Source organism: Malania oleifera, chromosome 7 (assembly GCF_029873635.1).
Source record: "Malania oleifera isolate guangnan ecotype guangnan chromosome 7, ASM2987363v1, whole genome shotgun sequence".
NCBI lineage: Eukaryota > Viridiplantae > Streptophyta > Magnoliopsida > Santalales > Ximeniaceae > Malania > Malania oleifera.
The window spans coordinates 60,419,866-60,491,954 of NC_080423.1; the positions used below are offsets into that span (position 1 = coordinate 60,419,866).

General features: G+C 37.1%; 1 protein-coding gene across 5 annotated transcripts; it reads left to right on the forward strand.

Moving 5' to 3' along the window:
• The first annotated feature begins 2,046 nt into the window (after positions 1–2,046).
• LOC131160014 (nuclear transcription factor Y subunit A-7) lies at positions 2,047–45,931 on the forward strand. Of its 5 annotated transcripts, XM_058115299.1 has the most exons (7): positions 2,390–2,409; positions 2,940–3,094; positions 12,679–12,742; positions 40,597–40,739; positions 42,231–42,332; positions 42,464–42,628; positions 45,155–45,931. In XM_058115299.1, the coding sequence occupies exons 3-7, from the start codon at positions 12,715–12,717 to the stop codon at positions 45,338–45,340; spliced, it is 624 nt and encodes a 207-aa protein (XP_057971282.1). In that variant the 5' UTR covers positions 2,390–2,409; positions 2,940–3,094; positions 12,679–12,714; the 3' UTR covers positions 45,341–45,931. The 5 variants fall into 5 exon arrangements, with proteins under 5 accessions (XP_057971281.1, XP_057971278.1, XP_057971283.1 ...); XM_058115298.1 differs by lacking the exons at positions 2,390–2,409; positions 2,940–3,094 and adding an exon at positions 2,047–2,287; XM_058115295.1 differs by lacking the exons at positions 2,940–3,094; positions 12,679–12,742 and adding an exon at positions 18,231–18,379 and having other exon boundaries at positions 2,116–2,409.
• The last annotated feature ends 26,158 nt before the right edge of the window (positions 45,932–72,089 follow it).

Sequence of the window (72,089 nt, forward strand, 5' to 3'; positions counted from 1 at the left end):
CCAGGAGTAGCGTGGCGGCTTCCGATTGTCGAACCTACGAAGAACGAAGCCATAAATATAGAGAGAAGGTATAGGAGACGAAATTCTAGAGAGGGAAAGAGTTTGTATGAAAAATTCTCGCTAAAATTCCGAGATTGGTGTATTTATAAAATGCAGATTCGTCAATGAGACATGTCACCTTGTGGACGAGTCTATGAAGGGAGTTTGTCGACGAACTCATAACCCTCGTCGACGAAATTCAGGCTCCGTTAAACCCCTCTTGGTAAGTTCTCGTCGATGAGACACGAGTCCACGTCGATGAGCCCAAGAAGGCGACTCGTCGACGAGCACTCTGCGTTCGTTGACGAGACCCTACTAAATCACTTTTGAAAAATCATTTTCTCTTCTTTCTTTTATTTACTTAATTTCTATAATTCTTCGGATCTCTACATTCTCCCCTCCTTATAAAATTTCATCCTCGAAATATATTATCTGTATTGAACACCATCCTTTGAGGAAAAATCGGCTACTTATTTTATTACTTACCCTCACTTGTAGTAGAGGAATACCGTGGTTACATTCAGTGTCCTAAGAGATTACAAATATACACATAAAAGAAAAATTCTCCCAAAACCAAAACACTACCTACTAATAGAAAATTGTTACATATACTGACTAACTTGCACAAAAGAAATTTAACATACTTATTTGCATTTTTCCCCCTTGATTACTACTGGTCCCTACTAAATAAGTGCGGATATTTCTATCATATTTCTTCCTCAAGTTACCAAGAAGCTTATTCTACTATGTGATTTTTCCATAGGACTTTTACTAACGAAATTTTCTTATTGCACAATTTCTGTTCTTTCCTGTCTAACATATGTACTAGTATCTCCTCATAAGTAGTGTGACAGCTTCCGATCGTCGAACCGGTGAAGAATGAAGCTGGAAATCTAGAAAGAAGGTAGAGGAGATGAAATTCTAGAGAGAGAAAGAGTTTGCATGAAAAATTCTCGCTGAAATTCTAAGGTTGGTGTATTTATAAAATGCGGCTTCGTCGATGAGACACGTTACCTTGTCGACGAGTCTATGAAGGGAGTTCGTTGATGAACTCGTAACCCTCGTCGATGAAATTCAGGCTTCGCTAAACCCCTCTCGGTAAGTTCTCGTCGACGAGACACGAGCCCAAGAAGGCAGTTCATTGACGAGCGCTCTGCGTTCGTTGACGAGACCCAGCTAAAATTCTTTCGAAAAATCCTTTTCTCTTCTTTATTTTATTTACTTAATTTCTATAATTCTTCGGGTCTTTACACAACGCACCGGAGTGGTCGAAGCCATAATTGTCGTTTGCATTTGAGGTCATGGTAGGCGACAACGAAGTTGCAGAAGAGTGGCTTCGAGAGTTTGTAGACGGAGAGTGGTTGAAGGGAAAATATGCATGAGTAGAGAGGTAGAGAAGAGAGAGAAGTGGGGGCGATGAGGGTGGAGAGGGAGAGGAAAGGTGGCAGATTAAAAAATGCAACACAAAGTTGCATTCTTTTTTCCTATTTTTTGCGTGCATGTGAGATGAAAAATTGCTATATGAAGTGGCTTTTTTTAATTTGTGATGTCATGCTCTAACTAAAAAATGCTGGATAAATCAACGTTTTTGATTTAATTTACGCCAAATGAATAAGCATTTTAATGGGAAAAAAAGTTTGATGAGAACAAATTTTAATTAATTTTTACAAAAATAATATTAAATTCGAAAAGAAGACTCCAAATTCTGGACTTTGACCGTGGCATTAATAGATCTGCACATAATATTCCGTTCCACATTGTCTCGCCGACAAACGAACCTAAAGTAACAGCGGGCAACTTCAATCTCGCCCACTCATCCTGTGGGCCCCACTCAGTTTCTGGACCAGATTCGCACCCCAACCAGCGTTCCAAAATCCTGGGCAGGCGACAGCTACCTGCCCGAAGTCCCCCCAAATTTACCCCATCCCACGTGGCACCGCGGTTAAAAAAATTTCCCCCTTCCGACCCATCAGTGTCCTGCGTAGCTTACGCCGCGGTGAATAATTTATGGTTCTCCCCAGCGGCTCAGATCGATCTTTAACCGCGGAGCGGAGCGGCCTCCGTTTCACCACAAGATTAACAAAAGAGGAAAAGGGTAAAAAACCGACGAGGGTTCATTCCTGCAGGTGCGCAGGGGCAAAAGGCTTCCATTTCGGAAACGTTTGTTCTGTTTTCCCCTGAGTGTCAACTGCCAATAGTCCCCTAGCACACAAGAAGTTCGTCTGAGATATCGAAGTTTCTCTCTCGGGTAAACCTCGAGGCTCGAAACCCTAGATCATCGATATCATCGATTCTGTTTTTTCCTAATTTGTTTCCTCTGTTTTCATTTCGGATGATTTCTTGCTTTGATTGCCGGAAATGTTGTTTAAGGTATGCTTTTTGATTTTTTTTCCCGTTGTTGTTCTTATGCTGTTGGATTGTTTTGGGCTCCTTTCTCCGGGGTTGTGGGTGTTTCGCCATGTTTGAGGTTCTGTTGCATTGACAGTTGGAGTAATTGGGAATTTGTGACAATAAGGATGTATTTTGATTCAGGACGAGTAGGTAAAAGATTGGCGAAATATTTCGCCAAGCGACTTCGGCGCAGCATTTTCTTCCTCTGTTTTGGAGAAATAAACGAAGGGAAGTGTTGGGGAATTATCTTCGGGTGTTTATTGGAGGATTTAGGTTGTCTGTTGGTTAGAGGTGATTGCTTGAGCTTACATGAGTTGATTGAGCTGAATACCCCTTGGCCCCCCGCCGCCGGGGGTTGGGGGGGGGGGGTGTTGTGCAGCTCAATTGATTAGCTTAATTCCTGGGTTGCCTGGTTCACGTATGGTAGTTTCGGGAATATTGCTTTCAGATATGAAATGTAGGATGTTAAGTTTTATATTTTATTTTATTTATTTTTTGGATCAGTGCAGTTCCTCGATTGGAGTAATTGTTCTCTGATCAGAGTCTCCAGTCGCACAATCTTACTTTAGCCCTGTGTTTAGGGCGTGGAGTGAACCTAGAAAGGACAAGGACAAAAGCGCTTCTCTCAATCTTAATTGGAATGGAACGTGGAAGTCATGATTAGGTCCTTATTAAATTTACAACACAGAATCATATTTACTTATCAAATTGATTGCAATATTTGGACTCAGGAAATAAGTAGCATTATTTGTTTTCTATAATCTGATAAATATTTCTTGTCTTCATTATCACTGTCACATACCATAGACATGACTCTGAATAGTGTTCTATGCCCCATCTGTTACTGTTTCTACAGTCAATTCATGTGCCTTTGACTGTTCTCATCCTCATTAATCCTAATTTCCAAAGATTAAATGGAGGTAACTTGGAGTAAACTCTAAATTTTCCTCACGTGTCGGCTGATGTCTTGTTCAGCATTTCAAATTCTCTTGAACCCTTATTTAGATGGTTTTTGCTCATCCAGTGCTAAGTTGAGCTTTAATTTCAATTGCAACAAGTTCTCTCCAATGTACGAATATTTAATGCACTCAAATTATCTAATATAATTATCTCTTAGCTAATATATTTTCTTTAAAGATATTTCATCTTTTTCTATAAAAAAATATTGATGGAATCACATAATTGCTTGTGCTGCAATGTCATGAAAGTGAGGTAGCGTGAAGAGTGAAATTCTATGACATTATAAAATAATAATGTTTTTTTTTTTTGTTGGGAGTGGTTCACAATCTTTACCCACTCAACCTAAATGTTAGGTTGAATTATCCAAAGTTTTGCGTTGGGTGTGCACTAGCTGTCAATATGGTTGAATTTTGGGTACAATGGTTGCATCAATGAAGAAGACTGTACTGAACTCAACTAGGAATGTCAACAAGAATTCAGTTTCAAAGAATTCAAATTAGAAAAGAGCAAACTTGTTACAAAATGACAAACTCAAGCCACATAGGGATTGCACTTGAATTCAAACTTGGAAGCACAATTAATCAACTAGATCAAACAGTTATAATTATAGCCAAGTACATCATAATGGACACAATACCCTTACTAACTTTTAGTTACTAACATAGGTAAAGAACACTGTTAACCAATAATATGACCCCTCAAGTTGGAACATAGATATTAGATGCTCCTAGATGGACAAATCAATTAACCTGAGCACCCCCTAAAGTTTTAATGTACATATTGGGTTTCAAATGAATGGTTTTTAATGAGCTTCTGCACAAGTCTGTTCTGGACAATCAACTTTGATATGCTTTTCTCTCACAGAAGGTTGGATTGAAGGCAATATGAATATCATCTTCATTACTGGACTTCAACTCAATAGGCCAAGACTGTGGAAAATCAAGTTCTTTGGATATGTTCTTCAGCCAAACCAATACACATGTAGTGCGTGCCATAGCCTTATGACTCAACACTCAATTGAACTAACATTTTGTTTCTTACTATTTTGGGAATCTTGGTCACCACCAACAAAAACATAGTATCCATTTTTGGATCTCCGATCAGAGGATGAATCAATTTAGTTTGCATCTATATATAGCCTTGAATATGAGTGTGAACGTGTTCTTAATGCAAGAGGCCTCTTGTCCCTAGAGGTATTGCAAGATATGAATGGAAGTATCCAAGGCTTGTTTGAGGAGAATCTAGGGGCTGACTCACAACACTTGTTGCAAAAAATATGTTTAATCATGTGACTGTAAGGTAACTTAAATTCTGGTCAAGTCCCTAATATCATCTAGGGTCAACTAACAAATCACCCTTGTTTGCTAATAATTTGTAGTTTGGATCCATATGTGTATAAGCGGAGTTAGATCCCAACAATCCAATCTCATCTAAAAGATGTAGAACATACTTCCTTTGTGACAAGACGGGTCCCTACATGAGATCTAGATACTTCTATACCCAAGAAGTATTTTAACGGATCCAAATCTATCTCATGTGGTGTTTTAAAGGCAAAAACATAAGGCTAGGCATTTTACCCTTGATGAGGCGAGGTGTAAGCCTTGAGGTGTTGAGGCATAAGCCTCTTGGGAATTTATTTATTTTTTATTTAAAAATTAATCATATATACCAAAAACTGATTCCAACCCAAGGGGCAACCCAGCTCAAATAGGAAAGGATCTTCACATTTTACATATAAGTTATCTTTTATACATTAGATCAATGACATCAATAGCAAGACAGCAGATATGTGACATCAATAGATAGCAAGACACTAATATGAAATTTATTTTAAAGCTAAAAATAGTTTAAGAAAAAATTATGAAGTCTAAACAAATGAACCACACTAATATCCTTGCATAAGCCACGTGGTTATAACTACAATGTGATGGCTGCATGACTTCGCACCATATTAAAATGAAATGAGGACGCAAAAAGGGGTTGGGGGAACAGCTACTCATTTGTTGGACTGAGAGAACCTCGCTTGACTTCTGGCCAAAGGGTGGTCTAGATGAGCTAGCAAGAGAGTGAGACTCTTGAAGACACTCGGTCAACCTATTTGAAAGAGGGGAGAGAGAGTGAAAGAGAAGATTGATAATCGGCAGCATTGGAGAGAGGCTGCTCATCAAGGGCGATGTTTCAACAAGGAAGGCTTTGGAGCTGGCACAAATAAAGGGCATTTTTTGTGCCCCAATTTGCTGTTTTTAAGTTCTTAAAATATTTCTATATTTTAGAAACAAGTTAATATGGGGAGCAAAAGGCACATTCCTTATACTTTGAGTTGTGAAAGACATGAATTTTGGGTTGAGGCATATGCGCAGCTTCAAAAGGCATTTGGGAAATTTCACATTTTAAAATATTCCTTGGGTATTTATGCTTGAAAACACATCAGTATGCTTCAATAATGCCTTTTAATTCACTAGTTTGGAGAAACTACTTCAAACTTGAACACCTTGATCATCATTAGTGGTAATTACATACTAGCGGCAGTTTGACAACATAATGCAGAAAGACGTGCCGCGCATCATTGAAGGACAAACTCAAGCACAAACTAACCTACCAAACCATGCTATTGGATGTTGCGTTAGATTGTCTAAGGATTTTTTTAGGCGAAACATCAATGCTGACTGCCCGAGCAACAAATCTAGTAGACTCCCTCTTGAAGATTCATTATGTAGGAAGGAATTCTTTACATCTAATTGATGCAAATGCCAATGACATGTGGTTGCGAGGGATATTAGTAAGTGAACTAAGTCAAGTTTGGAAACTAGAGAGAATGTGTTTAAGTAATGCAAACCGTACCTTTAGCAGCAACATAGGTTTCCAGACAAGACATAGAACCATCGGGGTTGATTGACCTTCTTGGTATACACCTAGTGTTAGCCAATATAGATTTATCAGCATGACAGTTCCCAAGTGTCACTATCGTGTAACACATGCATCTCTTCAACTATTGCAGTCCTCCACCCATAATTGGATAAGGCTTTTAGGAAGAGCAATAGCGGATAAAGTATTAACATTAGAGTAGTATGGGTTGACAGAAAAATCATAACAAATGAAATTAGAGATTGTATGATGAATACAATTGCTTGTACCTTTTCAGACAACAATAAGAAGATCAATATTTTTTGGAAACTAGACGAGAAAACAAAAGACGTAGTAGTGGAAGCTAGAGAGCCTTGAAATTCTGTCGTGTGTATAGTTGCAAATTAGGATGATCAAGGCAACTAGGATGACTCAGACTAGATGAAGATGCAGGAGGATGATTGGGTAGAGATGGTAGGCTAGAATTTGGAAGGTTGGGTATAGGGACTCATCAAAATCAGCTTGGCTCAAGGAATCACAAAAGAGCGTAACATTAGCATGAACAAAAAATTGATGTAAGGTAGGACTATAGTTATGGTATCCCTTTTTGAATACACGAGTAGGCCAAAAACTACATTTGATAGCACAATGATCCATATTGTCTATCCTTGGAGTTAATTTTTTGATAGGGTTACACCTGAATATATGAGGAGGTAAAAAGAATAAAGGAGCATTCAGGATGAAAATAGAATATGTTATTTTATTGCCAAGAGCAGAGGATGGCATTATGTTGATGGGGGAGGAGGCAATGAGCATGACATCACTCCAAAACACTTTAAGGGCACTGGACATTGTACAATGGGTTATGACCATATGTTTTTTGCAACTCCAATTTTTTTTTTTTTTGGTGGGGTGTGGGCACAATAGACTTTCCTTTTTTATTTTTATTTTTTGGTTGTGTGTGGGTACAATAGACTTAGTCATATAGGTTATTGAATTGGGTACTGAAGTACTCCTTCACATTATGAATGCAAAGTATCAAGAATAGGCAAATGAAATTGAGTTTTTAGCTTATAATAAAGGCAAAAAAGATATGAAATAACTTAGTATGATCTTCCACTAAATAAAGCCAAGTCATCCTTGAGTAGTCATCGACAGAGTTGACAAAATATTTGAAACCCAACTTTGACACAACCCTATTAGTACCCCACACATCATAATGGAGTGACATGAAAGTGCTTACTACATAGTTATTGATTGAGGAAGCAAAAAAAAAACATGATGATGATTTTTGAATTGACAAGACTCGCACTCAAGACTAGACATAAAACTTATAGTAGGTTGGAGCCAATATTTTAACTTGTCCAACTATGGATGACCAACCCAACTTTGACAAAATACAGGAAACCCAACTTTGACACAACCTTATTAGGGCCCACACATCATAATGGGGTGATGTGAAAGGGCTTAATGCTTGTTTATTGACTTGGGAAGCAAACGGAACTAAATATATATATCTTAAAGTAGGTTGGAAGCAACTATTTTGACTTGCCTAACTAAGAATGACCAAGGCAACAATATACTTGAAGTGGTAGAGCAATTGTAGAGTAGGCAATAGTAGGAAATAGCTATTCAAAGTAGTAAATTCCAACAACCTCATGTCCACCACCAATTGACTTCTTTTGTCTTCAAATTTCGAGTGACAACAGAGTGAGAAAAGAATCTTATGGAACAATTGGATTTTATAATTTTCCTAACAAACGTAATATTGAAGGGAAGCTTAGGAATATACAAAACATAGAGGGAGTAGGGTTTATTGTCCTTATCCCCATACAAGTAGTAGTGCATTGAGTAGCATGAGGGAAGATTTCATTTTTTTCCCTTTGATGGGAAAAGGATATTTTATTAAAGAAGAAAGAATCTTTCAAAAGGACAATAAGACAAGGAAAAAACTACAACCAAAATAAGACGACCTTCCAATCTCGCTAAATGTTCAAAAAAGATACTCCTTTAAAATATCTTGCTATAGAAGGCCAGAGGCAAGTCAAATACTGAATCCTTTCGCATAGCAAAGGACAAGTGGTCTTCCTCCTAAAAAAAAGAATGTGTGCATTCACATACTAGTAGTAGTGCGTTGAGTAGCATGAGGCAAGCTTTCATTCCCCCCCAACAATGCAAAAAGAAGAGATTTTATTAAAGAAGAAAGAATCTTCCGAAAGGACAGTAAGACAAGGAAAAAACTACAATTAAAATAAGGCAGCCTTCCAATCTTGCCAAATGTCCAAAAAGACACTTTTTAAAAATATCTTACTATAAAAAACTAGAGAAGCCAAATATTGAATTCCTCCGCATAGCAAAGGACAAGTGGTCTTCCTCCTAGAAAAAAAAAAGAAAAAGCGTGCATTCCTTTCCAACCAAATTCTCTATAAAATTGCAAAGATCCCACTAGTCCAAAAGAACAAACCATAAGCCTATGAATGAAATATTCAATAAATCCTCCCCTCCAGTGAGCTTGGACATACTAAATTTTCTCCAAATAAAGAAAACAAATTATTCCAAATCCTCCAAGAAAATGAGCAATGCAAAAAAAAAAAAAAAAAATGTAGATTTTGAGCTATTAAAACACAACATACAAGCGTCCAGAGATACGTTCAAACATCTCCTAATTTGCACAGATTCTTGAAAAATTGAATTGGTCATGCCTGTCATATGGTTAGTAGGACTTAATCTATGACCTAAGGAGCCATGGTTTTAAGTAACGGCCGCGACCGTTACGTAACTTACGTAATGGTTTTTTGGGTTACCGATACTGTTATGCACTGCGAAATCGGTGGGAAGAAAAATTACAGCTGTAGCGGCTGTTACGGACTGCAATCGTTATGTAAAGGCCGCTATGGCCGTTAGGTAATCGCTATAGGACTGTTACAACAAACAAATTATTTTATTTTTTACTTGTCTTCTCACTTTTTCCCTCTCTTTCATAAATCATTCTCAATATACCATGTGGCGAGAGGGGAAAAAGATTATAATGAGGATGACAATGATACAAAATTTACTACTTCTTTAAATACTCACAAGAGATGCATTAATTAACAATTTGAAAAGTACTAACTTGTTAGGAAAATATTTTATTTTGATAATATTAGTAACGTTATATTTATGTTTTATATTTTTCAACTTCAACCATCTTTCGTTTCTAGCTATTTTATATTTGTATCATTTGTATGTCTTATGTGTTAATAGATTAATGGAGTGCATAATGTATTTTGTTTTATTAATTAATTTAGCACACATAAGAATTTATCACAGATAAGAACAATGAGAAGTATAAATATGCACACACATAATTTTTCTATCAATGGTGGTTTAAAATTAATGTAAACTTGTTGCCCTTACCAAATAACTTAGTTACTCAAACAAAAGGATCCAAAATACACTAAAACTCTTTCTAAGAAGGGCTAAAAGCTTAAAACATGCAAGTATGCTAATATGCACAAGGTTGTGTGTGCTTCAAAAAATTTCAAGGCTGTTACACCTGCTTCTCGTTATGTAACATCCGCTGCTCCCACTCCCCATTACACCCGTTACCGTTACGTTACGCTACCGGCTTCCGTGATTTAATTCCATGGTAAGGACCGGTGGGAGAAATATTGGATGGTGAGCGTGCTGTAGATTTACCCATTTGAGCAAAAGATGCAATGTTAAGAGAAGCTTGCTGGGATGCCTAATTACTATATGAACTCTGAATACTCTTCCTCAGTAAGAGATATAATATTCCTTCATTGTGGAATTGAGAATAATGGAATATGTGGTGGCTGCAATGGCGATGTGTGGGGGTTTACCATGAACATTCCAACACTGCATAATTTTATAACGTCCTCGTCCACAATGAGTACACCTTTGTGGAGGGCCTCTACCACGTACATCCCTTCCACAACAACCACTTAAACCACCATGGGAACTTTTGTTACTACTTGGTTGAAAAATTGAACGACCTCGTGTACCAAAAGAAATTAAAGGAATTTGCTAGAGGTCGAAACATTGGAACCAGGGAAGAATGGGTGCTAGAGAAGGCACGGGTTACATGAGAATAAACATCAAGAAACTATGGCAACTTTGCACTGCTAGGAATCTAGAACCAGATTGCTTAACTCGAGTTTCAAACCCGTGAGAACTTGAAGGACATTCATTTGCTACCTCTGCATTTGCATCTCATGGACATTATTGGTTGCATGATGTTGAGTTCCTTGTGAATGCACTTTATATCTAGTTTTGCAGTTGGGTCATGGTGTTTCTGATATCGCTAGCTCCAGTTACGTTTTCACTAACTTCATCTAGTCAGATTAATGGCATCCATGGACTCCTTGATATGACCTATAAGCAAGTAAAAATTTTCATAAAGCTACAAGCCTCAAGCTCTGATGGCTTTTCCCCATGGAATGTTTGCATCGGCATTGTGCTCTCAAGTTCTCTTAGCCTAACATCAAAATCTTCCATCTGCACAACATTCGTGGAAGGCCTCAAGCTCCATTGGCCAATTCTCCTGGGATTTAAGTTGAGAATTTAGCAATCCTTTCCTGGCTGAGCTATAAAGATTCCTCTACTGCCTTCCTGATGGCCTCAAGCTCTATTCTCATACCCTCGGAGTTCAACAACTTTGCCACTAATGTCGGGAGTTCAACAAATGTCACCTCAAGTGTTTCAAGCTCAGCCACTCTTGGCTCGAGTGCCTCAATACGTTCTGTCTTTGTCAATCTGCAGCTTTGAGGTGGCCACTCATGGTGACCAATACTTTGGTACCAATTGTCATCAACCCCAAGTTTCCTTCTACTTGAGAGGTTCTTGTGACAATTGTTGAGAACTCTTCCTGAGCAAGTTAGCCAATGTTCATAGGATCAAAGTTGCAAGCATGGGCATCATATAAGTCACTTGGGCCATAATGATAGCAAGAGAGTGGTATCATGTCCATTCAATAACATACATATAAGGGGCAAATTTGCAAAGCATATGGCCATCACACAATAGCATGCAGCAAACATGCATCATAGTACGCTTGTCTAAAAGTATCTATTCAAATTATTTGTCAATAAGGCAACAATACATTCTTTACTTGAAGGAATGATGCATACAATGCAACTCCCTGGAGGGAAAATATAGGGGCACATTCTTTGAGAGTAACATGTAGGGTCATTATCTTCCCCTATTATCCCCTTAATTGTTGTATTGTAACACATAGATTCTATTAATGATAACAAGTCAAAACCAATATAAATATTGGATTTTTGGGGGTTTAGAATAAGTATGTTTGTAAGCCTACGTTTCAAGAAAAAACTAAACTTTCTTATTTTTGAGTTTTAAATTATTTAATTTTTTTGAGTGATATATTGATGATACGCTTATGAAATGCTCAATTTGGACCAAATTGCATGATTCAATTATAATTTTTTTAATTTTTAATTTTTTATAATGACTATCACATTTTACTGTATTGATGATACAGGATGTGATGAGAGTGATTGTGGGAGGTAGAAATAATGTGGACGCTCTGATTAGTGAATAGGACAACTACTAGTACCTTTTTTTTTAAGAAAAAAAAAACCATTTCAGTTTTTTTTTTTTTTTGACCTTAGATCCAGTGTATCCAATGCCAAGTTGAAATGCCACCATTTCAAAATAGAGTTTGTAAACATCCCTTGAACCGTGCCTGACCACATTATAGTGCTATCAAAAGTTGATGTAGGATAGAGCTTGGCCTGTCCTACATTTTTTTTTTTTGGGGGCAAATAGAATTAAAAACAAAAATGACAGGATTATTATGAATGGGCTAAATTTAATGAGCATAAATTGTGGATTATGGCGTATTAAATTATTGGATGCTTGAGGTAAGCTTAGGATTAGGATCTATAAGACCACATTAAGAGTCTAGCAACCCAAATTTAACTTATGGGGATGAGTGAATAAGAAAGAGTAATTAATAGTTGTGGGATGTCTTGATTGGAGAACAGGTTGCACCCTAAAAAACGCAGGGGTTTGATCTTGCCACTGTTGGACAAGCCATTATGACATTAGACCATTAGGTTGGATGATTCTACCTTGTATTTTAGGTTGGTCTATGGATGCTTCCCCTGCCCCACTTATGGGATCAAGGCTCCTCCTCCCCTAATGCCCCAGTTTTTTGTTTTCCTCTCCTTATTCATCTTCTTTTGTGGTATCATGGTGTGGTATGTTAGATTTTATATTTGTTTTCTTTGTTTTTTTGGATGGTATGGACGTCATAATACTAGTAGATCATCCTTCCGATTATATTTCAGTGATTAGAAGGTCCACATACTTTGTACAAGTGTGACTTCTGGTTTGAGTGGATGGTGGATTGGTGACATAAGCTGATGTCCTGATGTTTTGGTATGACACTGATCTGAATTATTCTGTTGTTTGTGCTGACAGATTTGAGTTCGAGGAATCTTTGTGCATTGGGGAATCATGACTTCTTCTGCGCATGATCCTTCTGGTATTTTTGTGCAAAGTTTGATCAAATTCATATTCTTAGGGTATCTTTTTTCCTTTTCTGTGGCTTGGCCATGCTCAGCAATTGACATTATTTTTCAATTCTGAGGGCCTGCTAGGATTGGTGCAAGATATTAGAACTGTTTGGATTTTGAAATGATGTTTAAACTCGTTAAAAGTTTAGGAAAATTCAGCTGTTTATCATGTTGGTGTCTTTATTCTTTGAGGTTGTTTTAGGGAATGGCACAAACTTCCATGTTGAATATACTATTTTTAATGCAAAACAGTAGTATTTGAGTTGGCACTGTTTGAAGTGTTGGGCTTCCCAGAGCTTATACAATGTTGGTACTTGGGTATCATCTCAGAACTTAAATACAGATGAAAAAGTATATAATGGTTACTTTGTGAGTTCTATGGATAATCTGCTTTACAAAGTATAATGGTGAGGTCATAACCATGGACAAGTGTCCCACAATGTGCTTTTTAAAACAGTTTATATCTGTTGCTATATTGCGAGGTTTATTCAGTTAATTGTGAATTAAGCTGGTTTCTTAGCAGATCCATTGCCACTGTATCCAATTTATCAAGTTTGTGTACACTACCTCTGTGAACATTTGCGGCCTATTATTTTGTTTATTTTTCTTGCAGTTAAATTTGCTGCCCTGGGTAAACCTGACTTCAATAACATGTGAAGTTTGTCACCTTGTTCTGGTGCATCCTAGCTCTATTGTTGTGGGGAACAGTTTTTTGTGTTGAACTGTTGGTGCATATGCACCATCTAGTGTTTCGGGAAGTTCTGATGAACTTCCTGCAACTTAGGGGTTTGAGAGCATTAACTTACAAAGGCATCTGCTGCCTGGAGCCCTGGCTGGGTGAAATGAGGGTTTTTGGTGGGGGGGGGGGGGGGGGGGCGCTTGGTGGTTGTTGTTCAGGCTTTGTAATCTGAAAAAAAAGATGTGGAAATCTTGCTCAATTACTTCTACAATGATATGTAGAAGGAAATTATGTCTATTTCCTTTATTTTTCAAGGGGTTGCAGTTTATTTTTCCGATATATTTAGGGCTCCTGGCTAGTCTTATTAATTTTTGAATTTTTATTGATAATGAGAAGGGAAAGACACCGATGATCCCTGAAGGGGAATGCTGAAGGAAGCAATTGGCACCTCAATATGTTGAGAAATTTTCTCTATATATTCCCTGAGATTCATTTGACTGTTGAGAAGGTGGCTAGAGAAATTAATTTTGGAATTAATTTTTTTTAAAAAAATTCTGAATATACTTTGTTAACTATACTGAGACTGCTGAGTGTTAGCTTCAAGATTGTCAACCTTCAACATTCTCTTGTCATAACTTTGTCTCATGTCAGGAGGAAATCTTGAAATATTCTCCATGATGCTCTGATTTTCTTTCAAGTTTGAAATCTTTTTCAAATGCTGAATCAATGTCAATCCTTCAAGATGTTAACGTTTAAGTTCCAAACCTTCTTCTCTTGATGTTGCGTTGGGGAACACGGATTTCAAGCTTTGAATTTAGAGTTGGGTGGATTTCTATAAAACCCAAACTGGGGATGTGGGTATTTAATTCCATCTTTATATGATAGTTAAATTCAAAAACTGCACACTATCTTTGAGATTTATAAGACAAACAAATTAACAGTGACTGGAAATGATCTGTTCACAAATCTTTGTGTAAGGATTTGGAAATTCTAAGATTCTAACATCCTTCAGTATGAATTACATTTATCCTCAGTAAAATTGTGAAAAGTAACAGATGCTAGTAGATTGATTTAAAATATAAAAATCATTAATAAAGTTTTGGGGTTAAAAATGAGAATCCATCCATTTTCTTTTCAAGTTTGCTAATGTGAACATTGTGAATTTGAGAAAGTTGCAAGAAAATTCATACCAGAGACAGAAGAGGGAGATAAAATAGTCAGGCAGAAGAGAATGACTCCTAGATCAGCTGTTCCTCTAAATAAAATATTTTCAAGGACAAAAATGTCATTGAACAAACATTGCTCCTTCTCCTGATGATATACTATTCCATTCTTGTTAGTGGTCAGATGATGGGACATCTTTCTGTAATATTTTTCTCAACATTTTACGAATTTTGAGTTAATGTCAGGGCTTAAGACTAATTTAGCGAAGTTCGATCTTGTTGCTATTTTGAGTCCAAAAGTGTCTTCTAGGTTTGCTGCTTTTGTAGACTGTGAGATTCTGTACTGGCCTTTTACTCATTTAGGAGCTCCTTTGGGCAAGAATCCTTGGTCTGAGAGGAATGTGGATTTCTCATCCTATTTGTACATTCTTCTAGCTTAATGAATTCCTTTTCTATTAAAAAAAGAAAAGGAAATAGACTAAAGCTACTATAATCATTTCTCCCTAAGCAGGTGTTGTATAAATGTTACCTGCTCCATCTTGCGGTAGAGAAAGCAAGTCTAAAGTCGGCCTTAATGAACAAATCTCCTGGCTGGCTACAAGACTTCACAGAGTAGTAAGATATTCTTCATCAAAATGTTTCTGACAAGGATTGTCAACTTCAGTGTGCTTAGTCCTATATATAATGAAACACATGTTTACGTGCAATATAGATAGTGGCTAGATTATCACGAAACATATCCTTAGGCTGACACTGGCCTAAGAAACTTCAACCATATTAACTCATTGACAGTACGGGCCATAGATCTATGTTCTGACCTCACAATGGTAGATAATTTCTTGCTACACCAAGTATCAAGATTGCCACCCACAAAGGTACAATACTCATTAGGAGATGTCCAATCTTCAGTTAAACCTGCCATTAATGTACAACAACCTGAGAGCTTTTGAGATGCTGAAGAATCCTACACATGGCACTCCAGTGTCTCTGTTGGGGATTCTTCATAATTTACTTACAAGTTACCACAGCTCCAACAGATGATATGTTATGTGTGATGACTGTCAAATAAATGCCATTACCAGCCCATTTCTTATACTGATGCTTGTGTTTAAATCTAGTTCAACTTTGCTGGTTAGCTTCATATTTGGATTAACTAAAGTTTTGGGTGGTTTAGCTCTCATCATGTTAGTCTCATATAGCTGGTCTAATATATATTTCTGATGTGACAAGTTTAATATTTTGACAACCTCAATATTAAGTCAGGTCCTTGTTCTGGAACTGCTTTTAAAGTCCACACTTCACATCTGCAATTCCTTGAGAGTCTTTGCTGGTGGTGATAATATCATCAACATAAGCCACCAATTGTACCAAACCTATCTCCTTATTATTGACCAAAATATCAGAATAGCACTGTATAAACCCAAAAGCAGAAACTATCATACTGAATTTTTCAAACTGAGCTTTAAGAGATTGCTTAAGCGCATGACTGACCTTATGCAACTTACAAACCGTGCCACTCTACCTCGAAGCAACATACCCTAGATGTTGCTCCACGTAAACCGTGTCTTTTAGGTCCATTGATGAATGTATTCTTAACATCTAATTGGAATAACAGCCAGTTATCAACAGTTAAGGAAATCAAAACCTGAACAAACTTAAATTTTGCTATAGGGTAGAATTCTTCTAGCCTTGTTAGGCGTAATGGTATGCACCAGTGACACTTAATCACTCCTTACTGGAAGGAAGATTCTCCAACTCCCATGTCCATGGAGAAGTCAAGGCCTCCATCTTGACATCCATTCCATGCTTCCGCCCAAGATTGTTGCCTCATGCGAAAATAAAGGGAAACCACGTAAGAAGATAAAAGAAAGGAACACATGGTAGAACGGAATTACCAATAGCATAGGTGAGTTTGCATGAGGAAGAGACTATCCACGGGGTGGTTCATTTGGCCTTTGCTATCTCTGTCTCTTTTGGTTCTTAGCTCTTCATGAAAGCCCAATTTATGTTTTTCTCCTTCTGTATCTGAATGGGCATTCTTGGGATTTACAGTTCAGGAGAAGTCTTAATGAGATAGAGATTAATGAGTTGGACTCGACCAAGTTTCTTGATTCTTTCATGTTCACATGGGGAGTGATGAAAGGGTTTGGAACTTAGCTCCTTTAGAGAATTCTCTTGCAAGTATCTTATCTGACTTGTGAGCTTAACACTACTTCTTTTTCCTTGTACTCTTTTATTTTGAAAGCTAAAGTTCCGTAGAAATAAAAGCTTTTATCTGGACTGTGATCCTCGAGAAAATCAACACTAATGACTTGCTCTAGAAGAGAAGAACCAATAAGGCTACGTCGCCTGATGTTTGTGCCAACTGTTTGAGGACAGGGAGACTGTTCACATTTGTTTCCTCACTGCCCTTTCGCTTTGGCTATTTGGAATAAGTTATTTGGTATTTTTGGTGAAAACTAAATTTGCCCATCCACGTTGAGGGATTTTTGTAATATCATGCTTATGGAGTTCCTCAAGGTGAAGGATAGGAAAGATTTGTGGTGTTATGGCAATTATTTGGTGTCTTTGGTTGGATAGGAATGCCAGAATTTTCTAAAGTGTGGCACTCCTAACAACTTGCTTTGGAGTAGAGTGGTTTATCTTGCATTTCTGTGCATTTTGACAAATGGTTTCTCTCATGTTTTCCTGGAAGACTTGTAGCTGGATTGGGTGGCTTGAGTTGTCTTTGGTTTTGTGTTTTCTGTATCTTGAAGCTATTTTTCTTTTCTTAAAAGAAGGAGTTCTTGTTCTCCTTTTTTCTCCCCGTTTTTGTTGTTTCTTTCTCGTCTAATATATTTTGTTATTTGTAATAAAAAAAAAAAACTTATATTGCACCTTTGCAGGAAGTTAAGACTAGTACTGTGTGGGCTTGGGATTGGTTGCGTAGACATGTGTTTGGGTCTCCCTACCAATCCTAATCTTGGGACATGGGCATGTGGGCTTGAATTAGGGTTCGTTAAGGAGTCCAATCCCTTGCTTGCCATATGCTTGTGACATGTCCTCTTTTTTGCTCTCACCCAAATCATGTGTTGCCATCCCATTGGTACACTGGTTTATATTTCTCATAGGTTGGGAACCAATGTGACATTCTTTTATTAGACGATGACAAGCCACACATGTTTTCCTCTCCCTTATAAATATTCCCAACCATGCTTTAGTGAGGGGCTTTTGGAATGAGGCAGTCTAGCGCTCTCTCCTCACTCACTCTTAGAAATTCTTTTACTTGTCAAATCCCTCAAGTTAGTAGATTCCCTTCAACTAAAAGAATTCACTTACTGTACCTGATGGTTGAGCTTTCTAAGGATTGCTCCTGGTTCTTCTTGCTACTGCTCTCTAGAATATCCATTAGTTGTGCACAATGTGGGCTCTCCTAACTTTTTAGGAAACCCCTTTAAATTTTCATAAATTTTCTTGGGAGGGTGTGATTGTGTAAGGTAGTGGCTAAGAGAAAACTGGTAGTCACGGCCAGCACTTAACCTACACAAGACACCGAGAATGGGTTGGACTTGAATGATCATCTTGCCACACCAAGAATCGCAAGAGTTTGCCACTTATATGGTACATATGATGTAGATGTTGGAAGAGAACAAAAAGACACGCTTACAAAATTGCGGCCGCCATCAATCAACTTCTTAGCATGCCCCCTATTGTTATCGAGCTCCAGAAGACTCCAAGGTCTCCTTCAAATCCTCTAGTCAACCTCACTGCTTGTGAGGATAAGGGTAATGCTCCCACTCGGCCAACTTCTGCACATGGTCTAAAATTTTCACGTAATTGTTAAAATTTTTGTTGTAATGTTTGCTTTCTGCTACCCTTGGAACTGGAATGGCAATCAATTTTCACTTTATGGACTTCTCATTTGAAATTTCCTCAAATTACTGAAATTTATTGGAATTTCAATAATTCAGCAAAATTTGTCCAACTTTTAACTATAGGATAAAATGTCTTTGAAATTCAAATTGAGATTCAAGAACCAAAATTTCAAATTTTGCCTTTTAGTTATTTTCCTCTTTTATATTGAAAATAAAGATTATTAAAAGAAGGATATGAATAGCTTGGTTTTTGGAAATTATATGAAAAATTAAGCATAGATATCTCCACAACATTTTATTTGACCATTTATTAAATTATTTGTATTTGTATAATAAATAATGTTTAGCTAATATATGAATTCCATTTATATTAATTAGATATGTTCAAAATAAACAACGAAAAAAAAAAAAAAAAAAAAAACAAACTCAGCCTTATGTCTCGCTAGGTGGGGTTGGATATATGGATCTTTTTCCACCAATTTACACAATTGTGAGCAATTTTCTTTGACAATGTGAGGGCTGTTTAATCCTTACCACCCCATTCCAAGTTATTTTAGGTCTATGCCTACCCTTTTTGCCGCTAACAATAACTTGCTCACTCCTCGTTGGAATACTATTTGGCCCACGTTGCTAGTTAGACTTGATATACATTGTTGGCCCACAAACTAACGAGTTAAGCTTTTAGGTAAAGTGGTATTCTATTATGGTGTTAGAGCCAAGTTGACAAGAGGTCCTGGGTTCTAGTCTTTTTGCCTGCATTTATTGTTTGTTTGTGAAGAATTATCTTATTCTCTATCATGGGTGTTGCTTATTGTTTCTTTATCTTTCCACATGCTGTCATGCTGCACATGTGGGGGAGTGTTAAGGTCCGATATACATTGTTGGCCTTGAACCTAACGACTTAAGATTTTAGGTAAAATGGTATTCTAACAGTTGTAGATGTCCATTTGAGTAGCTCCTCCTTTATCTTTTCTTCTATAGGTGCTATGCCTAACTTGTCGTGAATATGTTCATTCATTAATTTGTCTTTTAATGTTATACCACTCATCCATCTTAGTATTCTCTTTTTGGCAATTTTTTCTTTTTGGATATGTTATTTCTTAGTTGCCCAACATTTTGATCCATATAGCATTATTGGTCTTATAGCGGTCTTTTAGAACTTCCATTTTAATATTAAGATATTCTATGATCACACAAAATGCCTAAAGCATGTCATCATTTTGCCCTGCTTTAACTCTATATATTACATCTTCTTCAATTTCTCCTTTAGCTTGCATAATAGATCAAGGTATTGAAATCTACTAATGCTATTAATTTCTTGACCATCAAGTTTATTCTTTTCTATAATACCCCCCTACCATGAACTAAAATACATTTTATATATTCTGTCTTATATCTTCTTATCCTAAAAACTCTATATTCTATGGATTCTTTCCATAATTCTAACTTAGATTACTCTCCTCCTTGTTTCATAAATCAAGACAATATCATCTGCAAACAATATAAACCATGACACCTTGTTTTGGAAACTCCTTGTAAGTTTATCCATCACTAATGCAAAAAGATAAAGGGGTCAGAGCAGATCCTTGATGTACACCTATTGTGATTCAAAATTTGCTAGACTCTTCACCTACAATCCAAATGGTAGTCATTATTCATTACTCTATCATACATATTCTTAATGACATTGTATATCGATTGCATACTCCTTCTTTCTAGAACCCACAAACTTCCCTCGGTACCCTATCTAAGGCTTTCTCTAAGTCAACAACCACCATATGCACGTTCCTCTTGATTTTCTGAGACCCCCGTTTCCAACCTTAGTCTTTGTTCAATACCATTTCCACAGTTTAATTGTATGACTCATTAGTTTAATTTCACAATAGTAGTTGCAATTTTAAATATCTCTATTTCTATATGTAGCTATTAAATTGCTTTTCCTCCATTCGTCTAGCATGTTCTTAGTTTCTATAATTGTGTTAAATAAATTAGTTGACCATATAATTCCAGTACCACCTAAGCATTTGCAAACTTTAATTGAGATGTTATCCTATCCTATTACTTTTCCATTTTTCAACTTTTTTAATTTAAGCTTAACTTATTAACTCTAATTTTGTGCATAAATCTCAAATTTTTAGCCTTTTCCTCATTTGTCAATTTTAAGTTTAAGCTTTCTACTTGGTTGTCATTGGATAACTTACTAAAGTAACTTTGCTATCTTTCTTTTATGTCTTCTTCTATAACCAAGACACTATCATCCTGATTTTTTTTATTTTGTTTTTAAACATTTAATCCATTCTATATCTTTTTTTAGTTTTAGCAAGTTAGTATGATTATTATATTGCAGCTATATACACCGCAAATGTGTCCTTGATGCATTTTATTTATAATAAATTTTGCATTTTATGTCTATTTATAGTTTTTTAAAGCTTCATAAAATAATCTCATGATTTACTTCTAATTTCCACATTTAAAAAAAAAAAATTGAAATAGAGATTGGAATCAATATTTAAATTTTTGAAGGGGCATGCTTAAGAGATTCCTCCACTTTGAATCCTGAATGTCCAACTACCACCTCCTAATGAAACAATCCCTACCACATCCATGCACCTGTTGCCATCCACAAGTCTAGGTTGGGGAATCTATCACTCATACCCCACTAAACCTTACTCCTATGCCTTTAAATCTTGCAACTACCAACTTAACATCTTATATCACTAAAGAGGAATCATGTAGGATTTTGATATGAGAGCTTGAGAGATCCATCCTCACCTAATTGGATTTCAAGTTTCATTACACTTGGTCAAGCCATATCCCAAGGATTGTGTGAGTCCTAGATCTAGACTCCTCAATTAAAAGGGTAATAATGGGAGGGAACACTGGATGAAGTTTTTGGAGACCATAGAAGCGCATGGCTTAGATGATGATCTTAAACCCTATGAGCTCTCCAAATTATTGATGGAGAATGCATGGAAAAATTGTGTTGGCTGGAGAAGAAGTGACTTTGGTAGATCAAAGTATATTAGGGAGCACCAAGAGTAATGAAAATATGATGAGTGATGTAGAGCGTTCTAAAAAGAATACAAAGTGAGTGTTAGAATCTTTAGATGGAAAAGGATTTGTGGAAGTTCGTATTCAAGGAATTCGCATTAAACATAGGGTTCAACTTGAAAATATCCCCTTAGGGATTGTTTGGTTTGGTGGTTAGGCAAGGGGAAGGGCCCTTAGCCTATGTTTGATGCAACGGACAAGTAGAATATGACTAGCTGAATAAGACTAGCGGATCCCCCCCAAACCCACACTCACACATGCTCACCTACCCTGCCCAGCCCTGGATAGGCCATGATTTGTGCAAACTATACATATTTACCCAAGGAATTTCCTTTGACACCCCAGATCTCCCTAGTTCGTTTGCTTCCCATGAGGAGTTCCTTATGCTGGTCGTCTAGCAGCTTGCCAGTTTTCTCTAGAAAGGTTAGTATCCTATCTCTTCCTCTCCCTCTCCCTCTCCCTCTCCCTCATTTTCTCTCTCTCTGTCTTTCAGGCCAAATCTGGCCACAATTGTGCTCATATTTGGTCATGAATGGCATATCTGTGATGGTTTAAGTGAGATTTTTTCTGGCCTTCTCTGTTTAGATATGCACATGTAAGTTTAATGTTGAATCTCTGGGATCTGGCCCATTGCCCAACATCACGAGGATGTGTATTTGGTAGCAGTATGCCTAGCTCTGCTTCAAGGTGGCACTCCCAACTCCTGATCTGAAGATGTGAGCATGGACTGTGGTTCCTAGGTATGAGCCAAAACTGAAATGAAGGCATCTCCTGCTGGGTGGAACCTTAAGCACCATCCTGTTGTAAATATTGAGCTCCTTTATCACTAGTGCTTGTGGAATAATCTATGGAAATTAGGAGTGAGTTATATAAATTAATGTTAATGCTGTTGCGGTTATATTTGTTTGTTATTGCTATTATGTTCTTTTGTTTTTTGGTCTATTTGGATTGTCACCAATCATGGTGGTGGTAAAGCAAAGAGAGAAAAACAATGATGGGGTTGTGACAAGAAAGGGAGGAGTGATATGCCAAATGTTGATGAAATGGAAAAAGAAGAATGAGATGCAGAAATTTTGTATGGTATTCCTTTATTCATTTTTTTAATTGATTAATTTCATTTCCCATTTTTTTTTCAACATGCTATATGAATCATTTCATTTTATTGATTTTTTGTTAAAGGGTGTGTATGTGCTTCTGAATAATTAGCCTATTTAATGGGTGTCCCAATCCAAACATGGGATCAGATAATGATCATAGCCAGTTGGATATGTTATATTATCACTTTGCCTGAAAGCTTATGCTATTACGTTGTGAGCCAACAATGTATATCAAAGCTTTGACACTTGATGTGTTTAATTTCTGTACAAGTTTTGTCATACTTTCACTCTTATTTTGATGCTAGTTTGTGTTTAATTTTCTTATTTATTAGAGTTTTGATTTATTTTGTTTATTTTTTATTTATGAATAAATAATTAAAGGAGTCATGGGAATTAAGGAGGAAACTTTCCTTTTCAAATTCAAATTCCCTTCATCAAGAGTCCTTTTTCAAACTCAAATTCCTTTCTTGAATTTCCTAAAACAACCTTCAGTATTTGGAGCATAACTTTGCTAGAGAACTCCAAAAAGGATGATCTGGGTGTCTACGGAAAGCTAAGAAAAAATACCACAACTTTCGTTTTGAATATTTTCGCAGTGCATCCCTACAACACGTGGAGAGATAAACACACGTTGTAACACCTATCACTAGGAATATAATAGTTTTTTTAAAACACCACACAACAAACGCGTGTGATGAGACTAGAATCTAAGACCTACTGGTAACCAGCTTTGATACCATGTTAGATTATCACTGTACCTAGAAGCTTAAGCTATTAGGTTGTGGGCCAACAATGTATATCAAACTTTAACAAGATTTGATCTAGTCCAGGCTTGTCTTGTCTTGCAAGCCTTGGTCACCGAATCAAATGCACCATTACTCTCTTTTGCTACCATCGTAGAAAGTGCAAAGAGAACCAACAACTCAATCTTAGAAGTTAAGAGGGAAGATAGTCGTATTATTTCAGAGGTTTAAGCCTAGTAATGATTAGTGGGATTCTCCTCAACCACTTCTCTACCTAGTTAAAGCGGTCCTAAACTCTTTGATGGATGGGCAAGCAATGAAAACATTCTTTTGCCAAATGTTGGGCATCAATCATACCATAGGATTGTCATGCATCCTACTAGAGACTGCACACCTTGTGAAGTATATTTGACAAGAAAATGGGGTTGTGGAAGAATCTCTACTTAAGGACAAATAATTTTATATTTTTTCCTACTAGCATTAATATTCATGTTTTAATTTTATTCTAATGTCAAAATGATGGAAAGTTTCTCCTCATCATTTGCAACCATGTATTTTGTAATAAGAGGATACTAGGCATGGGTAAGAAATTAGCTTAGACCCCATTTTTTGGTTCGCCAACCATTGTTGCCTTTTGCTTAGATGGATGAGTGGTATAACATTGAAAGATAAATTAAGGAATAAACATATTCATGGTAAGTTAGGTGTAGCTCCTATAGAAGATAAGATAAGGGAATGGCGACTCAGATGGTATGGACACTTGCAACGTAGGCCACATGGTGCACCTATGAGGAAGAGTGACTTAGTTACTGTGGGGGGCAATAGAAGGGGTAGGAGTAGACCTAAAATAACTTAAGAGGAGATAGTGAGTAAGGATTTAATATCCTTGAATCTATCAAAAGAAATGGTCTATGATCACATAATGGCGGAAAATGATTCATATAACCAACCCCACCTAGTGGGACTATGGCTTGGTTTTGTTGTGTTGTTGTTGTTGTAACCATTGTTGCCTTTGCATCAATTCCATTGCTCTCTACCTTTGGGTTTATAGTTGGTGTGGTCTTTGCACCATTTTTGAGAGACCTTGCTTAAGGGATGTTGACTGCTTTGATCTTTGCATCACTTCTGTATCTCCCTGCTTTTTGGGACATCTACTATTGTGGTTCCATGCCATTTTCTTTACTCTTCGTTAGTGGAACGTCAATCATTGTGGCCATTCATCTCTCTTGACTTATGAGGTGTAAAGTGTTGTCCTCTTTACACCATTTCCATCACTCCTTACCTTCGTGACATTGACAATTGTGGTCTCTACACAACTTGTGTCACTTGATGTCTACTGCTGTGGTTTTTGTGAGACTTATCTAGATATTTGCTTTTGGAATGTCGACTGTTGTGGTCTATACCACTTGTGCCACCCCTCACTTCTAAGATGTTGACTTGTGGTTGTGCCACTTCCATCATTCCCTTGCCTTTGGGATGTTTGTTGTGGTCATTTTGCCACCTTTTGTTATTCTTTATCTTTGAGATCTTGAATATTGTGGTCTTTGCCTTGCTTCAATCATTGCTTACTTATGGGATATCAACCATCCTAGTCACGACATCACTTCTTTCACTCCTCACAACATCACTTCTATCACTCCTCACCTTTTGAATAGTGGCCATTGTGGTCTCCACATCATATTTCTTACTCCTAGATTTATTCCATCCTTGAGGTGTCGACCATCAGGATATTCCTCTGCTTCCTATCTCTAACATATATTGCACATTTATTCTTGCAAAGTGGACTATCATGAGCCACGTTTAAATGCTTTTGTACAACTATGCGCATTTAAGAGTTTTCCTTCCTATTACCAGAGTTTTCTTCTTGTACTATACTTTCTTCATACCTAGAATCTTGGCGTTTCTATTGATATTTCCCATTGTTGAATCACTAGGGTATCAAGAGAGAGAACATTGTTGTGATCAACAAAAAACAGCTCATTTTTAAGAAAAAAATGAGGTCTTTGTGCATTACATAGAGAACCAAAAGATGCCTTTTCTCCATCTCTCTTTGAGGAATGGTGATGGTTGTCAAGGCTGCTGTGCTTGTTTATCTTGAAACTTTGAATCCATGGATGGAGATGTTTAGTGCACCCTACCACTTTGTTATGCTATGTTTGAGAGCTAAGTCCTGTGGCCGATTTTTTTGGATTGTGAGGATACTGGTAAAGGGGATTATTTAGATGATCTGCATACCAGATGGAAGGGAGGTGTAGGGTGGAAGAAATTTAGGGTCCGATCAACTATCATAAGCTTCGATGCCTCAACTGCAGCTCCTTAAATGTTGGCAGAAATTATAAGCACAAGGAAAAGTTAGTCGCTCTTCCACCTCTCCAGCCTCCTACCGACCTTTTCTAAGATGGAGGTTGTACCACACTTATTTGTGGCGTCCTCCCTGACATCCCTATTTACTTATCTCTTTTAAGAGTGCCCATAAGTGTTTACAAAAGTCCAAAGAGGATGTTGCGTGACTTTCTTTTGTCTTGTTTTGGGAAGGATAAGAGAGATCACCTTGCTGATCCAGTAGACCTAAATTTGAAGGGGGCTGAGTCTTAGTAATTGGTTTCTAAAAACATATCTCTAATTGGAAAATGGTTGTGGAGGTTTCTTTTAGAGGTTAATATTCCCTATGCACAAGGTGAAAGTAAGTACAATGTTCATCAGAATGGATGGGATATTGGAGGAAGTGGCATTGTCTCTTATGTAATCCCTTGGAAGTTTGTGTCCCAATTTTGCTTTTCTATTCTTTCCCCTCACCTGTTTCAAAGTGGCTAATGGATTCGGGCAGATTTGAGAGGATGCTTAGGTGGGTGAGCGTTTAATTTTTACTCTTCTTATGCCCCTATCAGCTCTTTATTTTTGTTTGAGGGGGTTTCCCTCTCTTGGGATTTCCATTTTTTTAGAAATCTCAACAAAAGAGAGTATGACAAGCTTATCACCTTACTTAATGCTCTAGATCATTTTGTTCCTTCCAAATAGGAGAAAGGTGAGGGTTTGGAAGGGTGATTCTTCCTACTAATCATTCTTCTTTCACCCCTTTAACTACTTTCCCTAGTTCCTTTCCTTGAAGCCATATCATTTGAAGTCAGAGGTTCCCTTCAAGATCCAGACTTTCATGTGGAGCAACTCTTAATAAGATTGAACATACATGGTTATTATAGAATAGAAGACATTTCAAGGCTTTCAGTTCTGGTATGTGCTTGATGCGCCGTGAGTCCAATGAAGTGAATGCTCACCTCTTCCTTCAATGTCAGGCGGCAACCCATTTCCTGAGTTATATGGTTTTTGTGATGCTTGGGTGTTGCCTCGGGTATTGGGAGATATTTTGCTAGTGAGATATTGGGGGCTTTGGCAAGAGCAATAAGGCAGTAGCTTTATGGCGCAATGCAGATTTTGCTATTTTGTGGACCCTTTAGATCGAGAGCAATGAGAGAACCTCCAATGATCTGACAACATCTCCTATATTGTTATGGGATAGAGTTGTGTTATTGGACTCTTTCTGGGCCATTCACTCAAGGTTTTTTGTGGTTTGCCGCTGCCTGACCTTCAAAGCGATTGGAGTTCAGCTTTATTGTAGTTTTTGTGAAATTTTCCTGATGTTCTCATGAGGACATCTTGTTCTCATCTAATTCTACCTAGTTTGTTCTTTGGTAATATATTTATTTTATCCCCAATAAAAAATATTCACTCCCTCAAAGAGTTGTTGGCACTTCTTTGGCCCGACTTCTTCTCATCATTGGATGCCTTTTATGCTGATTGCACCTGAAACTGGTTGTTCATTTGCCATTACTGGTGTTTGCACATTTGGAATTGCCCTTGTATAGAAGGGAATCCTTGTGCATAATGAATATCGCTGCAACTAAACTACCTGTGTTGAGGAGGGTGGGGGAGGGGGGATTTTGTTCCAAATACCTTGTGAATGTCCTTTCAACAATTATTGTTTCACCAATGTTTATTCCTTTGCCTTAAAATATGTACTCATATAGAGACAATTGATACTCATATTGATTTTGACTTCCTTTTCGATCATTGCTTTTTAAACCATTTTCTCGTCATGTTTAAGGGGCCAAAAAAAAAAAAAAAACCCCATTGCACCCTACCTGAGGTTTTTGTTTTGCAGGTAGGGTGGGGTGGGGTCTTTTTTAAGCTATCTCCCTGCATTTATTCTCTTTCATGAAACTATATACACATAAAAGCACACATTTTGATACTTATATTGATTTTGACTTTATTTTTTCCGACATTGTTTTTTAAAACCATCATCCATCATGTTCTTGGGGGGAAAACACAAATTCATGGTGGCCCTGTGGGTGCAATGGGATACCGGTGCATTGAGGATCCTCCATCTGCCTCCCCTAGTATGCATGAGTGCACATCCTCGTGCACTAGGAGACCTTGCACACTAGGTTGCCCCCTGCGCCTGACTGCATGCTTGGGAGCCTCTAGTAATGGGGAGGTTGCTGCATGATTGGGGCCCCTTATGTGCTAGGTTGCCATATGTGCATTGTTGAGCTTTTAAGCATTCTGTGGTTATGTGCTGTAGAGTTGGGCATTGGGTGCTCCTTGCAAGTTGTTGTGTCCCTGAACATTGAGCCCTATGTGTTGTGGTTCCCCCTGCATTCTAAGGAGCTTTTACAAACTTGAGAGCCTTTTGAAAGTTGTGCAGAGTCCTTGCGCAATTTGAGACAATTGTGTAGGAGAATGTCACACAATTGGGATCCTGTGCTCAGTTTGGAGTCCCCATGCAATGGGGAGCCCTTTGTGTGCAAGGAAGATCCCACACTGGGGAGATGCACATGTTGGGGAGGGGCTGTGTCCAAACGGGAAAGATCCCATGTTAAGAACATGTGCGAAGGACCTGCTGTGAGAGGGTCCAGTGGGGGTTGACATGCATTGCTCACTAATCATTACTTTTCTATACAAAGAGTATTATATATATATATATATATTTTAAATTAATAAAAATTCCACCTGTCATCATGCTAGTTAATAGTGGTAAAAATTCAATGTGTTTTGCACATTTTTCAATGCCTTTGTAATTTGCCTCAATGCATGTATAAATGCAAAATAGTAGTTGTTATATGATCACCATTCACATGGTTTGAACTAGTATCAATCCTATCACTATAATCATTTATTCTTCCTTTTTACCACTTATTTTACAATTACAAGAATTCTAATTTAATTATTTCAATCATTGTCATATTTTTAAGCAATTTCTTTATCATATTTAGCATGAGTCCTATTCTTTGTTACAATTAAACAGCTGAGCAGACATTTGGTTGTGTTCAATTGTGTCTTAAAGCACATTTTATTTTCTGTGCTAAATCACACACCCCAAGAAAGGATTAAATTTCAATTTTGATTTCCAAGAGTCAAATTATGAAAATTTTGATGTCAAGGAAATTATAACCGAAACTTTGGAAAATATTAAGTAGATGATTTTGAATAATTTAGGAACAAAATAAAATCCTCAATTTTTTCTTATTTTTCTTCAGTTTTAAACTAAAGTCTTGAAAAAGAGAAACGTAGTGTTGTTTTTGTATCAAATGTTAACAAAATTTGACTCAAGTTTTGGTGAAATTACCAAAATTTTAAGACCATGTCCCCTAGTACGTGCCTTTTTTTTTCTTTTTCCAAATAACACCGGTATTCTTTTTCTTGTAAGTTACTTTCTTGCAGGCCTAGCTTTCCTAACTAAACTTCATGAACTTGGTGCTTGGAAACTCTTTTGGAGTTGTCTAAGACTTCCTATGTAGGGGAATGTAAATGCATAAACTAGAAGACTATTGACTACCAGCCATTATTTTTGGTGCAATGGAAGTTATTACTCCCTGAAGATGGTACATGGATTTTGAGCCTTCACTTCCATAAGACCTTGGGTTGACTGCATAATGAGAAATGATATCCTTGTGTATGTTTCATTCCTATGAGTTTGCATTGTATGGAGTGCCCCATGGTTCCTGTAGTGGCAGATGAAATGTGGATATCCATTAACTAGAATGCTGTTGATGAGTATTCATGATAGCTGGTGCAATTGAAGGGATTACTCCCTGAAGATGGTACATATATTTTGGAGCCTTACTCAAGGTAGTGATATAGTGGAAATGAATTATTAAAAGGAGCTACATAAATCTGAGGGAGATCATCATATATTTATTATTTCACCAGACGGTTTACTCTTGGGTGCATTCTTTTATCAATCTGAGACATGATAGTAGAGGTCATGGGGTAGGATGTGGGAATCCATGGAGTGCTTAAATGGGTTTTAATAGAAGTTTAACATTGAAGAGAAGATATATAAATGAATTCAATGGATGAGTAATTAACATAGCCTTACAAATGAGATTTAGATGGGGTGGACTGACTTTTTTTTCAAATAGAAGCAGGGAACTTACTAGGTAATTCATTAAAGAGAATTTTGATGAACTTATTTCACATGGCAATGAAGCCACTCCGGTGGATGGATTAATTGATGCAATTTACAACAAACTTGGTCTGTGACTGATAGACTGGATTCTAGTAATGTTCTGTTTTACATTGATCACTTAATTCTATATTAAAAGCCCCTACTCAAGGACAAATAATATTTTTGCAGTGTAAATTACAATTCTACACTGGAGGGGCACCAAAGGACGTCATCACAAGAATTGCTTTGGAAGAAGTGTGAACTCTGTTTTAGCTTCATTGTCTTCTTACTAGTTGCGAAAGTTAGGGTGTATCTTCTTCCATCAGTAAGAATAATTGTTGGCAAATCCACATGATCTCAAATCCATGGCTTGTAGTACATGAACAGTGTTTTAGGGGCAAAATATCACACAACTGCTCCTTTGAGGCTTCCTATACTGACAGTTGCTCATACAGCTTGGTAACCATAACTTGTATTAATGATCCATGCGGCTTGATACAGCTTTGTATGTTGTTCAGCCTTCAAACTCACCATTTTGTATTACATTAGTGCAACTTCTTGTATCAATCTGCAGTGAACCAATCTGCCCTCTGCGTTTAACTTCATCACCCTTGACTTGCTTAGGTTGAAATAATTTTTTTTTAAAGATAAAAAAGGATATATTAACAGAGAAAATTAATACAATCAACAGAGGACGACAAATCCTAAAAAATGAGAACTGAAAAAACCAGACAAAAAAAAATTAGAAGAAAGACCCTTTTCGACCCTTGTAATCATAGTTAAAAGAGCACTGTAAATTCATTAATTCCTGAGGCCCCTTCTTAGTGTTATTTTTTCTGCCATCCAAACAGATTTTTTTTGCCTGATAGGTCAGATAACCAGAAACCCATTTTATCTAGCAATTGTTGAGCATAGGACCCAGGGATGGACACAATACCGGCCTCAGTCTGCTCAATCTTCTTTCTTTTCATGCCTATTCTGTCATCGTTGAAAATCGAAACACCCTCTAAACCGTCCTGTTGAGACGGAGGCACATCGGAAATAACCAACACATCATAAGATTCTGATCAATACCCAAATTGATCATGAGTCTCACCTATAAGTAACTGTCCATCACAAGAAAAATCACTATCCAACACACTGTTTTCACGAGAGCATCACCCCATTCCATTTCTTCTTATCCTTATTATGGTTTACCTCACTAGCCTTTGTACTAAATCTTTCTTTAACCCATTTGAAAGATCCTGAATATAAAAACGCCATTACTATTTGTTTTCAAAAATTTACTTAACCACCCATCCACACAATTAGGCCTCTCAACTGAGGAATTCCTTTTTCCTGTGACTTTTGGTCCCCAGCAAGATATATCTTTGACATTTGCTTGCTTTTCCTCAACCAGAGGTTTTGTTGTCCCCATGACCCTATCTTTGCATTATTAGAACCCTGTTAACATCTTAAACACCAACATGATTGACCACAAAATGAACCTCTGCTGGCACGTCCTGCTTCCCTGAAACCTTTGCCTGGCCTCCATACTCCACAGAAACACCTCCAGAAATCTCATTGATAGTCAAACCTCTATCAATTACGAAGGGAAGGGCATAAAGAGGATGTTTTTGTAATTAGAGCTTTCTAGTTTTTTTGTTTTGTTTTATTTTGTTTTTTCTCTTGTTTTCTTTTGTTTTTTCTTTTGCAAGAGGTCTTGGGTTCTATCCTAGGTGCCTCCCAAACTCCCACATTTTAATGTTTTCTTGAAGTTCTGGTCAAACCACTTGACTCGTCGGGTTTAATCGAGTCAAGCCGAGTTGCCCAAGTTTGACTGGGTTGACCCTGGTTCACTCCAAATACATTTTCATGCCTACGCTTGGACTGGTGAATTGATTGGTTCCAGTCGAATCGGGTTGAACCAGTCGGTTTGGTCTGATTTTTAAAACATTGCTGAGCACCCTTATCCTTGCCTTGGGCCTTTTTATGAGAGACTTCTTTTGAATCCAGAGAAAGGCCCATAGCATTCTTGTCAAAACAGTGGGCATATTCTATGACATGGCCCAACTTTGTTAAAAAGAAGCATCGCCATTCTTGCAAACTTGGCCTTATCCAGAATGAGAATCAGATGACCAGACCTAAACTTTGTACTCTCATCGTGCCCTTTCGCGTCCCTAGCCACCTCTACAAGATTAGCAGCAACCGCCGTAACCCTAGTTTCCTGCACTTTATGGATGTTTGCCTCTAATCGGGCAGTGTTCTAATCTGGTAGCGACACACCTGATTTCTTCAATTGCAGATCAGCCCTGCAACTAAGACACAATTTTTTTGATTGTGGACTACTTGAGCAACCTTTGCCTATCTTTTCGTCCATCATCACCTTACTCCACAATCTAAGTACTGAAGTGCTTGCGACGCCTGCTCCTTCAAAATTGTGGCAAATTTACTTTGTTAATTTGCATAACTCATTTTGTTCAGCTTCATCATCCAATTCCTTTTACACCTCTTGGAATGACACCTGAAAAAGTCTTTCCTTTCGATTCTGCCCTTCTAAATGGAACATCGGCTCTAATAATTCTGTCTCCATTTATCAAAACAACTTGAAATGTTTCAAAAAAAGTAGGCATACGGCGTACAAAAAGTTCGAACTTCTCTTTATCTCTAAAAATAGGGTGTCCTAACCGTCCAACAGCTATTCTATCCCCATTGTCCATTGAGCCTGCTTTGAATTATCCCCCTTTTTTCAGATTATTGCCAATGTAATCATAAAAAGCTAATTTTTTTAGGAATTTCATACCAAGCTTATGATAAACCTTGATTTTCGGTTAGCCAAAAGCCAACTCTTCTATATATTTATTGTTGGAAGTATCCCTGATCCCATTGATAATGAGCGGGACCTCCCTCAACCCTAACTCCAGAAACTTCCCCACCTTCATCCACGAAGCTTTGCCATCCAATTCCACCCTCATCCACCTAATTGCCATCCAACAAAGGAAGTTTCGCTTGCGAATGCTTCTGGAACTCCTTTCCAATTGAATGAAAGTATGTAGACCAACAGTGAGCCAGGAAACTGCCTCCTTTGTGAATTTAACCCACCTATTTCGAGAAATGTTATTCTCGAGCACACAAAGTAAAGGGTCTCTCCCTCCTTATGTAATCTCAGATCGAAGGATTTTCCTTTGATCTACATCAAATGCTTTAACATCACCTCCTGCTAACACAACCATGCTCGTGGTGTTCACGTGAGGGTGAGAGAGTTGTTACGCGAGAGAAGCAGCGACCCATCCTTCAAAGGCTTAAAGAGGTTAAAGCCTTCAATGAAGTGATGTTAGGCAATGGATGCTGCACCGCTGCAATGTCTAGCAATGGCTAGGGTTAAAAGGCTGCAATCTTGTATGTTGAGAAAAGATCCAAACACTTTGATGCTTCGAGAGAGAACTCAGAGAAGATATTTAATTCCACCATAGAGAATATGATGCTTTGACAGAGAAGTGGCTTTGAGCCTAGCCGAGATTGTCGTTGAGAAAGCTTGAGATGTCTAGAGAACAGGGCGAAAAAGGCTGGGAGAGAGATTCGATGGGGGTAGCGAGCGTGCTAGGGCTCCCACTGGTGACCCAGAGGCATAAATAGTAGTGCGAGAGTTGGGGGTGTGGGATTAGACTTTGGCCAATTGGGCATATGCTGGCTGGGTATCAATAAGCATGGGCATGCATTAGTTGTTAACGGGTTGGTGGATATCCATTGGATAAAACCTGATATTTGCCAACCAACCTCTTTAAGGGTGAATAAAAATTTTGGAGCCATATTCGACTCATTTAATGTGAAAATAGGGTATGAGTAGATTTAAGTAGGTCAGATTCGGTTTGAATTAATGGATATTTGTCTATTTTTCAAAGTCTAATTCTGGATACTAAAATATTCTGGCAATAGGATGCCAAAACAACTATAAATTATGAACTTTGGTTTTCAGTTTTCTCGCAAACAGTTGAAAACTGTCAATATGAACAGAAAACCAACAACGTAAACATGCATGTTTTCATAATCTGTTGCTTCACTGTATAAAAATGAAAATAGAAAACTGAAAACATAAATGATATGAAATAGGCCCTAAATTGTTCAATATATATATATATATTTTCATTAGTAGCCGAAAATTGGACTTTAAACTTAAGAGCAAGAAAGCACAGCAGTCTAATACTCCACTCCCTTCGAGTAATCTTGGTGTTTTTTTTAGTAATAGAAATCTTCAAAATGAATTTTTCAAAAGCAAGCTTCCAAATAAGTAAGCGGTTTGTGTTTGTGTCTTTGCTCTTATATATACATGCATGTATATATAAGAGCAAAGACACAAACACAAACCGCTTACTTATTTGGAAGCTTGCTATAAATATATATATATATATATATATATATATTTATGGGTGGGGTTGGGGAGAGATTAGGTATGAATATTGGAGTCCATGCCAACCCTCAAAATCATGCCAAAGTTTCAACACTACTTTCATTATGGGACATCTTAAAAATTGAACATTTCAAGTCTAGAGAGGACAAAAGACTTCATTTTAAAGCAAAGGAAACCAAAAGCTTACACACACACACGCACACACTAGCCTTTTACACAGCTGTACGTGTGATTTTATTTTAAAAGTTTTTTAAAATAAAAAAATTGTAATTAGAAAACTTAAATTCACATAAAATTATTCTTATAAAATTATTATTTATTTTAATGCGTGAGTTGTGACATGTGGCAATTTATCACTAGAGAAATTGAGTGTATAGTTCTTGGAATCGTACAATTCTCGATTCGAATCATACGATTCGTATCGAGAAAGGCATAAATCGGTTCGAATCGCACGGGAGAATCGCAGAAGGCAGTGAATTGAAGTGAATTGTATGATTCACCTGGTGAATCGGTGAACTGAATCGAATTGTATGGATTGTAAGATTCGGATGCAACTCCTTTAAAACCCAGCTTAAAGATTTTTAAACCTTTTTTTATTTTATTTTAATGCTGGCCTTCCATTTGCTATTTGCATGAGTTTTGTCCTTCAAGAGGGAAGAAAGAAGTTTGTTGGCCTTCTCATTCTGCACCTCTTATTTCTGCCATTAGATAAGATTAGAAGAAAACCAGAGAGAGAAGGAAACCTGTCTTGAGAAGAAAACCAAAGTCAACTAGGTGGGTGAGCTTTTGGTTGGCACGTAGCCCTCTCCACTTCTTCGGGTTTAAAGATCTGATTTTCATTAGTTTCTATATTTTAGTAAGGTTTTTTTTTGTGTTTTTTTTTGCTTTCTCTTCTTGTTTTTGTTATTAGAGCAAGCCCATGCATTGAAAATGATTCAAATTTTTATTATTTTTCATTGTTTCATTCCCTTAAAATCCATAAAATTCAATTTTTCATTAAGTTTTTCTTGTTTCCTCTCCTTATTGTTTTTTAAAGAAAGCATACACATGAATTTTTTATTGTTTAACATGTAAACTTACACCATAATCATGAATTTCAATTTTTAAAAACTTTTTGTGTCCTTATCTTACTTTTTAGTGTATCTTGAACTCTTAGTCTAAGTGCTTTAGTTTTGAGTCACCAAACAAGTGTTACAGTTTCATAGAAATTAGCTTAACTTGATACTAGATAGAGGTGGAATGGTTAGATCATGGTATATCTTGCTTACACGGCTACTTTTATTTTTATATCAATATATGTATTATGGTAGGATTTAGACCTACAAAACTTGCTTCAAAGGCAAGTGCCATTCCAATTATCAACATGGATGATCCATATTTGTTGAAATTTCAATGTATTTTACTATTTTACTTGTTTGACATATATGCAAGTCATTAGGAATCGAGTTTTCAACTTTTTCACCGAATCTTACGATTTGATTCAATTCTTGATTCATGAAATTGGAATTTCGATTCACGATTCGATTCTCAATTTGACAACTATGATTGAGTGTGAGAAGTTGAGCGAGTGGTAATGAAGATTTCTTAGTTAATAGATTAAACTATTACAATGGCTAAAATGCTGAATGTTGTTTTATAGTAGTCGACAATTTGGTAGTTCACTTGGACATCCATCAGTAAGGGGCCTTTCTCTTGTTAGTTTGTTATATATATATATATATCCACACTAGTTTGCTTTATTTGAAATTGGGTTGTATCCTGCCTATAGTCACCTAATGATCCAAACCAAATGATGTGTTGAAGATTATTTTGAAGTCCGAAAAGAAATGGCCTAAGATGTATACCTAGAACCTACTTAAGGAAATGAGTTGCTCAAAATGGCCAGAAGCATAAAAAATGGAACAGATTAAAACACCTACATTACTTCCTGAATTTCTTGGACAATATATCAAGCACATGGTCTACAAACTATGGAGTAACAAACTTGGCTAGAGATAATGAGCTAATAAAGAAACCCTGTGCGAAACAAACTCATGCCCAGGATTTATCTAGGAATGCTCCGCCAGTCAGTGAGAGAGATAATCCATTGGTATTGGGGCAATTTGAAGGAAAGTGAAGAAGTATGAGAAATAAAACAGCAAAGCAAATTAGTGTTGGAATTATAAAATTGAAAAACTTCCATCATCAGACATTACTTGCCTGAATGTTGATTGAGTTCGTGCCCTGCATAGGAGGAAATAATGGCTTTAATTCCTCACGTCTGATGACCTAGAAGATTTTAAAGTTTTAACATGTGATTTTTTCCTCTGACTGAAACAATCCCTCAGACAGAAGCAGATATTTCTGGTCTTCAAACCTATCCTTTGTAAATTGAGTTTGTCAAAATACTAGCCTTGGAGATCAAAACCAGCCTTGGTGCAGTAGTGTCAAAACTAGTCTGCAAATTAGAGAAACAGCGATTGATTGATAGATCAAGGGTCAACAGTACGATCAAGAACATGCAGAAAGAGAAGGAGAGCAGGTCAGGAGCTACAGAGTGGTTGATCCATAGTTTTGGCCTATTAGGTCAAGGGATTAAATGGGTTAATATGGGTAAAGAGGGAGACCAATTTCCACCCATTTAATTTTTGGGTCTAAATAAGTTAGCCACTAATTACCTATTTAGTGGATTACACTCGAGCAGGAATAAAAAGTCACCTTTTCAAATTCTATCCAGTCTCAGATTGAAGGCTTTCCCTTCGATCTGGACTGATCCTCAGTCTCTTTCCTTCATTGCCTGTAGCAGCCACAGTTACAGGCTGAGGCTTCAAAGAGCTTAGGGAGGAGGGAAAGAGAGGTTTAACGAGACATTCTTTGGCTACATTGGGTGGGGCAAATGGATTGAACCTAACTTGATTGATTTGATCGCATATTATATAAAATGTTGAATGCCAGGAATCCTTCTAGGTCTTTAGAAGCTACTGCTTCAAATAGGATCTATAACGTCCTCATCAAGGGTATTACAAATTTATTGTCAATTTGAGCACCTCGATTTCCTTTGGATCCTTCTCAACAACATTTACCCTATGTTTGGTTATTGGAAGAGGCCTTCGATTTTGTGTGGATATGGATAAAATGTAATACAATTGTATTGAATTCTGTCCAAATAAAAAATCCAATCCAAGGCCCCAAATCTATGGTCCCAAATGTAACATTTTAGAATTAGCAGGGCAAATTGTTGATGAAATCCTTGGCAATTGAAACACCTTGTCGCCAAATTAGAATTGATACTTGCCTGAGATGCAGTAGGAGTGCTGGCCAGAGGTGGCTTGCTGGAAACACAAGAACTTGCTCAGAGCTTGCTTTGGCGAACATCGGTAAAATGTTTGCTCACTTTGGATAATATTATTTGTAGAAGTTCATGCAAGATCTTTCTCTTCAATTCATTTGCCATCCACTAAGCCACCTGGGTTGACATTTGCCATGGTATAAAGTTGACTAGCTGCAAAGCACGCGATATATGTGAATTTGTTTGTTATTGCATGGAAATTCAAATTGTGTCACCAAGCCGTGTGGCATCGTGCTCTTCAACAAAGTATTGGGTTCTTATATCATTCATGTCCTCTGCCGAAATCTGATACTAGCATGGGTGGCTGATGGTGTTTGTGCTCCAAACTTGAGCTGCCTTGTTTTCCTTTGCTTCTGCATGGAACAAATTGTGCTCATCCATTAAGACAAACTATCCAAAGAAGCTTTGTATACCACGCAACCAATCAAAGAATGTCCCTGGGTTGCTATCTCTGTAGAATCCTCTGACAGAAAGATCCTTTGCTGAATGAGCCAGGTGACACATGAATATTAGAAGAACAAAATTTGAAGTGGTGCTCTCTCCCAAAGGTTTTTTTAGTATGGAGCAATGAAGTACAGCTTTTCCAACAAAGCAGTCATGGCACTTAGTTCACTTGCCAGGTTGAAATCATGTTCAAATTTGAAAATTTGTGATGTCCTCCTTAGTTGGAGGATCATTCTTTTTTCCTTTGCATTTCTCATCAGATAAATATGGTTACAAATCGACATGAAATGAGTGAGTATATCTGATTTGATATTGTGTCGTGTGAAGAGCTGATGGCAAATTGGATAATGCTGTTGCTATGCTTGATAAATTGATTGCCAGCATTTGTACACAAGGAGACTGTCTTTAATCTATCTCTCGCATCCGACTATTTGAATAGATTTTGATTTGCCTTTCAACTCCTAGCCTTCCTATCTTGTGACCCAGTTTTTCATTGGTGCTTACCTTGGTTAACTTGCTTCATTTCTTGATCTCAATGGGATCTAGACCTTCTTGTAATAAGAAATTGGTTGTGGATGTAGATGTAATGAGGTAGTGTTTAGCATTACTTATTAAGATGGGTAGCACTTCAATGAAAAGTGTTTATTGTAAAGCGCTTCTAGAGTTGTATCCGTTGTGATTTCCTTTCTTCGAGGACAATCAGTCTTCAACTGATTAAAAAAAATCTATATAGAAATGAAAATAAAGGATTAAGATGGCTGGCTTGAAAAACTTCAGATCCTCTCCATCATATTTTACAGATAACTCTTTGAACCTTTTTCTCATTCTCTCCACAATCCCATTTTGTTTCCCAACCTTTGGGAACAGTCAATCTTAATCCAATTCCATCATGAAGATCTTGAATTTCTGTATCATTTTCCTCCACCTCATGAGAATAGGAGTCCTTAAAAATCTTGAGTTTACTTGTACCCCAAATTCTAATAGCTTGGTTGAGGGTAAAGCACTTCTGGTCAAACAACAGATTAAACCATCCTTTTTCCCCCCCCCCCCCCCCCCCCCCCGGCGGAAAAAAAAAAAAAATCCTCACACAGCCCTAGAAAAGGAAAAAAACGAAAAACAAATAAAGCCAAGACGTACCCTATATAAGAGTGTATATGTAACCCTCGGCTAGAGGCTCCTGCCAGAGCGACGTCTGAAGAGGGTTTGGAGCTGTTTGATATCATGTTTGTTCATTTGACGTGTGCTCACAGCATGCTTGTGTACTTAATTTTCACCTTTTGTCAGCTTTAAGCTAGTGACAACAACTGAAAGCAAGATATTCTAATTTGTCATTATTATGGCAAGCTGTTACCGCAATGACAATATCCATAATTCACTTTTCGGGATTCCTCTGGAAAACTCAAAGGTGCCTTTTCTTCTTATTTTGGCTAAGGGTCGAATAATGAAGCTGAGCTTCGTGCTTTGCACATGGGGGTGTTGTTATGTAAGGATCTGAGTTTTTATAATATTGTTATTGAATGTGACTCTAAACTGATTGTTGATTGGATCAATAATGATTAGTGCAAAATGTGGTATTTATGGGATTTTTGGGAGGAGATTGTTTCGGAGCTTCAAGGTTTTCAATTCTCTATTCCACACATTTATAGGGAGGCTAATCAAGTGGCTGATTACCTTGCTTGTCAAGGTGAAGAAGGTATGATATATCAATTTGAGGAGGGGGATGAACTTCCGAGGAAGCTTAGAGGCATATTGAGACTTGACAGTCTTAGCTTCCCTAGCATTAGATGTTAATGTTCTGTCTATCGTTTTTCTTTCGATTAGGCTTGTGTAGTTTGCTTGGCTGTTGATTTTGGCTTGTTTAGTTTGAGCTGTTTGGTTAGGCTTGTTTAGTTTTGGTTTTTCTGTTTTTTTGTAATCTCCCAGAGGCTTTGCTTGTAACCACGGTATTCCTCCGCCACAAGTGAGGGTTTATTAATAAATTTGGGACAGGGCTCTTTTTACATATATATATAAGTTGTTCTTTGATCCAAATTCAAAAAAATGAACATTCATTCTATCAAGTTTTAATTTGTTTTAGTGTTGAACATATGAATCAAAATGAGGTTTTTAGTTATTGTTTTTGGTTTTTAATTTTCATATCTAGTTTGTGTCTCCATGGTTTTTGATAGTGATACCAGTCACCCCCTAGACGTATGCAATCCCTACCCAATATGTGCAGAGGCTCTTTCTGCTATATGCTTGCCATCATTAGTATTTCACATTTAGGTTTCTCTCCTTTCTTGTATCTCTTTTTAGTTTTTGGGATGGGGTTGACCACATGTAGAAAAGGTGGGCTGGGTCTGACAGGGTCTTCCTTGTGTTTGAGAGAATTATTGCTGGATGATCTGATGGAATGACGCAGTGCCAGAAATATTCTTTAACTTGGCAATACTAACAAATGATTCATATTTGCTCAAGGATTTCAACTTTTAGACCTTATGTGGTGATCATGTTTCATGAAATGTACTTTTCTCTCCTGTTCTTTGCTTTATGGTTGATTTGTTTATGGAGGTGACTTGCTTTAATTGTGATAATTATTTTTTACATCATTTGATGCAACATCTATTTACTCCATAAAAACTTTGTCCAGATAGTAGTGAAGCAGATGAGCAGCAAAAGCACTCTGAACCACAAATTCAGTCATCTCCCGTTAGTGCTGTGTCCTATCATACAATCACGAATCCAAACATTCAATATTCAACACCATCAGAACTTGGCGCGGGACATGTTATGGTATGGCTGTTTTATGAATGGACAGTTTTTATATTTTTATCTTCTTTGCTGCAGAAAGTCTACTTATGATATTGTTATTCAATTTGTTTTTTTAATTTATCATGGTTGCTTGCAGATGTGCATTAAGATTGGCTTGTTCTTAGATCATTCAAGTTATCATTTGATTTGCTGGAAAATATAAACTTTTCAATAATCTGAAATATTGTTTACCCCCCAACTTATTTGATGTGAAGTAATTATTATTTTCCTAAATTTGAAATAATTATAATTCCTTAAATTTGTTGGAAAAGATTATGTTTATGGGTGGACTTGGTTGTCTTTTTGTTCGTTATCTGTTGCTTCGTTTTGAACACAGTTACCGGAAAGTGATAACACCCAAGCAAACCATGTATTGGTACATACATTCCGAAATGTGGTACATTTTCATTCTGGAACACTTAATATAACAATCCAAATTTTTAATTCAATACTTTCGACATTACATAACTTATTATTAGTTAAAAATGGGGAATCATTGCATTTTAATTCAATTTTGGTCACTTTTAATCTATTCCACAGCGGAAAATCTCCTCTACATTTAGAAATGCCTCAACATACTCTCCAAACTATACAAGTTCCATTACACTTTCACCAATATATCTATTTTAGTGCACCCCTAATGTTCCATACATTTGCCATATCTAGATCCCCGCCTCCACATTCTTGGTAACATTGGTTACCAATTGGTTCTGAATGTCAATTTGAAGTGCTGGAAATCTGTAATGTAATATTAGAATTTGGTTTCTTACTATCTGAACAAGTTTATGTTCTGATAAATGCACAGGAAAAGAGGATTTCTTGTTGCTTGAAAAAGGATTTTTTTTTTTTTTTGCACCTTTGCTGAATGCTACCGTATTGTTTTTCTGGCCCCTTGGTAACAATGTGAACAGAGCATTAAGGAAGTTTGCCAGTGTGTATTCAAGGGGAACAAAAATAGATATGATCACTTGGTAACAAAGTGGATTCATGAGACGCATAGGCTTCCTCAGGGGACGGTTTTATCAGCATGCAATTATACGTATAACTAATATCGTGACTACCAGCTATAGATGGTCACAACAAGAAATGGAACTCAAGAATTGCATGAATTGACTTGCGAATGAGATGAAGGGAAGCACTACTAAGCTCTATTGAAGATGAATTTGGGTGCATTGATTCAGATAATGGACTCTAGATTTTCAATTGAGAGAGTTGGAACTAGGAGGCAAGTGTATATATATATACCATAAACTAGCAGTTTCTACGAGTAAATAACTTAAGAATTTGGTTCTATCAGAGCACAGAGAGTTTAGTATTGCAGCAGTGGCAGTCATTGTTACTGATTGTTAAGGGATGGAAATCTACCTTGTTTTTTCTAGTTGATATTTAACTGTTTGATAGTTGTTGCTGTTGGTTAGTGTCATTTTTATGTGGTGTCTTTCAAATCCATAACTAACTGAGGCGTCTTTTCAGGCACAAGCAGGTTATCCGTATCCAGATCCCTACTACAGAAGCATCTTTGCTCCCTGTGATGCACAACCTTATCCTACACAGCCTTATGGTGCACAGCCAATGGTATGTTACTCCTTGATGTATTTATTTCTAGATGTTCTTGTTAGTTTGGCAGTGTGCAGGGACTTCAATGATAGTTTTTTGTTTGCTGACAGACGTATATTGTGAAATTATTCAACATTTACATTTTTCAGGTTCACCTTCAGTTGATGGGAATTCAGCAAGCAGGAGTTCCTTTGCCATCAGATGCAGTTGAGGAGCCTGTGTTTGTAAATGCAAAACAATATCATGGCATCTTGCGACGCCGACAATCTCGCGCAAAAGCTGAATCAGAAAATAAAGCCCTCAAGTCTAGGAAGGTATGCTTTGAGATGCTTAACAAGTTTGACATAATGGAAGCATGGTTTTAAATAAAGGCCGCGACCGTTATTTAATGCCGTTACATAACGGTTTTTTGGGTTACCGATACCGTTACACACCGCGAAATCGGTGGGAAGAAAAATCATGGCTGTAGCGGCCGTTACGGACTGTGACCGTTACGTAAAAGCTGCTATGGCCGTTACGTAACTGCTACAGGACTGTTACACCAAAAAAAAATTTTATTTTTTACTTTTTCTTCTCACTTTTTCCCTCTCTTTCATATATCATTCTCAATATACTAAGTGATAAGAGGGGGAAAAGATTATAATGAGGATGAAAATGATACAAAATTTACTATTTCTTTAAATACTCACAATAGATGCATTAAATAACTATTTGAAAATACCAACTTTTTAAGAAAATATTTTATTTTGATAATATTAGTAATGTGATATTTATGTTCTATATTTTTCAACTTCGACCTTCTTTATTTTCTAACTATTTTATATTTGTATTATTCGTATGTCTTATGTGTCTAATAGATTAAAGGAGTGTATAATGTATTTTGTTTTATTAATTAATTTAGCACACATAAGAATTTATCATAGATAAGAGCAATGAGAAGTATAAATACACACACACACATGTAATTTTTCTATCAATGATGGTTTAAAACAAATATAAACTTGTTGCCCTTACCAAATAAATTAGTTACTCGAACTAAAGGATCCAAAATACACTAAAACTCTTTCTAAGAAGGGTTAAAAGTTTAAAACATGCAAGAATGCTAATATGCACAAGGTTGTGCATGTTTCAAAAAAATTCACGGTCGTTACACCCGCTTCTTGTTATGTAAAATCCGCTACTCCTGCTTCCCGTTAGACCCATTACCATTATGTCACGCTACCCACTACCGTGATTTAAAACCATTAATGGAAGGCAAACTCATCATCTTAATTTTCTACAAAATTGTCAAAATTTTTAATTTCCACCACCATTGAAATTGAAATGGCAGTCGATTTTGGTTGAAATTTCTAAGAATTATCTGAAATTTATTGAAATCATGAAAATGTTAGCAAAATTTGTCTAAATTTTAACTACGGAATTAAATTGCCTTCAATTCAAATTTTAGATTCAAACCCCACATTTTATTTGGCCATTTATTTCTAAATTATTTCCTTGAATTTAAGTTTGAGATTCAAACCCAACATTTTCATTTGATTATTTATTTCTAAATTATCTATATCTGCATAATAAATAGCATGTAACTGATTTATGATTTTCATTTATATTTTTTTTATAAAAAAAAAAGAATATTATTAATAAAGAAAGACTATATGAACAGGAGAATAAGAAATCCTTCTAAAAAGAACAATAGAACAAAATCAGATAAACAAAACTATTAATAGAAAACAGCAAACCAGCCATGCTGAACATCCTCAAAGGACAAACCCCTGAAACAGCCAGTGGCAACAGCCATATTAAAGCCAAAAATTGAATCTTATCCAAACCGAAGACCAAGAAATCTTTTTCCCCTTGAAGGTACGAGTGTTCCTTTTCATCCAAACACCACACAACATATAATAAAACCACATGTTTTCAATGGGCTGATCTGTATGGCTTTTGTTTATATTGATTGAATATGTCTAATATGATTATTATGCTATAGATATTGAATATGATTATTATGTTAAAGTTATTGCATTGCACCTTATACACCACATGCCCGTCATTGATGCACTTTTTTAAATGATATTTTAATCCTAAATCTTGCATATTTGTTAGCATTTTCTAAAGTTTCATAAAAGAATTCCATGCTGTACAATTAATTTCCATCATTTTTAAAACTGTGATAGAAACTGGCATCAACACTGAAATTTTGATTGAAATTTCTGTACTTTTGAAGCCCCAAAATTTAGTGAAACTTAAGACCTTGGTCTGTCTCCATTGATGCAGTGCAAACCAAAAAAAGGAAAAGTGAAAATTTTGTTCACTAGAGCCTGTAAACAGATATTTGGGCTCATATGGATGTCTTGTGACCATCAAGTCTAATGACTTTGCTCGCTGATCCAAAGAAAAAAAAAGATGTTATTTGTTGATTTTTCATCAGCAGTCTGTCCAACCGATCATGACAAAATTGTTGTGGGCCACCACTAATTTTTGAGAGCTGTGGCCTCCTAACAAACATATGATTGAATCGACATTGACCTTTTGGTTCCTTCTGTTGTAATAGGAAAGCATCATTATTATACCTTAAGATAATGAGTTAATTTTTCTATGTAATTAATAGCCATATTTGTGTTTAAATTAGAACAATCAAGTGGACATGTATGAGGAATGGTTGAAATTGTATGTTTGAATGTCATTACCATGGTGCAATTGTACTGGGAGAACTATTTTAATAATTTTTTTCCAGTTAATAATATGATTAGGTCTATAATGTCCACCACTCTTTGAATATTCAAAACCGCATGCTCTCTCTCTCTGTTTCCCTTCCTGACTCATGATTTGGTTTGATCTGGCAGCCGTACTTGCATGAATCTCGACATCTGCATGCATTGAGAAGAGCCAGAGGATGCGGAGGCCGATTCCTCAATTCAAAGAAAAATGGGGACCAAGAGAATGAGGTGGCATCAGGTGACAAATCTCAGTCGAATATCAATCTTAATGCTGGTAAAAATGACATTGCTTCCTCAGACAGTGCATCTTAATGTTTTGGAAGCAATTACTAATTACTATACTGTGCACGTGATGGCATATTCATCTACAGTGGTCGGGAAACTATGGTCCTTAACCAGCTATGATAGTCTTGGTAGTTGGTATTGCTGGTGGGTCTCGTTGAATGTGTACTCCCAACTCCATGGTGTGTATAAAGCTTTTTAGTTGAAGATTTGTAGGGAGGTTCTGAAAAAGAAAATGCAGGCTAGAGTCTTTTGGAAGGACTGACAATTATTTATCTTGCAGTGGATTTTCTTCTTAGCTTTAGTTCCTTTTGTTCCTTGTCTTTTTGTTTATGTCATTGGGAGGGAATGCTGGCTAAGTTTGCTGTATGGTCATTTCTCTCACTTGGGTCTGTGCAGAGGTTTGAGATTTTTTTTCAAAAAATTGGGTTAGTTGAGTCATGTTAATTGTTTGGATTGATTATGGTCCATTAGCTTAGCAAGGACTTGTTTTTCGCTGTGTAATATAGTCTCATTCACTGTTTAGTTAATTTGTAATCGTGATTTTTTTTTTTTGGAGTATTTGGATTCTGTTCCAGTGAATGTTTTTGAATAATAGACTGTTGGTGCATGTATTGGAAATCTTATTGGTTCTAGCGGGAAAAACAAGTTCATTTTCTTTCGTGTGTGTGAAAAGAGATGAACTAGGAGGTCTTAATGAGAACTATTTAGCTTTTTAGATTCAGCAAATGATAGTGCTAAATTTCCTTGTTTCTGCAGTCACTCAAAAAGCAATTCGTTTGGTGTCAAGTTCTTAGCGTATTAATTTTTCCAATCCTATCCTAATGTTGCATTTGGAAGCAGATTAATTTTAATATAATTTTAATATTTAGTCAAATTTAATATAAAATTAAATTCAAGGTTAGCAGGTGATTAGTACCTACCTCAGGTTTCATTAATGAATTATGATCTTGCTGAAACTTGATGTAATTTTCTTTTGCCGTATTTATGTCAGAGTGTTTTCCTGTTTTATTATTAAAAATAAATAAAATATTAAATAATACTTTGATTAGGAAAAAAATTTTCAAACTAATGCTCACATGATCTTACAGCATCAGCTTGATGCTGTGAGATTTAAATTGATGCGCCACTGGGAAGGCGACGCGTGGCACGGAGGGGGAGCAAATCTCGCAGCTTGGTGCTGCGAGATTTAAAGTTCCAGCGTTTGGGAAGGCGACACATGGTACAAATCTCGCAGTACCAAGCTGCGAGATTTGTCTTTGAAATGGAGCGGCGTGTGACATGTGGAGAATCTTGCAGGTCTATCCTGCGAGATTTGCTTCGTCTGCATATCTCTCCCGAGCGCTCAGAAGATGACCCTTTGCAGAGGGAGAAAGAAGATTGCAGAGAGGCAGAGGTTGCAGGTGACCGTTCGGGTGCAAGTGACCGTTCGGGCGAAGGCGAGACTATTTAAGGGAGAAGATGGGGTAGGTATTTTTTATTTAGCAAAAACGTGAATTTCATTGTTTTACTTACTAAGAAATTTGTTACATTGAGTTGGATTTATTTCATAACTTCGTTTGGATTATTTCGGTTCATTGCTGCATCTAGACGAAGGTTAGTTTTAATTTATTTGCTTTTTTATATATTTTTTTCCATGTTCTGCCTGTTCAATTTATTGCTCACATACATAATACTAAGAAAATATTTTGTAATAATTAGCAGGTGTAAATGTATATCTAATATTTGCAAGTTAAAATTACTGTATATTGGCATGACATACATTTTGAGAAATTCCCCATCTTCATATCTGTTTGCAACAATAATAATATTAATAAAATAATTTTATTTTGTAATAATTAGTAGGTGAACTTATGCATAATTGAACTGAGATGTTACGTACAACATTTTATTTGGCTTGTTACGTCAAAAAGAGTTATATTTGCATAATAATTAATAAATAATATTTGACTGATTTATGAATTTCATTTATATCAATCGACTATCTTTAAGAACAATTGTTTTATTATAGATATTGCACCATATAAATCACATTCTTGACATTAATGTGTAATTGAGCAATAATGGTTTAGTTACAAATCTATCATTCTTATGTATACTATGAAAACCTAAAATTTCATAAAAAATAATTTCACGCCTTAATACTAATTTTTGTCTTTTTAAAATTGAAAAATGATATTAACATTCAAATTTGTGTGTACTTTTGAAGCCTCAAATTTTTAATTGAAGTCAAAATTTAAAAAACCTAGTTCCTACCTTCCTCCTCATCTCAAGCCATTAAGCATTAACCTCACAAATTAGAGAACAATCTAACTTTATGCATAGGTTTATTGCTATTTATATATTAATTTAACTAAATATATATAACAATGAACACTTATAAGTATTTTGTTTTATGAACAAACATTTACAACTACTTTCATGCTTATTCCTCAATCTCAAACAAACCCCTGTAAAGTCAAATTTAGATCATACCATTTTAAGTTTATTGTTATTTGACCAAACTCATAATCAACTAATCCATTTATTTAGAAAAATATGTTGTAAAAGAAATATTACCATTGTCATCATTTTTAGTTACGTAATTAACAAAACTCTTTCAAATAAAGGTATAATTATGAATAATGCGTTGTGTTGTGCTTCAAAGGGTTAGCTAGGGTTCGTAAAAAAAAAATAGTGTTTTAATTTTTGTGGTTCATATTTTCTAACACATGATTTTTTTTTTCATCACCATTACTTTGTCAAACATTTTCTTATACAAGTTGTATTAGGACAGTTTTATTATAAGTATAAAAAATACATTGTTATCAAGTGAATAAGTCTTTTTTCTTTCCCAAGCACAAATTTAAATGCCTCCTGCATGGCTGATGCAGTGATGTGAATTGTATGCTGGTAGGTATCATAGGTTTTCGCATGCTCAAACTATGTTATTACATTGCTTGCAAATATTTTAGGGTCATTGTAAAAATGGGTAAATGTTCAAATTACAGTCGGCATGCTGCCGAAATTTCGATAGGACTTTTCCTAGAAAAGTCATAAATGCATGCAAAAATATTTTTGAAGTGACGAGTGAAACATTTAGGGAAGATTGCATGCACATGAACGTAGTGAAAAAAATTCTTGATTACTATTGACTTAGCATATCACTTATACATACAATTGTTGTTTTGCGTAGGTCTTTTATCTTTCCCGAGCGTCGATTTAGATGGCAGGAAGTTCAAACAGTACTCCGGTGATGGTATTGTTGTACATAGGGGGTCACATTATGACTGGACAAACCGGTGTTAGTTATAGTATTCCGCCAGTTCGACCTATTCGAATTGGCCATAGGTGTAAATTAACTAAATTGTATATGAAGATATACAAGTATTTGCATATTGATCCAAATCAATATGCATTGCGGGTGAGGATACAGTCCTCTATGAGGCTGTTCCCGTAACTGATGATTACGGTCTGCGCTTTGTGTTGGATGCACACTGCGTAGGGACGACATATTTGACTGTGCAATTATATGTCGAAAACATATCTTACATGGGTGTCGCCGCGGATGGGCAGATGGGAACGTCTATTGAGCATGTGGTTGAAGCGGACGAAGAAGATGTAGATCCATACATGAGTACAAATGTTGGTGGGATGCCTGTTGTGGATATGAACGAATTTTCGGGATCGTCGTTCAAGCCGCACACGTACGAAAGACCTATTATTGACACGAATGATCATGGTGTGTCTGCGAAGAAGTTACAGCAGAACGACCAGGATCGTTGTTCGCCATTGCGAACAACGTGGTAGACGAGGGGATGAACCTCACAAATGATGGTCATTTACAAGATGACACATACGAACAGGAAATTGGTGAAGGGACGAACGAGTTCCCCGATGATGTTGACCCACCCCCGTGAAACGAATGATGCCATGTATAACGCCGAGTTCATGGATGAACCTCCTATGTATGGTGTAATTGACGTAAATGCTGCAGATTTGTCACGTGGTGAGGAGCTTTCTATACGGGTAACTCGTTAGGATGAATCGTCAGAGCTGACTCGAGGGATGCTATTTGGGTCGAAAGATCAATTGATAGCTGCTATGCGAATATACCATGCTTGAACGCACCATGACTTCCACGTCATGCAGTCGACCCCACTGTTATGAGTTGTTAGGTGTAAGAACTCTGATTGCGTTTGGAGAGTGCGTGCAATGTATCGTTAGAAACACCGATTTTTTGAAATCACTCAATATGGCGGTCCGCACACATGCTTGAACGAACTTCTCTCACAGGACCATAACCAAACCACGTTGTCCTTTATTGCTAGGGAGATCGTGAATATGATCAAGGGAGATGCGTTGACGTTGATCGCTACATTGAAGGAGTTCATAGATCGTCGATTCGGCTATTCCATCTCATATAAGAAGGTTTGGTTGGGAAAATAGAAGGCAATTGCCCAAGTATTCGGTGATTGGGAGATGTCTTATCAGACTTTGCCTAGGTGGATGGAAGCAATGTGTGTGTATAATCCTGGTACTGTTGTCAAGTGGAGGTGGACTCCTATACTAGGTAGCAATCAGACCGCAACATTTGTATCAGTATTTTGGGAGTTCGTGGCATCTATATAGGGTTTTCCCCAATGTTCTCCAGTTATATGTGTAGATGGGACACACTTGTACGGTAAGTACAAAGGAAAACTCCTTATTGTGACGTGCCCGGATGCAAATAGGCAAATATTTCCCCTTGCATTCGCTATTGTGCAAGAGGAAAGTTTGGACACATGGAATTGGTTTCTGTGTTGTTTTCGTTCCATTACCGACAAGGACGACATTTGCCTTATATAAGATAGGCATCCAGGAATCCTTGCTGCAGTGCATCGCAATCCCAATTGACAACCACCACGTGCCCACCATTGATTCCGCCTTCGACACGTGGTTAACAACTTTAGCACGAAGGTGCACAGTGTCAATCTGAAGCGTATGGCTGAGCGAGCAGGAAGGGAGCATCAGGTAAGAAAGTTTAACATGTGGATGAAGAGGATATTATATGAGGGTGGGGAACCTGCGAAGACATTTTTTGATCAGATCCCTCCTCATATATGGACTCAGAGCCACGACGGTGGCAGAAGGTATGGGAACATGATGACTAACCTCGTCGAATGTTTCAACGCTGTCCTAAAGGGTGCTCATGGCCTCCCAATCATTGCCCTTATACAACTGACATTTTATCGCGTTGCACATTATTTCAACAGCAGACGGGAGGCTGCTCGTGACGCAATATCGGGAGGAAATGCATTCACTCCTCATATATTACTAGCGATGGAAAGAAGGAAGTTGAAGGCGACTGGACATTGCGTGACAATGTTCAACCGGTCTAGGGGTACTTTTAGCATCACGACTACGCAATTGGGACCTCATAAAGGAAACAACGTGCAAACCCTGCGCATTGAGGACACGCACGAATGCTTATGTGGGAAGTGGCAAGCGTTATACTTTCCATGCTCCCACCTTCTCGCTGCATGTGCAGAGACACAACTGAATGCTATGCAGTACGTTGAGTCATGTTGGAGCACCGCCGAACGCTATGCGACATATGCGGTAGATTTTCATCCGATTATGCACGAGGTGTATTGGCCAGCATCCTCATTGCCGACTATACAGGCAAATCCAGCGTATGCTTGACATAAAGGTCATCCTAGGAGCTCCCGTATACACAATGAGATGGACGCAGGGGAAGGTAGGAAGAGGAGCATGTGCAGTATATGTCATCAAGAAGGACATAATCGCACAAGGTGTCCGAGAAGGACCCAACCCGGGGATGCAGTTAGACCGTCACGTTGATTTCGTAGGTAGTTTGGGACTCATTCAAACTCTTCTTCTTTTGTATATACTTATTCTAATGCGATGATGCATTTTAATGGATTGATCCAGGGTTGTCTGATCCGAGCATATTGACGATGGGCGGTGATCACTGGGCCAGCCGAGCGTGGGCTGATGGGCACGCCGACCCCCTATTCTGTTGAGGGGGCAAGCAGTTTGCGGAGCGTTGGTTGGAGGCAGACCCCCGCATCGTTCGCCTGACACGTGATGCAGGGTTTTATGGCATTTATCGGATTGCCCATATCCAACTTGATTAGCATCTCGTCACAGCATTGGTGGAGCGATGGAGACCCGAGACGCACACGTTCCACCTACCTTATGGCGAGGTGACCGTCACACTACAGGACGTCGTTGTTTTGTTCGGGTTGCCGATTGATTGGTGAGCCGTGACCGGTCGCACTGCCGGACAAGTGGAGGGACTTACAAACCGTCAGGGTCGACTCGCCCCACCTACTATGTGCGAACATTTGTTAGGGGTTGTTCCACCTGACAGCTAGTTGGTTGGTGCACGCATCCGTATGCGGTTCCTCGAGGGAGATGCATTTCGTCAGCTCCTGGCAAATGCAGATTGACGGATGATAGCATGCCACGCACGGACCCACTTGTTGCGTTTGATCTGTGGAGTGATATTTTCTGATGTTTTGGGCAGTTATGCGCATCTAATGTTCCTTCCACTCCTTGAGGACTTCAGAGGGTGTCACTCATACAGTTGGGGGTCCGCTACTTTGGCGTGGCTGTACAGGGAGATGTGTCGCGTCGCTCACCACTCGAAGACACATATTGCAGGCCCCCTTTGCCTACTCCAGGTTTGGGCCTGGGAGATATTTCCTTACTTTGCGCCTACACGGCGAGGTTTCCTACAGATTCAGAGGGGTCAAGACGGTCGTTTGGTTGATCCTCTCCCACTCGCATACCGGTTAGTAACAACTTCATCTATCCCTCTTCATTCACTCTATAAGTATTACGAATACTAATTCGTAATACGTACTAGTCGTTGCATTCATAAACTTACGTTTCATCTTATACAGATGGAGGGACGACTTGAGGGCACCGATGGTTGCGCTTCACACATTGCCCTGGTACAGGTTTGAGTTGGACATGCACAGGGAGCATGAGGTATAAACCAATTAAAGTATAGCACATGATATTCTTTCTTTCTTTCAGTTGTTTATAGTTCGCTTAACTTTTGTTTATGTCTAAGTGCAGTTTCTATGGATGCCCTACACAGCTGAGATTCTAGCCGACCTATCGCCTGACTATGCAGACGGGAGTGACCTGTGGGTAGCCCGAGTGCCACTCATATGCTTTCATATTATTGAGTGGTATCTCCTCGATTGAGTCATGCGACAGTTCGGGTATCGACAAGGCATTCCCGCCCAATTTCTGACATCGGGGGTAGATATTGTTGGGGATGACCTCCACAACATGGATGGGTGCGGTCGAGGGGTCACAGACTGGTCGACTACGCACGCGATATTCATCACTGCGTGGGAACATTGGCGAGACTATATCATAGAAGGAGTGGCGGAGGATGGTCCGATGCGTCTAGATGACCCATACTTCACTTGGTATAGGTCTATCACACGCCGTTTCATCGACATAACCGCTGCTGTATATTTGAGCCTCGTAAGAAGACTTTAACCCACAACTCATTTTGTTATATATACGTTACGATTTGTATGCATTAATCAAATATTTTCATATCCTGCAGGCTGACATAGTCATTGAGGCAGACCATATCTCGTCTGATCCTGCGATCTACCGATCGATGAGTGCTGCACTGGACCTTGTCCACGAGGACGGTTGATGGATCCCAGCACGAGGAGGTCGACTAGCTCCAGTACGAGGAGGACGACATGCCTCCTTTAGTCGTCCAGTGACTCCCATCTCCTCGCCACCGGTCGTACAGGTAGAGTACGTGTTTGGCTTGTTAGCGTCTTATGCGCCTTCCACTGCAGTTGATATTGCTGAACCGTCGAGTAGACCGGCTGACGCCCCATCCGACTCTGTTGCTACCCCATCGATGTCATTTTTATTGGATGATCTTTTCGATGGGGAGGAGGTCGATGCACTCGCTATGACGCCTCGTTCTTGTCCCGAGACATCGTATCCGTTCTCACCACGTGCGCTCCGCATGGATGATGATTATGCAGTACCTCTTGGCGGAGAGGATCCACATCTAGGACGACGGGACAGGACACCTGATGCTACTGACCAGCAGGGAGAGGGTAGACGCAGACGGCAGCCACCACGACTTCGGAGACGATCTCGCTGCGGCACGGAGTAGTTTAACATTATTTTCATTGCATTTGATTTGTATGTATATCATTGATTGTTTTGTATTCATTTGTATAGTATTGATTATTTTTTTTTATTCTTTTGTATATATCATTGATTATTTTCATTTCACTTATATAATATTTGATTATTTTAATTTCATTTGTATAATCATGTGTCTTGTGCACACTTCATACTCTTGAAGTTTATTTATATAATTTTTCAAATTAAATTGAGATGAATAAAATAAATTTTATTTAACTAAACAGTGAAAGATTCGACCTTTGATCCAAAGAATTAAATATTACCAAATATAAAAAATGACACATAACAGTTATATATATGTTGCAACATATAAATTGCGGAAGCCTTCACCCAAAATGACAATGGATAACAAATTTTTGTTATTTTAAGTTTGAATGGTATCGCAACATCTAAGATTATTTTTTTTGAAAATTTTTATAATGAACTCAACATTTCTAAATTTGATTAACTAGTTTATTTTGGCATGAATTTGAACCTAGAAATTTTAATTTGGATACTGAACAAAAAATTGAATATTGAAGATATGATTGCCTAGTTAAATTTATTCCTGAAATTGAATAATCTTTTAGTGCAAAATTCGTATCGCTAAAATTTGTATGGTATTTGGTTAATGGATTTTACTCTTGGTGATGTATTTAGTGTCGTGGGCAGTCAAAGCAACATGTCTGTTCCGTATACATACATAACCTTTATTTGTGTGCTTGTGAATCTGTATGAGTTTACATAATGTTTTTGTTGTTGTGGTTGCTTGAGGTGTTGTAGTATTGATTTTGTTGAATCCTTCACCCTAATATTGATCAAGAAATGCACGATGTATACAAGCATGAAACTTGCTAGCATCTTGCTTAGCGTGCACTTTGTTTTATTTTGTGAGTGTATGAATGTGAGGGGTCTAGTGTGTCGGTACAAATGCAACAGTATGATTCAAAATTTTGGGTTCATTTTGGGGAAAAACTTTTTTTGATATAAAGTTTGATTTTATGATTTTGTTACTAAAATTTAGTTGTGTAGTTTATAGAACATGTAATAGACTGTAATAGCTTTATTTTGATTACAGGATTTTGTTACTAAAATTTTTTGTCCTTTTTTTTCGTAACAAATCACTGCAAAAATTTACAAATTTTCCTATGCATTATGGAACAATACGTCAAGTGGCCTAAATGACATTTTAAAACTATTTTAATTTTGACTCTCCTTATAATAATTTTATTTTGAATTATGCACAAACCAAAATGGTCATAATCAATTCAAGTTCCTGGTACAATTTTTTTTTTTTTTTTCAATAGATCAGTTTTTTTTTTTTAAAAAAATTAAACTAATTTTAGACCCTAACTCTTAATTTACTTAAAATAGGAAAAAAGTCCAATAGCTTAAACTCCTAATCTCAATTGGTTTATAAATTGATGAAGCACCTATGAATTTTTAAAGAACACCTTAAATTAATCCATATATTATATTGAGAATTCCACACACACACACACACACACACACACACACACACACACAGATATATATATATATATATATATATATATATATATATATAGATGTATTCATTAAAAAAAATGTATCATTATCCGTTTCTTTACTTTATTTTTGTTGCTTCAACTCAGCTCGTTGGATTACATTCCTATGCACCACTAAATTTGTAAATAAATAGAGCCTAAATCTCGCAGGATAGACCTGCGAGATTCTCCACGTGGCGTGCAATTTCAGAGACAAATCTCGTAGCGTGGTGTTGCGAGATTTTGCCACGCATCACCTTCCCGCTGGCTGCTCGCTTTAAATATCGCAGCACCAAGTTGCGAGGTTTGCTCCCTTCCGTGCCACGCGTCACCTTTTCAGTGGCCCATCAGTTTAAATCTCTCAGCATCAAGTTGCGAGATTATGTGAGCATTAGTTTGAGAAATTTTTTCCCAATTAGAGTATTATTTAATATTTTATTTATTTTTAATAATAAAATGGGAAAAAACTCATTTATGTCAGCATCTGCTTCTCTTTAGTCCCTTCTGCCAAACTTTATTGTCCCTTTTTTATAGTTCATTAAAGCATCCTTTTGTTATCTCTCCATGGCTGTTTTCAGATAAAAAATAATTTCACTTTCCTTTCTATGATAAATATGAAAGAATAGGTTCTTTCTTTTGACATGTGTGTGTCTTTTTGATTCCTAAGGTGGTGTTTAGGAGCGAATTTTTAAATTTAAATATAGATTTGTATGAATTTAAAAGAAATTTAATATAATTTGCATTAAGAAAGTAAAGAGAGCCATGCTTTTTATCAATAGAAGATTCATTGACCCCTCCTCCGGCTAGGCACCTGTGCTGCTCCAACCGGGCTAATGGAGTGCAGGCTTCTTCCCCTGGCCCTGAGGCTGAGGACTATAGCCTGAAGCAAGAGAAGCTCCTCTTCATCTCTTTATTATAAAAGCCATCTTAGCATTTGATTCACATAATCTCTATTCATGCATACACCTTCTAAGATTTGCAAAAAGAGTAGAGGCAATCTGCGTGTAAAGTTTAAAAATGCTTCAGATATTTATCTTTATATTTGATTTTATACAAAAGATAGTTTGACTTTTTAAACATTTGTCAAAAGATAAATTTATTTTAAAAAATTTCAGGCTTTGCTAAGCATTTGGTTTTAGGAACACTAGTCCCTATATTATGTAATTATGATTCAAGAGAGATGCTTCATTAGTGAGAAGGGACTCATGATAACTTCCCATTACAAGCATTGGATGCTAATATGTGTATTTCAACTTGTTGAAATATGTCTTGCATGCGTTTATAGGGTATGGATTAATTTTGAGATGGACCGAAGGAGGATAGAGAGAGTTGCGGCATGTAAAGATCGAAACCCAATTTGGTGTCTTCTCTTTAATCGCAACAATATCAAGGACACTGAGTGAGAAAAATATATAATCAATTCCATTTTTTCCTAGTGATCTCGTCCTTTTTGCAACGTAGGATTTATTAGCTACTTGAGGGTAGATGCTGCAATGTATTAATGTTACTACATTTAAATTGTGAGGAATGAAGGACAAAATTAAGGAATGACGAGTGTCTTCTGTTTTGTTTTATTATAATATTCACAAGTTCATTATTGTGATAAAGATGAGAAAACATTTCTAAATAATACATGAATGGATTAATAATTCCCAACAATTGAAGGATATACATAAACAGTGGAAGGAGGATTGCATGAGCCATGAGGATAAGTGCTTAGAAATTGGCACGCAGAGAATGAAGTTAATTCAATTTGCGTGGTTAATTAAGGACGTTGCATGGCCAATATATATAGGTACGTACGTGCTATATATATATATATATATATATATATATATATATATATATATATATATATAGCATGGATGGATGAACTACGTGCTCGAGGACCCATGATTTGCTGGCTTACGAAGAAAGCATCTCAGTAGAATACTTAAAAAAAAGTGTGAATCAAGTTGCAACGTCCAACGAACTTGGGAATGAGAATGAAGGTGATTGCCAAAAAGTGGACCTTGTTTGGTAGAGAGAAGGGTACGTGTGCAACAAGAATTTTAATTAATTAAGCAAGACTCCATTAATGGTTGCTTATTTAATGATTACGCGCATGTAGTTGTTCAATTCTTTGATTACTTCTCCTCGTAGTGTGTTCTCTTTTGTGACGAGACTCTACTTAATTAACTACAACATATATATATATTGCCCAACAGTCCCCATGCAAGCTTCTCCAGCTTTAATTTTCTTGAGAAATCTCCCTCATCAAGTGCTCCTCATGTCATAACTACTCCCCCACACCCAAAATCCACTAAAGACAACCAAAAATAAAAAAAAATAAAAAATAAAAAAAATAAAAAGGAAAGAATTTGCCACTCGATCACACTGCAGGAGTGTGTGATTGGGAAATAGGGTCTTATTCCCTCAAAGGTTTGTCAAAGAAGAGTGTTTTTTTTTTTTTTTTTAATTTTTAATTTTTCGAACAATCATTAAAAGTTAAAATGATATTTTTGTAATTATTTTAGAAAGTTGTAGATGAAAGAAAAAAACTATTTCTGCAGCCAATAAACAAGTCCTAACATTTTTTCTCATTTCATGAATATGCAAGTATTTTATGAGTTGTCAATGAAGTGAGGATCTTTGCTAGGCATTTAGTTTAGTCAATCACATGTCTAAATATCTTATGTTTAGAAATATAATGTTCTTTTTTCATAAGATATCGAATTATCAAAAAATAATGCAAGAATATTTTTAAGTATTATAAGTTTTGGAGAATTTTCAGAGTTCCACCATGTAGAGGATTCTCACGATAAACAAAAGTAGGCATTTATTAAGGATTGTCAGCTTGCATTCTGTGAATAATGAAATAATGTAGACATCAAAGACTCACGCTGATTTATGGGGTCATGCAAATATTATGATATCTCTCAATTACCTGCTCATCAAAGGAGGTTGGCTCTCGAAATTCCGGCAAGGTGCAATTATTTTGGATTATCTGATGATTCTTAAAGTTTCTAACGATTTCTATTTTTCTATACTAGAAATTCTAACATTAATTGCTTGAGCGTGGTCTCTTTTGTACAGCCAGCATGCATGACTTTTCTATATTCTTCTTCTTCTTCTCTCTCTCTCTCTCTCTCTCTCTCTCTCTCTCTCTCTATGTATGTGTGTGTGGAGAAGTCTGTTTTGTTTTTTACCCACTGTCTATCTGTATAGAAGAATCTGTGTTTTGGATGCCAAACTTTCATTTCATGTTTAATTGGCAGAATGCATTAAGATGAGAATGGAATAATTAGAATGAAAGTTTGAATAAAGAATATTAGAAAATCAAGTGAAAATTTTGGATTCTATTCTGCCTGATTTTATTTATTCCATTTCTATATATCAGCTTGTAGTCAATGCTTAAAAAATGGTAACATGGGAATCCAAGTAATTAACTTTGTGAGAATCATGATACATGTGTGTCTCTTGGTCCCAAAAGTTCACTTTATATAAATTAGATCACACATGGATCATTATGGATTAATGTCTATAAGGTAGGTATTTACACACATGTGCTACATGAGTTAATACATAAAAGTTATGTGTGTGTGTGTGTGTGTCTATATATATATGTATGTGTGTGTGTGTGTGTACACGCAACTATATTTATGCACATATGGGTCATATCGGTTAATTCATACAAGTTACAAACACACATTTATCTTGCTAAAATCCCCCTCAATTAAGCTCAAGGAGGTAGAGACCAACTTGAGTTTGGAAACTACGTGCTGAAAAAGACTCGAAATAGGGAGCTTTGGTGAAGATTATCAACTGGTTGATCAAAAGAAGGAAGAAACATTAGTTTGAATAAGACTATGACGAATGTGCTATTGAATGAAATGTCAATTTGTCTTAATATGCTTGGTGCATTTGTGGAAGACATCATTGTGAAATAAAATGATAATTTGTCTCAATATGCTTCATGTGATTTGAATTGCACTACCATTGTCATAATGAAAAGTAGTACTGCCGATGGAGAATGGAATATTCAAGTTAGTAACCAACAAACATAGCCATAATAATTTGGAAGTTGTATCTGCCAAAGCATGGTATTCAACCTCAGTACTTGATTGTGCAGTCAAATCCTGTTTCTTGTTTTATATTGATATAAGAGAATTTCCAAAAAAAGAAGCAAAAAATTAGTGATGAAATGATGATCAATATATAAGATTGCTAGCTCAATTAGCATTAGAATAAGCATGAATATCAAGAGAGGAATTGTTGAGGATACTTCACCTCAAACAAAGGCCTCCCATATGTGATATAATTGACCTTTAATTCTATGCCTTAATTCTAGGAGATTGTCCTCCCTTAATTCTAGACCTTAATTCTATGAAATTGACCTCATTGAATTTTATATATTCTTTCCATTTCAATTATAATCACAATTAATGTATACAAACTATAAATTATTATAAATAGAAAATACTCACCGCTCTAAATGTGTGATGGTTTCATCAAATATTCTCATGGTATCAGAGCCATAGTTGGATTAACATCCCTTGATCCCGATGACCTCTGATTCCTCCACTTTTCTTTCCTTCAACACCATTATTCACATGGTCACTATCAAGCTTTCTTCTTCCAATTATCTGCTATGGAAGACTCAATTTCTCCCCCTTCTTGAGAGTCAAGGACTGTTGGGTCATGTTGATGGCGCCCATGTGCCGCCACCTTGATTTAATCCTGCCAACTCTTAGATGCCAAATAACAAATACTTGGCGTGGAGAGCTACAGATCACCATCTCCTTATTCTTCTTCTCTCCTCCATCACCAAGGAAGCTATGACTGAAGTCATTGGCCTCTCCACCTCTCGTGAGGTCTGGCTCGCCTTGGAGAACACCTTTTGTAACAACCCGGAAAATAATGGTATTTAAATAATAGAGAGAGCAAGAGAAATGAAATTAGTAACAGAAGGAGGCAGTAGACTTCGTCGGCGAACGCTCCCATTGCATTTTGGAGACTACAATTTCAAGAATTTCCAGGATTCGTCGACGAATGTCTTCAGGATCTTGTTGACGAGGTCCCGTTTCATTGATGAGAAAATACAGAGAAACGAATTTGGGCTACTCTGAATTTCGTCGACGACGGGTAGGGTTCGTCAACGAATTTACTAAAGGACTTGTCGATGAGGTGACAGGACTTGTCGATGAGGTGACGTGTCTCGTTGACGAATCTGACCTTATAAATAGTGCAAACTCGGATTTTTATTTGAATTTCAGTGCTCTCTCTCTCTCCTACGGTCTCTCTCCCTTCTTTCTTCGATTTTGGCCCCGCTAGTCGCCGGATTGACGATCCGAAGCCACCACGACGCTCCTGACGAAGTTCTCTGCAAGTTTGCTGGAGCAGATCGTTGGTGAAACAAAGTTGGATTTCATCCCAAATCTAGGGTAAGGTCTTTTATTCAGTTTTTGGCTTCCTGGAAGTTGTAGGAAATGATGTAGGCCAAGAAATATTGATGTTTTGTTATGAGATTTATGATTTTTAGGGTGTTGAGTGGAGAACCCTGCGGGTGTTGGACCCATTATAGTAGGGGATTTTTAGTAGGAAACAGGTAAGGAAAATATGCTATGCTAGGTTATATAAATATGTTTTCAGTATGAAATTATAAATGTTCCATCAAAGTATTGTTTATAGCAAAGATTTATACAGTTTATCAAATGTGATTAATATGTTTTTAAAATTGCTGTGGCTTGAGAATATAGATATAGTATAGAAACATGCTTTACAGTATTTTCAGAGCTATGTTTTACAGAATATATATAGACAGTGAATGTATTTTACAACAATTACAGAAATACCATGATTATACAGTTTTACAATACCATGACATACAAAATTACAGTTAATTACAAAAACACAATTGATATAGATACAGTTTTCTACAACGTCATGGTTTATACAGTTATTACAGATTCATGGTAAAATAGATAGTTGTATATAGAGGTGTATTATATAGTATCAGACCCTGTTGGACCATACAGTTACAGAGCACGGTACCGTAGCTACATACAGTTTATAGAGTGCAACCACCTATTCAGATAATACGTGGTATAAAGGTCGATCGCATAGAGCCCACAAGTGGACAAGCTCCCCATCAGATATGGGTTGAGGAGGGCTGATCAGACTATGGAGTATAGTGATATATTCATGGTTGGCCAGCCAAGGTAAATCCCACCTATGGGCCGTACAACTTTGTCATGAGGGGTTAAATCATGACACACAGTTATCCATAGGGAAGTTCACAGTTATTATTATGTTTATACAACTTTACAGAAACAAAAAATATATATATATATTAGCAGTATTTTGAATAGAAACCTAAAGTATAGAAATGTTAAGCAATAGGAAAAAGAAGAAGACTATATTTCTAGTATTGTGCTTTACAGACTCAGTGATATATGATTATATGAAAACAGATTTTCATAATATTGTAGCTCATTTGCCACACATTAGTAATAGCACATTTCATCTTACTGAGCTTTGACTCATCCTAGTGTTGAATTATTTTTCAGGTGATCCAGGTAGGCGAGCAGACCAGGCTCGCAGATAAAGGGGTTTCAGTACTACCCTGTCAGAGAGAGAGAGAGTGAGTATATTTTTGGGAATATTTTTGTATACCCCTCATCGGTTGAGGATATTGGGGAAACAGTGATATGTGTATATTTTGGGGAAACATGTTAACACTCTGGTATTGTATTGTATATATTTACATATGGTCATGTTTATATGATTTCTGTTTCTCGCTGCTTAGGTTAATGGTTGGGTTTAATCTAGTATGGTATCAGAGTACGTTAAATGTCACAGTATATATATATAACCCCAGTTAAATAGGATAGGTCGTTACACCTTCAGCCACTGCTCCAAAGCCTGTGAAATCCATCTCAAGGATGACCTCCAGCTGATGAAAAGCGGCTCCCACCCTTTTTTGGTGTATGCCAGAGCCTTAAAGGAACTTTGCGACCAACTCCATGTGATTGGTCGGTTGTTGATGACACTGATAAGGTGTATAGGTTCCTTCGCGGCTTAGGGCCTAATTTCTTGTGCTTCTCCAACACTCAAATGACGCTTACCCCTCTCCCATCATTCATGGATTTGGTTTCAAAAGCAGAGAGGTTTGAGATTTTTTAGAAATCTCTTGACCCCTCTGCATCCTCTGTTGCGACATTTATCGCCACCAAGAATTTCTCTAACCGTGGTGGTGGCTCCTCTCGTAAGCAGCGTGGCCGTAACAATGGCCTTAGCAGCAACACTTCCATCCATAGACAAGGACAAGGCCTTCCCCACTCTGGCCAAAGGCGTTGTCCTCCACAATGCCAAATCTATCGGATGGAAGGTCACTATGCTGAACGGTGCCACCAGCGCTATGATCGCAGTGAGACTTTTGCTCAACTTGTCGAGACCTTTACCAGTTCATGCTCCTTCTCTAAAGTTTTGGAATCTGACTGGTTCTTGGAGACTGGGGCTTCAACCCATATGACAGCAGACCCATCTCAACTAGATCACTCAAATTAGTACAGGGGTAAGGATTATGTGATTGTCAGGAATGGTGTGTTTCTACCCATTACCCATATCGGTACAATTTCCCCTGCCCCGAATATTGACTTATTAGATGTCTTGGTTGTTCCTCATATCACCAAAAATCTATTGTCAATTAGTAAATTAACTTCTGATTCTCCTTTATCCATTACATTTACTAATAATCTTTTTACTATTCAGAGAAACAAAAAAGGAAGGGTGGTGGCAACCGGTAAATGAGATGGAGGCTTATATGTGCTAGAGCATGGAAATTTCGATTTTATTTCTGTCCCTAAAAGTAAATCTCTTCATGCTTCATATGATTTATGACATGCAAAACTTGGACATGTGAATCATTATGTCATTTCCTTCTTGAATAAAAAAGGACATCTTTATCTTACATCTTTATTGCCCTCTCCTGAATTGTGTAGTATGATTGTGTAGTATGTTGGCCTTACAAGGCTTAATATCCTATTTTGATGCTAACAAACAAGTAGAACTTAACATGCTGTGTTAAGTGATGGATTTTCAAGACTCAAGGATAGAGCGTTAAAGATTTCATGAAAGCTTGTACTTCAAAGAAGGAATTCAATATGAAGCTAAAAGCATGGATTCAAAAATGGATTCAAAGATAAAAGCTTGAAGATCATGAGAGCATGAGTATTAAAGATAACTTGATGAAAGCTTAAAGAAATATGAAGCAAGCATAAAGACCTCAAGGAATTCAAGGATTGAAAACTTGAAAGAGTCTAGGAAATGTCAAGTAAGTACTTCAAATAATTTCAATATGGATGCATGAAGCTCTTAGGATAATTTATTGGACCTAGATACCTTTGAACATACTTGGAAAATATTTTTATAAGGTCAAAAATTGTTTTAAAAAAGTTAGAATCATTTTTGGAATGAAAAGCACTAAAAAGAGGATTTTTGAAATGCTGTCAATTTTTTTACATCTGCATTGAGGTGCATTTTTATCTATCAAAAACTCCTTATTTTAAAATGTGTTCAACATGAAAGTTGTAAGATTTTATATTATATTTATTTTTACACCAAGATCGTCAAATTTGGAGTTACAAAAAAAAGTTATGATCAAAATACTGAAGGGTGCTCGAAGTTGACATCTTGACAGACGACTGTCAAGAACTGAACAATCAACTGCCAGTGCACTTTGAGGCGTCTATTTGTGTTTGGATAGTCGACTGCCACCTTTATGCCCCTTTGGTTTAACTGGATAGATGATTGCCACAAATTGACAGTCTACTACCACGTGGCTGTTTTGAATTTTTTCATAACGGTCAAATTTTTAAATGAGATTGCTTGGGGCTCAAACTTCGTGGAAACTTGGGGAATACTTCAAGCCACTTGGGGATCAAGTTACATACTTTTTAAAGTCTATAAATAAGTCTTAAAGATCATTAAATCAATGAAACAAAGAATTCAATTCAGCAAATATTCAAAATCTCTCTCAATTGGTCTCAAATTCTCAAGGCTCTCTCTTGCTCTCAACTTGCACAAATTCAACTGAGTTTTGCTGATCTTTTTCCACCGGAATTGTGCTACAATTTCTAAATCTTTCAATCATTGAAAGAATTAATCGGTGATAGACTTCATTGAGCTTCAAGTTAATTTCCATATTGTTTTTTACTTTGAAGTATATTAGTTGTGTTGTAATTGGTGTACTAACCAGCTCTTTGAGGAGCAAGTTCTTTGTACGCATCTATTTGATTTATTTCTTATAGATTGACGATTCCAAGGATTGTTTGGATCGTTGACTAAGAAAGGGGATATTGCTTAGAGAGGTAGGCTCTAGCCTAGTTAAGGAGTGACTGGATGAGGGGATATCGTTTGGAGAAGGCTGGCTCTAGCCTTAACCAAGGAGTGTTGTAAAGGTATTGTTCCGCCCGTCAAAGGAGCAGGTTTAGTGAATCCTTTGGTGATTTTCCCAAGGCGAGGACATAGGCTAGGCATAAGCCGAACCTCGTAAAAATCTCCGTTTCACTCTCTCTTTCCCTACTCTTTATTTTTAGTACATTTATATTGCGTGGATGGTTTAATTGATAAACATACAAACTACATGATTTGGAAGTTAAATAAACTTAAGGTTCAATTTTGATTTGGGATTGCGGAAACTGAAAGGGAGTATGTTGGTTAAACCTTACTTTGGTTAAAACCCAAAGATAAATTAACTGAAAGTTTATTTGAATTCTAAATATTTGGAAAGAGTAATTGAATTTTATATTGAACATCATATTGAAGAAGCAAATTCATGGCAGGGCTGAAAATTGATAACAACAAATATAAAATTATTATTCACAATAGGGCTTGGTTCATATTCTTACATTATTCAAAGTGCTGTATATCTCAATCTTGGTTTGGCTATTGTTACTTTCAAATTGTGGTTGATTGGTTTGGAAAGTGTGGTTGAAGATTGAATGTTTAATTATTTGATTATTTAAAAGAATCTCAGTTATTGTGTAATTGATAAATTAAACAAACACGTTAAAGAATTGGTTAAGGAATTCTCCAAAGGAATTAAAAGAAAAGTTTCAAAATTCAATTCACCCCCCTTTTGGGAAGCTATCCTAATTTCATAGTACATGTCAACTTATGAAAAATCATCATTTGCCTTATTCTTGCAATGAACATAGGTCTTCTTGTAGTGCCCTGACCCTTTGGGTGGGCCCAGAGTGCCACTAAACATGTATAACATACATCTCTCTGATACCATACATATACAACCCGCCCAAACAAGGGAAAAATGGGCGTTCTATACTAATCTATATAAATATACATAGCAGAAATATATAAATCATCTAATACTTACCAGAGTTTCTAGCCGTTTCCTATATACATTCATAAATAACTAAAAACATAATCTGCTATTACAATTCCCGAAAGAGACAGACACTGTCTAACATCTCACTAGCTTTGATAGGACTATCTACTATCTAAACTCAGCTCGGCAGAACGCTAGACTCGATCCCTCGGAGGACCTGAAACAACATTTGTATGCTAGGGTGAGATACCTCTCAGTAAGTCATTAGTGTGTTGCTAGCATGATATTTCGTGTGTACATATACTGCTAACATTTAAATACATTTAATTGGCATTTAAAATTTATATTGCTCTGTAAATCTTAAAATACATACTGCTGGCTCAATATAGCCCTTTCTGTTGTAAATATGGCCATATATGCTTAGAAGATACAACTTGGTCAATAGGACTAGCGTCGTCACGCCATCACATACACGTGCAACATGCTTTCCCCAATGATGGGTTGCATGGCTCGGAGGCTAGACCTAGCATAAAGTCGGCTGACTACAGCTAAGTCAAACATAACAGTAGTACGATGGCGCCTACCCTATGCCCAAAGGTAGAGTCATCCGGAATTACTGCATTAGATGGAGCCCTGAAATTTCTACATCGGGGAGTACTTTACCCAGGCCACCAATCGCCTTTCCATATCCACACTCTATCTAAGATGTGTGGTTGTACCCCTACATACATATAGCTACAATACCATGCTTTTACCATGAGATTGTAACAACATGGCTCTACTATCATGTATGACAATTTACATCGTATAAAGCTGTAATCATAATTCATTTTATGAAGTTGTATAGGGCATAAGCTATACATAATTCAGTGAAAATATCTGCTAGATATTGACTCGGTAAAAATTGGCATATCAAATTTGTCATAAAATGGCTCGGTAAAAATCGACATTTCATTCGACATTTAGTCGTCATATCTCATCTCTCAGCATATAGCCATCATATCTTATATCTCGGCATATAGCCATCATATCTCATATCTCGGCATATAGCCGTTAAATTTCAGTATTACACAAAACCTGCTCATTTAATGCCAATTAAAAACTATACTCATGCCACACAATTTTTAATCTAGTAACTCATAAATAAACCATTTGCTTGAGAAAGTATCTACTGCTACTAAAACTGGGATATGAATATCTCCAGGTTTTTATTTTACTAAATATAGATTTATAGCTAAATACGGGAAAAATAGAGATAATCAACCTTACCGTCTTTGGTTGGTTTTAAAACAAGCCTATGGTTTGAAATAAAAATTTTCCAATTAATGAAAACATTCAGAAAGTCCAATACTATACTTTAAAAATATCATATTTAAATTTACACAGTTGGTTTCAGAAATAAAGTCGGTTAACCAAACCCTAGGCTCAGGAACCCTATAAAAACCGTATATATATATAAACCATTTTAACATTCCATTTGGTTAGAACTCTTAAACATAGATGAAATAATATAATCCCCTTACTTGTTGTCCTAATAGACGCCCCAAAACGGTGAAACCCTAGCTTTTGGGAGTGGGGCCCGAAATGCCTGGATCAATAATCCACTTTGCTAGATATGTAGAGAACTGCTCCTAGACCTTAGTGGTAATTTCCGATCATTGAATATGGAGATGATCGGCGAGAAAGTCGAGGAGAGAGAGTCTGGTTTGTGGTGAGAGAGAGAGAGAGAGAGAGAGAGAGAGAGAGAGAGAGAGAGAGAGAGAGAGAGAGAGAGAGAGAGAGAGAGAGAGAGAGAGAAAGATATTTAGTTTTCTAAAATATCAAACCTTGCTTCTCCTTTAAGTCTTTGACCCGGTCACATTCTTCGATGAGATGGAGTCTTTGTTGAGGAACCGCATAAGGACGTTCGTCGATGACCACCTGGCTTCATTGACAAACCTGAAGCTTGAATTTATTCCAAACTCTCGGGATCCCTTCGTTGATGAGGACCTGAACTTCGTCAAGGATCCCTAGAAGGGCGTTCGTTGATGGAAACTGGGATTTGTCGATGAGACCATGCTGTCCTTTTTTCCTAAATTTTCCATCCCTCTCTTTATTAATTTATTCCTTTATCTTCTGGTTCAGGTTACTAAAATCTCTCCTGCTTATAAAAATTTTGTCCTTGAAATTTGCTAACTATTTTCTATCACATCATCTTAACAATCACTGCTCTAACTTTAGGAAGAGCTGGCAGCCACCCACATAGTAACCTCGTCCCAAATTTATTACTTGCCCTCATTTATGGCGGAGAAATACTGTGGTTACACATAATGTCTCGGGAGATTAAAATATCCAAATAAAACTCTCCCAAAGACCAAACATACGCTAAATCATAACCAAACCCACTCTAACCACTATACATACATAAAACCACTTACCTGATGATCTACTTACCTGACTAGCTCTGAGCGTCTCTGAAAAGATGAGGATACTTCTGAAGAATCTCCGTCTCTAACTCCTATGAAGCTTCCTCCACCACGTGATTATGCCACAACACCTTTACTAATAGAATCCTCTTCGTACGTAGTTCTTGCTCTCTATGATCTAGGATCTGAATTGGTATTTGATTACGCGCTTAAACTGCGTAATTAGGCGTTTTAATTCGTGCATTGAGACTTATATTTTTAATTAAATACCTAATTATTCTCAATATTTTAATGTTGTATCTTATTCATAATATCTGGGTTTTATTGAGCAATTTATGATTTTTTTGCATTTTTTTATTGCAGAAAAATTATCGGGAGCTAAAACCAACACCAGTTCATAATTCATGCATAAATTTTCCATCCAAGCTCCGATCAAGATGATTCAAAATTTTATAGAAAGATGAGAAGATTATATACAACTTTTATGTTTTGAGCTTCAAGAGAAATGAGCTCCAAGAGGGTCAAGATTTGCCTCGTTCGCAGAGAAATAAAAAGAAGAAGAAAGAAGAAAAAGAAAAAGAAATAATATACATTGATGTGACTCGGCCTTGTAGCCGGGTCGGATCCACTTTGTTCGTGTCCTTTTGTGGGTGTATGTGCGTAGGGCTATTCTCCCCCTCCCCTTTTATATTCTTCCTCTTCTCCCTCTTCAAGCAAGCCCTGCACCCCTCTCTTTGCTCCCTTTCTTCCCTTCCCTCTCCCACTCTCTCATTCTTCCTTCTCTCCCTCTTCTCTTTGCCACCCTCGAGCTCCCCTCTCCCTCTCCCTTACTCTCTCCTTCCCTATCTGCTCTCCCTCTTTTTCCTTCTTCCTCCTCCAGCTTACTCCTCGTACTTCCCTGCTACTATTTCTTCTCTATCTACTACTACCCGCGAGGAGCTCCACCACCAACTGCTCTTGTTGCTGTCTTGCCATGGCTACAGCACCCACTACCCTGTGTTGCCTCCAGAAGACAAACCAGAGGATCTACTACTACCACAGTTGCTGTAGCTGCTCAAAGAGACCCAAGAACCTCCCAATCGAGCCCCTACATGCAGCCGTCCTAGCCGCAGCTCCTGCTGGTTCTGCTGGAACTCAAGACCAGCCATTGCTGCCGAAGTCCTCCATCTTGGCTGCTGCCAAGAACATCAGCCAAGCCCCTAGCTATGGCTACATTGAAGGTTTTCCCCAATCGCTGCCAACCATCTCTGCTACTCCATCCACACCCACGACCTTCTCTCTCTCTCTCTGTCTCTCTCTCTCTCTCTCTCTATATATATATATATATCTTTTATTCTTTATTTTGAATAATATTAATTTAATTTTTATGGAAATTTCAATTAAAGTTCAAATTTTAATTCTATGCTGAGATTTTATTATTTTAGTCAATTTATTTTTTTCTTTTTTTTATTTAGTATTATCATTAGATTTAATTTTATTTTGCTTGAATTAATTTCTGCTTGCTTTACATTCGGTTTGGTTTCTTGAAAGAAAAAAAAGAAAAAAAAAGAATAAAAATACAAAAAAGGAAAAAAAAATATTTTTAGATTTAAATAAGTTGCTTTTTTAAAAATTCAAGTTTTGTTTAGTTCTATTTAGTTTAAATTTAGTTTTCTTAAAGTCCAAATTTTTTCTATCGTGTTTCGTATTATTTAGTTTTTAAAGTTTTAATTTTTGTTCTAATTCTTGATTGCGTAAAAAAAAAGTTGGTTTTTGTTGAAGTTAGGTTTGACTGAGTTTTTTTTATTGTATGTTTAAGCTATTAGGAAGGTTATCATCTTTAGGTTTTATTCCGAGGTTCAATGTGAGTTTTGATTGGCTTTTAAACGTAGGATTTCTATTTCTCGTTATTTAATTCAGTGCGTGTTAGGATTTAGAGTTTAAATTGCATGTTCATTTAATTTGTCAAAAGAAATCTCACATATCTAGAAAACCTGAATCTGAACTAAGTTAAGTGATTTTTTATTTTCGATTGGAAATATGTAAAATTTGAGATTAAACCGCATTCCCTATGGAGACGATCTGGCCTTTGGGCTTAATATTACATGACAGAACTCCTATACTTGGGATAGCTTCTGAGCTACTCATTTTTAGAGTGAGTTAGTATCTTCTCATATGCTAACGTGTCCTCGAGCTCCAACGACTCATAACTGATCACATGCGAAGGATCTGAAACATACCTCCTAAGCATGGACACTTGGAACACGTCATGAATCCTAGACAATGTGGGAGGTAATGCTATCCTGTACACCATCGAATCGACTCTCTCTAGAATTTCAAATGGTCTGATGTACCTAGGGCTCAGCTTGTCCTTTCTACCAAACCTTATCACTCCTTTTATCGGAGCAATCCTAAAAAATATAGCATCACCTACCTCGAACTCTAGCTCCCGTCAACGTGTATATGCGTAGCTCTTCTTTTAACTCTGAGCTGCTTTAATTCGTTCCATGATGAGCTTGACCTTCTCTGAGGTCTGCTGGACCATCTCTAGCCACAAAATCTATTGCTCACTGACCTCGTCCCAATACAAAGGAGATCGGCACCTCCGACCATACAGTGCCTCATGCGGTGCTATCCCGATATTGACCTCATAACTATTATTGTAGGCGAACTCAACCAACGGCATATATCTGATCCAAATGCCTCTAAAATCCAGCACACACGCCCATAGCATATCCTCTAGAGTCTGGATGGTCCTCTATGACTGACCATCGGTCTGTAGGTGGAATGTAGTACTAAACATAAGTTGAGATCCCAACACTTCCTAAAGACTCTTCCAGAACCGGGAAGTAAATCGTGGATCTCTATCTGAGACAATCGACACCGGCACCCTATGCAATCTGACTATCTCCTAAACATAAAGCTCTGCCAGCTTATCCATGGAATAACTGACTTTAACTAGAATGAAATGGGTAGTCTTTGTTAATCTATCAACCACTACCCAAATTGCATTATGTTTGTGAAGTGCTGATGGCAAGCCCGTGAAAAAATCCATGGAAATGTGCTCCCATTTCCATTTAGGAATAAGAAGTGGTTGCAACTGTAAGAATGCGAACCATGATATATGGATTTGATATTCAAAAAAGGGGTAAAGTGGTAATTTGGGCAAGCTTTGTCGATGAAGCCAATGTTCGTCGACGAAGTCCCTTCTGTTCTTGGTGACGAAATTCAGTGTCTCTTCGACGAGGAGATCCCGAGGGATTTTGGAAAAATCTGGAATCTCGATTTGTCGACGAGGCCACCGTCTCATCGACGAAGGTAATGGCGGACTCATCGATGAGGACGCCAATTCATCGATGAGTGCGGCCGAGTCAAAGGGTTATAAATATCCAAATGGGTTGCTTTGGAGCTAAGTAATCTCAAATATCCTCTCCCTCTCTCTCTAGAACTTGTAGATCTCTCTCTCTTTAGATTTATTTGCCGTTCATCACCTGATTTGTAAATCCAACGTTATTGTGAGGATCAGGGAAGGATTCTCTACGTTTTTAGCGGATCAGAATCTCATTTCAAGCAGTTTCGGGTTTCAGACCAAAATCGAGGTAAGGCTCAGTTTTCGTTTCTGTTTCAGAATATGTATAGTAGTAAGGATTTTAAGCTTGTATCGTACTTTGGTTTGTAGGTTTTGGAGTCTCGGTTCATAGTTTTGGGGATCGTAGAGTTCGTAGTGGAATTCGGGTTAAGGTAAGGGGTTTCAGTTTATATTAGTTACTTTTTGAAATCGGGATCAGTAAGCTTGTAGGCTACGATCGTATGTATGTTTTGGTAACTTATTTGGGAAAATCTATTGGGTAAAATACGGGATTTTTGGGTTACAGTTTTTGAAAAAATTTAGGGATTTCGGGTATTATCTCTTCTTTGTTTGGAAAACTGTCTGTTTTGTTTAAAATGAATTATTGAGATATCCATATTTGTATAAAACTGTATACTTGAATTGGAAACGATATGATTTGCCGTAAACCAAATAAGTGTGCCATGTATGGTTGTATGTCATTGTTCCAGGTATTTTGTAAAACAACTATGTGGCGGTTAATTACTGTACGCTGATATGTATAGGAGTGTGAGCTCCAAAATGATTCCAGGTTTTGTGAGATCGACTAGTGGCGGCTAATTACCATACACCGAAATAGTTATGTGATGGCTAATTACCGTACGCTGCGCCATGTACTGGTGTCAAAATCGTGGGTGAGAGTGTTCAGTTCTATATCTGAGGGTGTGAAATATCACTTGTGTTTCGGCTGGTCACTGAGGGGTGTGAGCTACACTGTAATGGCAATGTAATCGCTGTGAAGCCTCAGGTTTCATGGAGTAGTTGCGTATTA

Coding starts and splice junctions, on each gene's coding strand:
- LOC131160014 (XM_058115295.1), top strand. CDS start 2,372: ATGATTTCTTGCTTTGATTGCCGGAAATGTTGTTTAAG. Junction 2,410..18,230: donor TGCCGGAAATGTTGTTTAAG/GTATGCTTTTTG, acceptor CATATGATGTAG/ATGTTGGAAGAGAACAAAAA. Junction 42,629..45,154: donor AAGCCCTCAAGTCTAGGAAG/GTATGCTTTGAG, acceptor TTGATCTGGCAG/CCGTACTTGCATGAATCTCG.